General features: G+C 48.2%; 2 protein-coding genes and 1 long non-coding RNA gene across 5 annotated transcripts; 2 read left to right on the top strand and 1 right to left on the bottom strand.

Moving 5' to 3' along the window:
* Positions 1–1293: 1293 nt before the first annotated feature.
* LOC140599914 (uncharacterized) lies at positions 1294–19461 on the top strand. Its single transcript, XR_012002966.1, has 3 exons — positions 1294–1571; positions 1993–2081; positions 19288–19461. It is a non-coding gene; the product is annotated as an uncharacterized lncRNA (long non-coding RNA).
* On the bottom strand, positions 19243–24755 carry RBP5 (retinol binding protein 5). Its single transcript, XM_025995613.2, has 5 exons — positions 24736–24755; positions 24458–24639; positions 23995–24173; positions 21656–21757; positions 19243–21219 (listed from the first exon to the last, which is right to left on the bottom strand). The coding sequence occupies exons 2-5, from the start codon at positions 24528–24530 to the stop codon at positions 21166–21168; spliced, it is 408 nt and encodes a 135-aa protein (XP_025851398.1). The 5' UTR covers positions 24531–24639; positions 24736–24755; the 3' UTR covers positions 19243–21165.
* Positions 21075–53138, top strand: CLSTN3 (calsyntenin 3). 3 transcript variants are annotated; one of them, XM_072766093.1, is made up of 19 exons: positions 21075–21339; positions 24844–24899; positions 29037–29159; positions 29594–29789; positions 31620–31828; positions 32098–32247; positions 32473–32658; positions 33092–33373; positions 34165–34277; positions 36744–36906; positions 37511–37567; positions 38292–38449; positions 38583–38731; positions 43008–43234; positions 43541–43711; positions 44780–44925; positions 45147–45282; positions 51780–51982; positions 52213–53138. In XM_072766093.1, exons 3-19 carry the CDS (start codon positions 29084–29086, stop codon positions 52351–52353), a joined length of 2763 nt encoding a protein of 920 aa, XP_072622194.1. In that variant the 5' UTR covers positions 21075–21339; positions 24844–24899; positions 29037–29083; the 3' UTR covers positions 52354–53138. The 3 variants fall into 3 exon arrangements, with proteins under 3 accessions (XP_072622194.1, XP_072622193.1, XP_025851071.1); XM_072766092.1 differs by lacking the exon at positions 21075–21339 and having other exon boundaries at positions 24632–24899; XM_025995286.2 differs by lacking the exons at positions 21075–21339; positions 24844–24899 and adding an exon at positions 26012–26652.
* The last annotated feature ends 2891 nt before the right edge of the window (positions 53139–56029 follow it).

The raw sequence follows: 56029 nt of genomic DNA, 5'->3' as shown, positions 1-56029 counted from the left end.
AGCAGCTCCTTCCAGGCTCTCTGTGGGTCATCCCAAATGACCAGGTTCCTCCTCAAGAGGCAGACCTCTGGGTTCTACACTGTCCTAGAGAATCCTTCCCCCATCCTTAGTCCAAGGGAGAGCTCACTAGGCACTCCCTCTCACCCCCGTTCCAGAAGTAATCTCTATTCTGGGCCCATGCACACTGCTCAGGTTCTGGTCATACGTTCTCTTCCTCATTACTTCTTCCCTTATTGCTACCCCCTCCCCCTTCTTCAGGTCCTTGTGCACTTGCTTGCATCCTCCTCCCTGGTCCAGACTTGAGCTCCAACAGCTTCCTCTCCTCTAAGCCTCATGTCACCCTGTCTTCCTGCAGAGTCTCTAGCTTGAGAAGGCAGCTTCCCCCTGAACCTGAGACTTTTTTTTTTATTATTATCTCTCAAGTGATAGGGATGCAGTGGAGATGGTGACTCCAAATATCATGGTCAGGGCATTTGTCTTCCTTCAGTTACCCCTAGGGTAGGGCTGTTATGGGCCACACATTCCAAATCCCCTCAAGTTAATCAAACCCAGGGTTGTGCTACTTCCCTTTTCTCTTTCTGCCTCTTCCCACAAGGCTAATTCATAGCTTTCCTGGTAGATCACAGGGCGAGGATTCCTCCTGTCATTTGAAATTATCATAGACTCTTAAACTCTTTGAAAAAGACAAATGGAATCATGAGATTTTACCTTTATGCTTGAAAGGACAAGATAGTCCCAAAGGTATTCTTCTGTTGTAACAAACAAACAACAATTTCATAAATCTTTATGCCTTTTTGAAATTGAGGAAGTTAATTTAAATAATTGTTTTCAGGGGTGCCTGGATGGCTCAGTCAGTGAAGTGTCTGACTCTTGGTTTCAGCTCAGGTCATGATCTTAGGGTCATGAGATTGAGGCCTGCCTCTGACTCTGAACAGGGCATGGATCCTGCTTAGGATTCTTTTACTCCTTCTCCCTTTGCCCCTCCCCCTACTTTTGCACATTCTCTTTGTCTCTCTCTCTCTCTCTCTCTCCTCTCTCTTTAAAACAAACAAACAAACAAACAAATAAATAAAATATTGTTTTCAGACTAATAAGTTATTGATGGCCAGCCAGAGTTGCAGACTTTTAAGGTTTACAGATTGCATTGTATTGGTCATACAGCATTCTCCTCTGATGTTTGCATGTCTTAAAAAATTCCTTTGTGCAAATTACACTTCCAAAGATGATATAAATATAACATGGAACAGGATTACATATTTTCACACCAGTGGGACTGAATGTTCTTGATTTACCACTTTATCAGAATCAACTCTATGAAGCAGAATCGTGTCTAATTTTCTGCAACTCTAGGATAAGAGGGAATATGTTCTTATCCTGCTGAGGTTTATTTTGTGAGCATTTGTGGGGCTTGCTTTTTAAAACCAAGCACCAGAATTTCATTTTAGGGTATTTGGAGGGAAAAAAGCCCGAGAAGCTTAAAAGGTACAAAAGAGAAAGTCAACAAATGGAATATGAAGCCCATTCTGATTTTCACCTACAATTGAGAGACAGTTCCATCTACTCCAGGGCAGGTGAGAGGGTTTGCCCCAAGAAGGCAGTGGGGCTGTGGCTGGGGAGGGCTCTGGGAGCAAGAAGTGGCAGAAAGTCACTGGAAATATAGTAATTCTCAGTATGGCCTTTAAAAAAAAATCTCTAGAGTAGACAGCACTTGCCATCAGGCTTATGGATAGCTAAAATATTGGAGAGGGTTTTTTTTTTTTTTTTTTTTTTTTTACTCCAGTTGAGGTTGGATGTCTCTGAGATCAAGAAGACCTCTTACCCACTAACACCCAGACTTAACTTGAAGGAGAAGCTGAAGGAAAGTTCAGTGGAGGCTTGCCAGCTGTTCATGTTTTAAAACTGCTCTATTTCTAAGACTCTATTTCTATTTCTTTATGCTCCTGTTTTTCTATTAATCACTCCCCAGACTCTATCTGTACCCTTTCTTTCCAGACCAGGTGTTCTGGGAAGTGGAGCAATGGCCATAGGGAGGCCCCAGGACACTACCTCATAGCAGAGAGAGGAAGACTCTTCTGGTGAAGGCAAGTAGAATCCACTTCCATGGACTCCTCCTCAGTTCCTGGCCTGCACTGTTCCACCTTGCCTTGAATTGGAAATCTTGAGATACAGCTGCTGTCTGAGATCCTGCCTTCTTCTTGGATGTTAGAGCATGTAAAGTGGCTGACTGGTCTTCATGGGGCCCAAGGGAGGGAAGCATGAAGACCCTTAGAAGTCTAGGTTGGGCCACTTAGTGCCAATTGCAGCAGAGGGAGGAGCAAATGGAATGGCTTCTTCTTCTTCCAGAAGAGGAAGCCTTCCACTGCCCCCTGTAGGTAAAAACTTAGGACCTGCCGGGAACTGCCCAAGAATGAGAGGGACCAGGACAGGAGCCCCCAGGCATCTGCTTTGGGAAGGAGACCAGTACTGAACCAGCCATTGGATCATAAGATTTAGGGGCTGGGTATTGTATTCTTTGTCTCCAATGTTCTTTGTCATGTTGTTTTGATCATGCTTCACTATAGCCACTCCTTCATCATACATCTATCTAACCAATATCAGCCCTAAGAATACTGGCCACTTTGGCATTTATTTTCACCCACCCCAATTCACTTTCTTCAAAGACATTCTCAGAGGCAGGAGTGCTTCTATTTCCCCATCATAGTCATCATGCCCCTCTTTGAGTCTGATAGACCTAGTAGGATTGTTAGTGCTGTACCCATGAGGCTATTAACTCTCTCTTTGTAGCTTTGGTAGACTAACTATATCCGATCTTCCAGAACACTCTTTAGGGTCACCTATTGGGAGAGTATATGTCTCAGTTTGGTTGGAACAGTCTCAGTTCACACTGGTTGTCCTGGTGTAATTATTACTAGTGGCCTCCTTCTCTTTCAAAAGAGTCTTGATTTGGATAATAGGCTATCTTGTCATCCTTGTGCAAGGTGCTTTGCAACTACTTCAATATGGTGATTCTGCTGCATGAGACCTCTCTCTCTCCCCAGCCCCACTCATTGTCACTTGTCACTGTAGTTGCTCCCCCAGTCTGAGCCCTGGTTACCTGGAGCACTTTCTGGCAGCTCTGTTCCCACAGTATCAGCTAGCATGCTTTCATGAGCAGCATGACATTGTCATCACATGTGTGATGCATGTTCACCAACATACCTCTGTTCCCTTCCTCTCCACCAAAATTTGATCCTCCGTTCTACTTTAATACTTAAAAAAATGTCATCTTAATGTATTTAGGTCTAAACGGTGGGAGGCGATGGGTTTGTCCTAATGTTCTGAGGTCTGTCTACTAGCCCCTAAGAATTTATCATAAGAATGAGGCTGGTTCCTCCAAAGAACCCTCCTGCTTCTACCCTGCCAAGGAGGCTGGAAAAGAGGCAGGGTGGAGTCCTCAAAGCAGGGAAAAAACATTGTGCAAGAGATTTTCAGTGTGTTTGGAGTGAGGAAAACCAATATAGTGAAGTAGTGTTGTGCTTCACCTTGCCTCTTGACAGCAGTATAGACTGCCCTGTCAAAAACAATTCATCATCAGAGAGTGGGGATTGAAACTGATACCTTCCCCCCACAGATCACTCAATGAAATAATTCATTTGGAAGTTGGATTATTATAAAGGGAATTCCACATATGGGTGGGAAACTATCTGTTCCAATTCCTCTTTCTCCCAAGCCTAAGAAGAACCAAGAGATTCACATGTAGACACATTCATTAATTCAACCAATATTTCTTGAATGTTACTATGTGCCAGGTGTTCTAGATATGTGGAATGTTTGGAAATTCTTACATTCCATTTGGTCCTACATTATAGACACACACACACACACACACACACACACACACACACTCACCCCTTTCATAGAAGAATCTGTTGTTTCTTCCGTTTTGCATCCTGTAATGTGGTTCCTCACAAATGTAGCAAGTTATAGACCCAAACAGGGTATGTTCTGGGACTTTGGTTTTTCCAGGCTGAAAAGGTTCAGGACAGCTATGGTTCACAGTTTTGAGGGGATGGCAGGAGAGTGATGGCCAAGACAGGCACAATTTCCCAGATGCAGTCCTGGTATCAGGTCTACTAGTCTTCCATATCCCAACACCTACCACACCTAGGAATAATCTCCCTTATCCATATTTTGAGGAGTAGGCCTCTCTGGCCAGGATTTCTTCCCTCTCCAGGGAGCCCTGAAACTTGATCTCTTATATAGTAACTCTTAGGGTCACATGGAACATCTGGGAGCCAGAGACACATCCACAGGGGTGAACAGTCCCAGTCCATGACCCATCTCCTGAGAATAAACCTGATAAGGCTCCAATCAGAGCTGGGAGTCCATCCCCAACTTCCCTTCAGAGCATCATTCTCTACTTTCATTAACAGTCTGTGATGGGCAGGATTGTACTCTGCTCCTAGGCATTGACTCCATTCTCAGAGGGGCACTTACTGGGGTCCCAAGGTTAGCTCATCTGAGATTTTCTTAGAGATGTTCTGGAGGACAGGTGGAGAAAGACCTTAAAAGAAAACTCCAGAGCACATTGGGTGACCAACTGTTCTGACTTGCCTGGGACTGAGGGCTTGCCTGGGATGTTGGCCTTTCAGTTTTAAAACTGGGCAAGTTCTGGGTGAACCAGGATAATCTCCCCTAGTGGAGAGTGCAAGTGATGAATGGAGGCTGGGTGGAAAGGGGCAGGGAGGTGAGAGTCGGAAGAGGCAGTGACCATACTGCAGCTGGTGTCTTAAGCTGTCTGGAACCTGGATGTGGTCCCAGTTTTGAAGAATCTAATACTTTGAATTTGAAGGCCTGCCTTTGTCTCACACAGGTGGTGGGGTTGCAAAGAGTGTTGGGGTCAGGGGACAAAGTCTCCAGGGAGTTGGGATTAGAAAAGGAGCCTGATTGCTGCAGGCTCACGTGGGGCTGAGGCTGGGTAGCTGTGCCTCCATCCTGCGTTCAGGACCTCCTCCCCTGCCCTGGGGCCTCCCCTCTGGCTGGCAGAGAGATACAAGTGGCTGTTGAGAGATACAAGTAGCATGAAGAAAAGCAGAAGTGGCTACCCAAGCAATTATGGCATCAACACAGACAGAGGGACTCTTCAGGGCTGGCACTGCATGGGATGATACCCTTGTCTACATTTGGGAGTGGGGACATAGGAAGAATGCCAGGAGTTGATGACTTGGACTCTGGAGCCTTGCGGAGAGGAGCATGACTGAGGGAGAGCTAGCACTCTTTTCTTAATATTATCATCATGAGACATTTTTACTTTCCTTGATCTCTTTGGGGGCACAGGTGCTGAAATCGGCTGTGGGGCTAACCACCTCCACACACATCACATTGTGTGATGTCTGGCTTATAACCAGGTTGTCAGCTATTTGAGTGTCTCATGGATTTCTACCCTTGTTCCCCTAAATGATGACTGCATGGATCTGACTCCAGGCAGTCGAGCTAAGAATGAAAAAATTCAACTTAAATGTGAACTACTAGAGATATGTTTGTTAGATTACTCCTTTCTCCCCCTGGACGCCGCCGAGTAAGAATCATTAAAGTCTCCCCTTCCACTGCCATCATGTCTAAGTCAGAGTCTCCCAAAGAGCCTGAGCAGCTGTGGAATCTCTTCATCAGAGGTTTGAGCTTTGAAACAACCGATGAAAGTCTGAGGAGCCATTCTGAGCAATGGGGAACGCTCACAGATTGTGTGGTCATGAAAGATCCAAACACCAAGTGCTCCAGAAGCTTTGGGTTTGTCACATATGCCACCATGGAGGAGGTGGATTCAGCCATGAATGCAAGGCCACGCAAGGTGGATGGAAGAGTTGTGCAACCACAGGGGGCTGTCCCAAGAGAAGATTCTCAAAGCCCTGGCGCCCACTTAACTGTGAAAAATATTTTTGTTGGTGGCATGAAAGAAGACACTAAAGAACATCATCTAGGAGATTATTTTGAACAGTATGGGAACATTGAAGTGATTGAGATCATGACTGACTGAGGCAGTGGCAAGAAAAGAGGTTTCACTTCTGTAATAGTTGATGACTGTAACTCTGTGGACAAGATTGTCATTCAAAAATCTCATACTGTGAATGGCCATGACTGTGAAGTAGGGAAAGCCCTATCTATGCAAGAGATGGCTAGTGCTTCATCCAGCCAAAGAGGTCGAGGTGGTTCTGGAAATTTTGGTGGTGGTCGTCAAGGTAGTTTTGGTGGAAATGACAACTTTGGTCAGGGAGGGAACTTCAGTGGGTAAGGTGGCTTGGGTGGCAGTCAGGGTGGTGGTGGATATGGTGGCAGTGGGGATGGCTAGAATGGAGTTGGTAATGATGGAGGCAATTTTGGAGAAGGCAGAAGCTATAATGATTTTGGCAATGACAACAATCAATCTTTAAATTTTGGACCCATGAAAGAGGGAAATGTTGGAGGCAGAAGCTCTGGCCCCTATGGTGGTGGAGGCCAGTACTTTGCCAAACCATGAAACCAAGGTGGCTATGGCAGTCCCAACAGCAGCAGCTATGGCAGTGGCAGAAGGTTTTCATTACTGCCAGGAAACAAAGCTTAGCAGGAAAGGAGAGCCAGAGAAGTGACAGGGAAGCTACAGGTTACAACAGATCTGTGAACTCAGCCAAGCACATTGTGGGAGGGCCTAGCTGCTACAAAGAAGACATGTTTTAGACAATACTTATGTGTATGGCAAAAATCTTGAGGACCGGATCTGTGACTAGTTGTATAACAGGTTATTTTAGTTTCTGTTCTGTGGAAAGTGTAAAACATTCCAACAAAGGGTTTTAATGTAGATTTTTTGCTTTTTTGCACCCATGCTGTTGATTGCTAAATGTAATAGTCTGATCATGACGCTGAATAAATGTGTCTTTAAAAGAAAAGTGAACTGCTCTCTTAAGATAGTGGGCAGTTTGAGGGAAGCCAAGCTAACTGCTTCCTTGAAAAACAAAATCAATACTCTCTGGAGGAACATCACAGAATCCACAGTCTTTTTAATGTATCCTCATCATGTCCAGGGTACAGTCTAAAATTGCTTCAAATATGGAGAAACAGGAAAATACAAACACACCTAAGAGAAAAGAAAACAGAGATGTCCTCCAAGATGACCCAGATGTTGGAATCTGTACACAAGGATTTTGGCACACAAATATACAAAGAAAAATATGCTCATGTTAAAGAAAAAAGATAGGAAACATAAGCAGAAAAATACAAACTTAAGAAAAGAACGAAATATAAATTTTAGAATTCAAAATTCAATGCTACATGAAATTAAAAAAAAAATCACTGGAGGGGCTCAACAGAAGCATGGAACTAGCAGAAGGGTCAATGACCTTGCAGACAGATAAATAGAAATGATGCAATCTAAAGATCAGAAGAAAAAATTTTAAAAATGAGCAGAAACTCAGGGATCTGTGGGACAATTTTAAAACAATAACAACAACAAAAAACCCCCAAACCCTCTAATATATGTGTTCTTGAATCCCAGAGGGAGTGGAGAGAGAGGATGAGGCTGAAAAAATATTCAAAGAAATATGCTGGAAATTTCCCAACCTTTATGAAAAACAAACATTTTTAGATTCAAGAAGCTTAGTAAACTCGAAGCAGAACAGAAAATTAAAAAAAAAAAACAAAAACCAACAGCAATGAAAGTGCATCCAGGCAGATCATAGTCAAACTACTACAAGTCAAAGGTAAAGAGAAAATCTTGAAAGCACCCAGGCAAAAAGGACCCACTGCATACAAAAACATTTTTGATGTCACTATTTTCTCACCAAAACCAATGTAGACTGGAAGACAGTGAAACAACGTCTTAAATTCTGGAAGAAACAAAATCGTCAATTCAGAATTGTTTTTCCAGTGAAAATATTCTTTTTTTTTTTCAGTGAAAATATTCTTCCAGAATGAAGATACAATAAAAGTATTCTCAGATAAAAGAAAACTCAGAGGGGATGCCTAGGTGGCTCAGTGGTTGAGCATCTGCCTTCCGCTCAGAGTGTGATCCCGGAGTTGCGGGATCGAGTCCCACATCAGGCTCCTTGTTGGGAGCTGGCTTCTTCCCCTGCCTGTGTCTGCTTCTCTCTGTGTCTCTCATGAATAAATAAAGAAAATCTTTTAAAAGGGGAAAAAAAGGAGAATTTGCCATCAGCAGACCTGCAGGATGAGAAATGCTAATAAAGTGTCAGGGGCTGGGAAGGAAGGAATCCAGGTGGAAGATTGAGCTGGCGGGTGCTGGGAAGACAAATGGTAAGTTTGTAGCTAAATAGAAAACCTGTTTTTTCTTTTTAAATAAAAAAGGCAAACTTGTTCAAAGCAAATACTGTAACATTGTATCATGGGGTTTATAACATATACACATGTAACATACATGAAAACCACAGCATAGTGGCTAGGGGTGGACTCCTATAGTTCTGGGGTTCTTCATGCAATATTAACTCTAAGGAGATGGAAAGCTGAGGACGAGGAGCAGCAGTTCTCTGTGGGGAGCTGACTGTCTACCTGTAATCTGGCAAGCCCCGCGCTTCCTGAGATCCTTTTGGGGGAGGGGCAGGTTGTGAGGTCAAAATTATTTTCATGATGATACTAAAATATTATTTGCTTTTCTCTGTTTCTTTCGTGAAAGTACCAGGTAGGGGCGCCTGGGTGGATCAGTTGGTTAAGTGTCTGCCTTCTGCTCAGGTCAGGATCCCATAGTCCTGGGATGGGGCCCCGCATGGGGTACCCTGCTCAGCAGGAAGTCTGCTTCTCCCTCTCCCTCTCATGCTTGTCCTTTCTCTTTCTCTCTCTCTCTGAAATAAATAAATAAAATCTTTAAAAAAAAAAAGTACCATGGATGCTGTAGCAGAGATGTGGCAACGTCATCCCCTGACATGTGTTTGTGTATCCTTGTGTTTTAAAAAGTTCACCATTTTACTTTCTAATACAGTGACTATGAATAGATACAACCTACATAAACAGAAGCTCTTTCCGGTTCTCAATTTGTAAGGGGATAAAGTTTGAGAAGAGCTGCCTTAAAGCGGTCACTAGAAATAATACACAATAATTATAATACGCTGAATACAATATGATATAACACAATACAATACTTTTTTAAAGAGAAAGGCAAAGAGGTATAGCTACAAGGCCAATGTATCGATTAAATTAAAATGGAATTCTGAACTGGCTTAATTTGAGGGACTCGTCTCTAACAGGGTGACCTATCAGAAATCGTCCCAGTTGGTCTGGGACTGAGCTGTTTCCTGCGACACAAGACTTTCAAAATGAAAACTGTTTCAGCCCCATGCAAACTGGGACAGTTGGTTATTTCTAGCCCTTCAATCAGCTCCTTTGTCCCCCTTTCCCTTGGCCAAATGCTAGCCCCTAAAGAGCAAAAGCCACATCTGTGCTATGTGTAGGCCCCTGACAGGTAAGAGGACTGGATGAAAGAGGGAAAGAAAGCAAGTAAGAAATTATAAGTATACCATGTTCACAAAAATAGAAAACATCAATGAGAACAATCTAAAAGTACTGTGGCCATCTTAGAGTAGAGAGATGTGGATGATTTAAAAAATGTTTCTCTTTTAAGTTTCCAAAATTTATTTATTTATTCATTTATTTAAAATAAATTAATTTTTTGTTGGTGTTCAATTTACCAACATACAGAATAACACCCAGTGCTTAAATGAGAAAGAGCATGATAAAGTACCAAAATGTGAGCAATAAAGTTAAATATATCCTAAAAAAAATAAAAAATAAATAAAAAATGTTTCTCTAGGGGCACCTGGGTGGCTCAGTGGTTGAGCAGCTGCCTTTGGCTCAGGTCTGATCCCAGAGTCCTGGGATCAAGTCTGGCATCAGGCTCTCTGCAGGGAGCCTGCTTCTCTCTCTGCATATGGTTCTGTCTCTCATGAATACATAAATGAAATCTTTTTAAAAATGTTTCTCTGTTTAGTGGAATTTCTGTAATGTTATTAAATCACTTGAAAAATTATTTTTAAAAATGTGTTTTGAGTGATAATGGTGACCAGGTGGCTCTTTCTAAGCCCCACAGATTAGAGGGGGAGGCCATGGATCCTGAAGATGATGCTTGACCGTGACTCTGGGGGCATGTTTAATCCATGTGATAAATGAAGAAAAACTTTCTGTCCTTCGATACAAGCTCAGGCCAGGCACAGATCCTTTCAACTTTGCAGGGGCTTCTGTCTAAAGACAAGTTGATATCCTGCTGTCTCAACACCTTCCCTCCCCCACATCTCCCATTCTCACTTAGACCTTCTGTACCTGCTTCTGGGTCCACTGAATTCTGTTTCTCACTAACAGAGGAGAGGCAAAGGGCAAAAGCAGAGAGGAGATGGTCTCCAAAGTTGTGAATGGGCTGGAGAGAAAGCAGAGGGAGTACATGGTTTGAGTGCAAGAGAACACTTTCAGTTTGGATTTTTAGTTTTAGTTTTAAATTTTGAAATTCCTGTTGGTGCTGCCACCTGCTGTCATGCATTGGGAAGGGCCTACGAGAAATAGTGCTGGCTTTTCCAGACCAGGGCAGTTTTCCTGTAGCCTTCATTAGACCCCAGCATTTGGAGAGGAGTTTGCTGTCTCTTGGAATCCGAACAGCCATGAGAGATCCTGGGCTGAGATGGGAAGGGAGAGCAGTTTTCCTGACTGCTTGCTTTGGATACCTTGCCCCGGGCTGGGATGCACTGGGGCTTTTATGCCCCGCATCAGGTAAGGAGAGAGTTACAGGAAAGAAGTAGAGTGCAGAGTGGGCTGAGGAGGCCTGAGGCAGCTGGGCTGAGATTCCATCCCTAATGGACACTAGCACCGTGGACAGAGATTTAGGAGACAAGAGTGCCTGTAGCAAGAGTTGGGTCTGTCCTGCAAGCTCTGCTCTCCCCAAGTCATCTCAGGTATGCACTTTAGGGCTTTGGTGTCCATAGGTTAAGGATATTTGGGCAGAGGCTAAATCAACCACGAAGGAGTGTCAGTCACTAGTGTTGACCATCTGCTCTACCTTGCCTACTCTGTCAGCAATCTGTCTGCAGCATCAAGTGATCATGCTCCTCCCAGGCTTAAAACCTTTCAGTGAATGCACCCTCTAATCCACAAGATGAAGCCCAAATTACTTGACTAACATGGCACATTCTTTATTCATAACTGGGCTCTGCTTGCCTTATGCCATGCAGTTCCTTCCTCTCATATGAGCTCCAGCCTTACTGGTGATCTTACTATTTCTAAACATTGCCTTGCATTTGCACATGTGACTCCTTGGCCAATCCTGTTTTGCAAGCACCAGAGAACAGCACAGTGGCTAAAGGATCAGGGTCCTAAGTCACATTCACCAGGTTCAAATCCAGGCACTGTCTCTTAGAAGCTTTGTGACCATGGCCAGCTTATGCAGTTTCTTTGTGACTCTAAAGGTCCTCACCTATAGAAGAAAGATGAAGACAATGGGGTGTCTTCATCCCATAGGGGTGTTGTGAGGGTTAAATGAGCTAATAATAAAAACTTTTTTTGGAGAGTGCCTGACATTAGGTAAATACTCAATAAACATCTTACTTAGGCAGAATAGTAGCAAAATAATTAGGTCAGTGGTTTTCAACCAGGATCAATTCTGCTCCCCAGAGGATACTTGAAAATATCTAGAAATGTTTGGTTTTCACAGCTGTGGGGATACTACAGGCATCTAGTGGGTAGAGGCCAAAGAGGCTGCTAAGCATTCTACAATGCATGAGACAGCACTTCCCATGGCAAACAACTATCTAGCCCAAAATGTCAATAATGCCAAGGTTGAGAAACTCTGGGTTAGGTGGTCAGGCTCCTCTAAAACCAATCTGGGTTCAAATCCTGGCTTTGTCTTTGATATGTGACCTTTGGCAAATTACTAAAGAACTCTGTTTTTCTTAGTTTTTGTGATGGTTGATTTTATGTGTCAACTTGACCAGATCAAGGGATGCCCAGATAGCTAGTTAAGTATTATTTCTTGGTGTGTACATGAGGGTGTTTCCAAAAAGAGATTAGCATTTCAGTTGGTAGACTGAGTAAAGAAGATGAGCCTCCCACTATGGGTGAGCATCATCCAATCCATTAAGGGCCTGAATAGAACAAAAAGCAGAGGAAGGAAGGATTAGAACAAGATTAGAACACTGGTCTTCTGCCCTTGGACTGAGATTTACACCATTAGCTCCCCTAGTTCTCAGGCTTTCGGATTTGGACTACAATCACACCTTTGACATTCTGGGTTTCTAGCTTGCAGCCAGCAGTTCATGAGACTCCTCAGTCTCTATAATTGCTTAAGCCAATACATTATAATAAATCTCTGGAGAATCTTGATAAAATAGTATCCTTACCTGGATAACATTATGTCATAGGATTCTTGAGAGGAGTACATGAGTTGAGAAGTAAATGTCTGGCATCAAGCTATGGATGCCATCCATTATTATTACTTCTCTCCTCGTGTGTCTTCTCCTCTGGGAAGCCCTCCTGGAGTCAGGGTTAGATAGGTTTCCTGTGCTTATCACATATTAGCACTTATCTTGATGTATGATAACCACCTGTCCACTTGGCTATCTTTCTTACAAGACTGTGAGCTCCTTGAGGGAGGGTCTGTTCTATTGGTTTCAATATCCCCAGGACTGAGCACGATGCCTGGTCCATACTCAGGATGAGCATGGGATGAGGTGGAGAGGAAGAGGATGGACCAGATATTGGAGTTTTCAAGAAATGTGGCCAGGGAGGAAGAGAGCACATGATAGATAGGTCTAGGAGCTGAGGTTGGCAGTGGAGGCAGATGGTCCAAGAGAAGGTGCCTAAGCCTTTTTCCTGTTTTCCTGACCCAGAGGGTGAGGGAGTGAAGTTTATCCTGAGCATAGTCTTGTCCCATTTACTGTTCTGTAGTGAGAGTTCTGGCCACTGTCACGTGACCCTGCTTCTTACTGTTGGGTAGAGAAAGCAGGCATATGAATGCAGGGTGTCCTTGAACGCTCATCTGGGCCCCTGGCTGCAACCCTCTATGGTCTTCATTAAGTAATAAGGCTTTGGACACTGCAAGTAGATCTGGGCTTGGTAAGTGTTCTGTTTCTCTTGGGTGACAGCAGACATTATTGTATGCCAGGTTCAGGGGCTGCCCATAGCCAAGATTGCTGGGGAGAGCATAGCAGAATAGAGAGCCATTAAAACACCTTCCCCCCGGGTGCCTAAGTGGCTCAGTCAGTTACATGTCTGTCTTCGGCTCAGGTCATGATATCAGGGTCCTGGGATCAGGCCCACCTCAGGCTTCCTGCACAGCAGGGAGCCTGCTTCTCCCTCTGCCATTCCTCCTGCTTGTGCTCTCTAGTTCTCTCTTTCTCTGTCAGATAGATAGATAGATAGATAGATAGATAGATAGATAGATAGATAAAACACCTTCCCTGGTGTCCCCTCTTTCCAGCCATCAGATTTGGCTACACCTGGTGGCCTCTGCACATAGTCTTCTCCTATCTCTGTTTCTCCATTTCACCCTCCTTCTTTTCAACAAAGAAATCTTTGGTTCTGGTATCACCATGCTGGCCTTGGAGGGCTGGGGAGGACTCCAAAGATTCCTTACTCTGTGAGGCATAGTTGGCCACCTAGATGTAGTTCTCCCCTGTCTTGTATGTCTGAACACCATCTCCCCCACATTGCCACTGATCTTCAGGACTCTGATGCTCTGTCATCACAGAATTTGTCAATTAGCTTCCTACCAGCAAAGATTTGATATTATCTAAGATATTCTCCTTGCCTTTGGTTATGCAGTCTCTCTAATGACATGAGGCTTTTATTGAGTCATAGTCTGCTGCATTTGTCCTATTAAAGCCACAAGGCAAGCTTACACATATGTAAAAGTCGGGGGTATTATCTGAAGATGCTGGATATTCTTTTTAACAATTACCTAGGGAAAAGCTGAGTTCTCAAAAAGTACTCTGGCAGGTGGACCTAAGAGAGGAAGGAAAGGGGGCACCTATCTACCTCTGACTTCACTTTCTTTAGGCTTCTAGAGGGTTAGACACTGAGATGTGGGTTCCTGGTCCTGGATACTCAGATTGTGTCTGGGCTTAGGGTTAGGATGGAAGGGTCTGTGACACTGAGTGTAGAGCCATACCTTTTTGTGGCTGGACAGGTTTTTACTGCCCTAAGTCACTTGCCCACATAGTTTTTCCAGCCTGGCAAATATTGAGACCATGGTGCTAGGAGGTGGGCCATTTGTGATGAAATCCAAAGCTGAGAATATGTGTTAGGTGCCTGTTGCTGTGTAATAAATCACTCATACATTTAGCAGTTTAAAACAGTTTCTGAAGGTCAGAAATCCAGAAGTAGCTTAGATGAGTGATGTTGGCTGAATCTCTCACAGGGTTCAATCAAGTTATTGGCCACGGCTGCACTCATCTGAAGGCTTGGCTGGGGCTGGAGGATGGCTTCCTCACATGATCATGGGCAGGTCACTCCCTCTTCCTTGATACAGTGTAGGAGAAGAATACACGAGTATGGGAATGCCAGGAAGCAGGGATCATTGAAGGCCATCTTGGAAGTTGGTTGGGTATCATCGAAATAGACATATTATTTTAGTAAAATAAATGCAGGTCAGTTAGTAGGATGCTATTTTTTTTTAGGTATGATTGTATTTCAGATGCATTAACCTGAAACCAGAGTACCTTTGGGGGCTCTGACCCTCTTTCTTACTTTAAGATTTGAAGGGTTCCTTCACTCATCCCCACCAAGTAGCAGGAACATACAGATCAAAGTATGGCCTATAGGAGACCAAACACAAAAGAGGTAAGGCTTTGGGAGGCCGGCAAAGAGTTAAAAAGGACCAAGAAGCTGTTGAGAAGGAGAAAGGAAGAGAAGCAGGGAGAAACCCTAAATAGAATGTGTTTTCCAACCTAAGGGAGGGTAACTGTAGCATGAGTCTTAAGAATCTAGGACAATGGTCCCACACCAGCAGATTATCTAAAGGGATAAGTTCAGAGGCTGGAGATTCCAGTTCCAAATCTCCCATGCCCCATGGGCTATGTGTGGACTTTCAAACCTGAAATAAAAGTCCTTTAGTAAAGAACTCTTTAAACATACAGGGTATGTGCTTTGCTTGTTAATAGCGAGGCAGTTCTGCTATATCCTGCATCATCCCTTCCATCCACAATGAGTTTATGGATGGGGCTGCATTTACACCTCAGATAATTGACTCATATATTACTCTCTGTTCTATTTTGCTTTTGTTTTCCCGAAGACTTTAATAAACTGTTATTTCAAATGGTTCACCTTTGTCCCATCTGTGCTAGTCACTAAGAAATGAGTGGTGGGGAAGCAAAACAGGGTGGTGAGTGGCAACAGAGACTAGGGGAGCCACTTTGAAGAGAGACAGAATGCTTTGTGATCTAGCTGTTCCTTTCCATGTTGGGGTTCTTTCTCCATTGGGGACCTTACAGGATAGACTTCAGTTACGCTAAGGATGACAATTTCCTGACTGCTAGGTCAAGGAATAGGAGCAAATCTTTTCTAAAAACAGTGCAGAAAGAGAGAGGAATCCAAGGGGAGGGTGTGGGTGTGGAAGGCAAGATAGTAGATCAGTCGTAGAACATTGAGGCTGAACAGAACCAGTTCTGTGGCACAGAGAAATGAAACAATTTGCCCGCAATCACCCAGCGAGGCAGCAATAAATGACTCCTCAAGCAGCGTTTTTAGCTCTGCCTTGCCTGTCTGCTTAGGTCAATGAATACCCACCACTACTGTTCTGTGCATGGAGGAAAGAGAAGAGTAAGTGCTGGCTCTCAGCAGTCTTAGAGAACACTGGATGAAAAGACCACATGGATAATACACACAGCTCTCCCCACATACTGTACTTGGAAGAGACATGTTATGAGACAGGCTTAGGAGGAATATGCACATTAGCGCAGAAGGAAGACTGCAGTTGATGCTTAAATAGACCCTCCTCCTCCTGGCTCATCTGTAAGGGCAGGCAGTAGGGCTGGAGAAACCCTACTGAGTCCAGAATGGAGGGGTCGCTGGGGCTTCATGAGTGTACAAGGAGGACACAGGATATTAGGCAGGGGACTCTGCCAAAGGGAAAAGGGCAGACAAAGGAAAAGAGAGTTGAGATGTGGGCAGGGGTGGCTTGCAGAAGAGTTGAAGAGAAGAGGAGTTGTGGAGGTGAGAACAAGCATATTTCTTTCTATTTCCCCTTTTGGGGTTGATAGATGTTCCCAACTTTCCCCTCTCACTTTAAGATATTCTCCACGGAGGTCTTTGGAGAAGAAGGGTTTATTTAGGGTTCGGATTTCTCTTCTAATCCCAAATCTGATTGAGGCCTATATCTGACCTGGGGCAGGTGGGTGGAGGCCTCTCAGGCAAGGAGGAAGCATGAGAAAAAGCCCCAGGACAGGCATAAAGGTGCTGGTTGGTTTTGGCATCCATACGCAAGAAGAGTGAGGACCAGAAAGATCAAGGGAAAGTGGCTGCACCTGCAGCTCGTGACCTGAGCCCCTGTCATTGGTTCAGCCTCTTTTTTTTTATTTTTAATTTTATTTTTTATTTTTTTATTTTTTGGTCCAGCCTCTTAAATGGTGTAGCTTTGATGTGTACTGTGGGGGAGGGATCCCTGAGGGGCTCAGAGGTACTGCTGGAGCCTGATGGCTCCGTGTGCGCTCTCACTGCAGTGGCAGTGGCGCTGGGGCCGGGCAGCTACCCCACCATCAGCTCCCTCTCCCCTGCAGGGAAGCCTTCTCTTGGTTGGTGAGAAGGCAGGCATGGCTATGGCTTCTGGAAGCTTAGTGGGCAGGAAGAGAAATACCCATCCAGATTTTGGGATAGTACACTTGTCCTCATGGGAATGAGGGGCCACAGGATAGACAAAGAATTACTGGTTATAGAGCCATGGAGCAGGCAGGTGTTTTATTTGCCTGAGTAGCCAAGGTGAAAGCTATACTATATCTAAATCTCCAGTGTCACTTAACACTCTGGTATAAATATAATATAAGCCACCATGTGACATTGGCACAGAAGCATTGGCAGTGACGCCTTATTCTTTACTGTACAGTACAAGGCTTTGCTTCCAGTTAAGGGAATTTCAATCATCAAGGGAAGAGGCAAGAGATGACAAAACTAATAAGAGCTAATATTCATCAGTTCTTACTCTATTGCAGGTATTATGCTGAGTGATTTTACATGGAATCATCAAAAAATTCCTTGGAGGAAGGAAATACTCTTGGTATTGCTTCATATGACCAGTAAAGGTGTCTTATTTACTGAGGTGATTTATTTAGTTGTTGGATACGCTCACACATGTCGTAAGATATGGCAGTTTGACTCCAGAGCCTACTCCCCTGACCACTGTGTAATACTCCTTCTCAACTTTGGGTGTGAGTTTAAGTTGATCTAGAGCTTCTGAGGCAAGTGATTTATCCATGAACCCAATGGCCTGACTATGCTGGTGACCCTCTGCTTGGGCACTGGCTATGGGGGGGCAGAAAAGAGGTTCCTAGGGCTACTCTTCTCACTAGGGGTCAGAACAAAAGTGAAGGCAGAAGGAAGTGAGATGTGAGACTGGGTGGGTAGAGGAGGGCAGGAGGTTTACTCCCCGCTAGGTGGTGGGCCAGGAAGTCCTTGAGAGAACAGTGGTCTTCTTGTTCTTGATGGAAGGCTAGCTGCATGACAGTGGGTATACAGTGTGGAGCATAGGTGCCCACAGAGCTGGCCCAGAGCCTTCCTGTTGGCTGAGATCTAGGAGCAGAGGGGGATGGCCTGATGGGTGCTGATTCTGGCCTCTGGTCAGGCAAGGTCACTGCTTGCACCCTTGGCTTCAGAGATTTGGTTTCCTTCCTTCCTTCCTTCCTTCCTTCCTTCCTTCCTTCCTTCCTTCCTTTCTTTCTTTCTTCCTTTCTTTCTTTCTTCTTTCTTTCCCTTGATGCAAACCCAGGTCAGCCCATCAGAGTCCTTCCCAGAGTTCCCTGATTTGGCCATCAAGTCCTCTCACCCAATATCCTTTAACCCTCTGTTATACCTACAAGGTCTCCCCATCCTCACCTGTCCATAATCATGGATATAGCCCTGGGATGGCTCCAGGTCATCCTGATAGCATGTGTGCTGCTGTGATTGAGGGGGTTATAGCCCGGAGAAGTCAGGGGAGACTCCCAGAGAGCTAGTGGAGATACTGGAGATGGTTCCCAGGCTGGGTAGGAGCAGTAAGCTCTAGAAGAGGAAGTCTGTGGCAGGGAAAGGCAGGCCATGGTCAGGGCTAGCTTCCTGCTCTTATCTTCATCTTTAGCTATATTGGGAACTTCTGATCTATTACTGACTTGGGTATGTAAGCCTGGACCCGATGTAGTTCTTGCCTTGTTGGGTTGGGGAAAGGGATTGATATGATCAGAATTCTGCTCTCTCTTGGGATCTCAGGATTTGCAATGGCTTCTAAGGGTCCTCTGCTGCCAGTAAGGGGTGCAACCATGTTGTAGGATGAAACTCCTGACTGGGATGACCTTTGTGCTTTAGACTTGAGGAATTTCCTGCTTTTGCCTGAGATTTCTTTTCCACATACAGGTCTAGGCATGTGGGGTGGGGTTCACGAGGGAGATAGAGGCTGAAGAGAGAGGGGAAGTGGGGAGGGGTACTTGGCTAGACTTTGCGGCTCCTGCCCACTCTCTGATCCCCTACCAGAAGGTGGAGCCTGAGGCCTTGGGCTGCATATGGTTCTCTGTGTCAGAGGGCACACACTTGCTCTTGGTGGATCCACTGCTCCATTGCTCGTCACTTTCTTCTGAGAAGGATCTGTATTGATGTAGGGAATCAAGACTAAAAGATGATCTGAAGTTCAGGTCAGAAGGTTGTTTGTGACCTTATGGTGCTATCTGGGCCTGAGGAAGAGGGAGCAGGGCATGGAGCTGGCTTAGAAGGGTGCAATTATTCCCTCTCTTATGGAAATAAACATTTTGGATTCCCGATAATCAACCTGGGGGCTAGGACTCTGGTAAACAAAGTTACACTTGGTCCTCAGACCCGCAGCTTTGTGTGCTCCAGGACAGGCTGGGGGTGGGACTTCCTTGAGGGCTATTTCCCTCCCTTCTTTCATAGGTTGGTACCCCTGGTAACCTTCTCTTCTATCTGAGGACAGATGGAGCAGCCTGATTTGAATGAGAGGTTGGGGTTTTATCAGGGTTAGTACACAGGTTGGGAATTGGTGGTGGTGGTATGGTGTGTGCGTGCTGCACGCGTGTGTGGTGGGAAATGGAATATTCAAGACACTGGTGGTGGAGGGAGGATTAACTTTGGGTGTTTCTTTGACTCTCACTGCAGCGATCAGCGCCCCCTGCTGCCCACAAGGGAAACAGCAGCCCCAGCTTCCCAGTCTCAGCAGGTCCCTGCTCCCACCCCGCCCCTCCTTGGTGATGTGAAGCTGATCCGTCCTCTGATTGCTTGTGCTTCTTTGGGGGATCTCCAGCCTTCTGTTGGACTCTGGCTCCTGAAGAGGTAAGATCAAGTGGAGGATGTGGACTTGCAGTGTGGATGACTGGATGCTCATGTCACAGGAGTGCTGGAGGGTTTAGCTTGGACCTGACAGTCACCATGGAGGCCTCCAAACTCTGCGGTCAGGCTCTCTGGCAAGCAAGACTGCAGCAAGGGGCGCTGGACCAACATGAAGGGCACAGAGGACAGTCCTGTGGGGAGAGGCTTGGACATACCCTATGATCTCATAGGGGCCAGGACATTGCATTGCCCTGGTCACTTGGGCAATGGGTGACTATACATGGAGCATTTTCCTTTGGCTTCACTGTACCTTGGAAAGGGTCAAGACAGGCTCCATCAGTCCCTAGAGCTTCTGCTGGATGGCTTTGCCCAGAGAAGGGCTCTCTACTCCCCACTCAACTGGGGACATCTGCAGAGAAACTGTCAGGGTTCCACTCTGAGTTTTTTTCTTTTTCTTTCCCAAATTATTTCAGGGTGTCTAGTAAGATTAGCATTTCAAAACTAGTGACTGTCTTGAATGTGTAGGGGTTTAGCCATTGCAAGAAGAGGGGGCAGGGGTGATCATCCAGTGAGCACAGACGAGGGACTTTCCAACAAGCCCTGCCTCCCACACAGTCAGACTTTTTCTCCATCCCACACTGAGCCCTCCTCGCCCAGACTCTTGCTCCAAAGGACTTTTATTCTGAAAGGACAAGGCCCCTGGAGGTGGGGAGGTGTCCAGAGGCTGGAGCTGGCCCTGATCCTGAACAGGCCCCACCCTTTGGGCTCTTTTCCAGGGTATTCTGGAGCCCTAAGGGAGGGGCCTTGCTGTTCTCACTCCTCCCTCTTATCCTCTGTCCCAACCTTTCTGGCCTTCAAGCAGAGGATCCCTATAGCCAGGCATATCGGTCTTCTTCCTACTGTTGCCTTCACACCCCCATGTCCCTCATCTTTCTAGTCCTGGACCTTGTATTTTTCTTTGTCTGTTTGCCTTGTCTGTTTCCCCTTTCAATCTTTTCTAGCCTTCTTGCTGCCTATCCTTTCCAAAGGAGGCATGGAGGCCAGGTCACTATTCCAAATCTTCGTAGCTTCCCCCAGCACTAGACAAAGGTCTTACTTACCCTGTCCCATCCCACTTACCCATAATGTAGCATGGAAATATAAGATGTCATTCAGACATTGGTACATGTGGTCTGTTGAACTCTGTGTGGATGAGGCCTGCCTTGAGCTGGTTCTGTTGATCACATGTGGCTTTCTTGAGAATAAGGACAGGAAACAGACAAAATCTACCAGGGGTTCCTATTTAAATTCTTGAACCCCAGTCGGTTTTCCAAAAGTTCCACGGAGACAGAATTCTCACTTGGCCCCAAATGCTCAAAGGTCAGTTCTTTCTTAGATGGAAAATAAAAGACCAAATGAATTAAGGAGTCGAGATCCATTGCTCTCAAGGGGTCTTTCCCCTTTACCTGTTTCTTTCATCTAGGAGGCCAGACCAGGAATTGGATATGAAGCAGCTATTAGGCAGTGGAGTGTGAGAAAAAAAGGACTTTGGCCTGGGAACTAAAGTTATAGATTAGCATGGGGAGAGGTGAGGAGGGGCCAGGAGGAAGAGTAGTAAGTGGCTGGAGAAGGGGACTGTTGACCTGGGACAATCTGGGCTGGAAGGAGTACAAGCAAGAGGAGTCTGGGGACTGGTGCAGTCTGGAGGGGCCATCAGCTCCTCTCTGGCTATTTGACTTTCCTGAAGACTTGCTCGCACACGGCACCCCTTGCAGTCAGTTCCTGGAGACAGAGGAGGAATAATGAGGAGAGAGAAAGAAGGTTCTTGCCAGCCACAGTTCCTTTCTTGAGGTCCTTGAGCTCCGTTTTATCCTTCAGGATACAACAACTAGAGCATTTGATGTATGGAGAATTGTTTCATTATCCTACAACTTCAACTTTTTACCCCAGAGGGAGGAAGGGAGCTGGGTCACAGAATGTGAAATAGCTAAGCCTCTATCTCTCCACTCATGATTTATGGACATTCATCTGACTGGTAGCTAGGGCCCATCTGCTCCCCTCTATTTCTTTCTCTCTTTACTCTTCCCAGCACTTTTGTTTTCCTTTCTTCGTTGCCTTCCTTGGAGGTAGGCAGGGAGTGGAGTAGGAGGCTGATTTGATTTGGGCAAGGGGATGAGTCCTAGCTGGAAGCCCCTCTCCCAACCCTCACCAAGCTTACCAGATACAACTTCTCTCCCTCCAGCCAGTGTCTCCAGCCTCGGTTAGGGACCTCCCCTTTCTGCACACATACCAGCTGCTCCTCCTCCCAGGTTACAATGGTCTATAGGGAAAGCAGGAATAAGGGAAGATTTGGGGGCAGAACACCCAAATGTATCCAACTCACTCTGGCTGAGCTGTCCCACTTCACACCACAGCTGATACTATCCTTCATTCTGAGTGAGAGGACTGCTCTGATTCTATAGGACTCCCCTCCTCAACTCCCAAAGGCCACTGAGGGAAGGCTCATAGTTTGTCTACAGTGACTACTAGGGCAGACCAAGGATGGAACAGGATAACCAGGGGTAAAATTTGGGGGTGGGTGGATGATGAAGAACACAAACTTTGTCCTTTGGATACTTCCAGATGGACTGGAGGGTCATTTGGGAAAGAAGAGGACTGGTTGGAAGTCCTATCAGTAAATCTCTCTTCTTTCTGAGTTTTAAGGACAGCTGAAGTGTCCCTGAGACAACCTCCTGAGTCCCCTGGGCATTGCAATCAACATTTATTAAACCCTTCCATAAAATAGGCCGTGGTAACCAAGGAGTTCAGCATCTTGATCAGATAGAGCAGGAAACAGGTATCTATGATGCCAGGCAAGTGTTGGGCATGGGAATAGGGAGATCTCAGTCTTTAAGAAAGTGAGGAACTAGTTAGATTAGAGATACTGGGAAATTTCTTGCAAGGAATGGAGCAGCATAAAGGTAAGAAAGAATGTCAGGGGTGCCTGGGTGGCTCAGTCAGTTGGGTGTTTGACTCTTGATTTCAACTAGGGTAGTGGTCTCAGGGTTGTGGAATTGAGCCCTCCATTGGGCTCTCCACTCAGTGGGAAGTCTGCTTGAGGATTCTTTCCTCTCCTTCTCCATTGGTGCCTCCCTCCTGGGGGCGGGGGGGGGGGGCGGATAGATAGATATTTGAAAAAGGAAAAAAAAAAAAAAAGAAGAAAGAAGGCCAAACAGTTGTAAGGGGCTCTAAACTAGAGCATTTGTGGGAAAGACCATTGTATGCTACGGATCTCATCTAGAATATAATGGATTGTTACTGAAAGTGTTTCATTCATGGTCACTTTTACATTTTAGATAAATCTTTGTGGCTACAGTATGCAGAGTGGGTTAGAGAAGGATTAAGATTGGGGGCTGGTTTCGGGCACGAGGTCAGAAATGAGGACTTGAATGAAGGCGGCACTAGTGAGAAAGGCTAAGAAGAATCAGAGATGTTCAGTGGAAATATAATGGACCACAAACACAAGCCACATTAGAAAAGGAAAAAGAAACAAGTGGAATTAATTTTAATATTATATCTTATTTAACCTAGAATATTCAAAATAGTATAATTTCAGCATGTGATTAAAATAAAAATTACTGAGATGTTTTACATTCTTTGGTATTTTCTCAAAAGCCCACTATGTATTTTATACTTATACCTCAGTTTGGAATAGTTACATTTCATGTGTTCAAAGGCCATATATGGCCAGTAGCAACTATATTGGACAGTGAAGAAATGTTACAAAGACTTCTTGACCAATTAGATGTGGTTCACGTGTATGTATGTGTGTGTGTGTGTGTGTGTGTGTTGGGGCGCAGGGGTAAGGAGACAGAAGATATTGCTGTGACTCCCAGGTGTCTGGTCTGGCTGGCTATTATCATTAATGAAGACAGTAAATATAAGAGCAGGAATAGGTTTGGGTAGGAAGGTAATGAATTTGGCTTTGAACTTCAGGCATACAGATGGAAACATTGTGCATGCAGATGAAAACTTTACCTGGGAGCTCAGGAGGCAGCTCTGGCTGGAGGATCTATGTCCAGGACAGTGTATGGATGGTAGCAGAAAGCATGGGTATAGATAGTTTAGACTTTGTCTGTGTACAGACAAGAGAGAGAAAGTCAAGGATAAAATACTAGGGGGAATCCCAGTTAAAGGGATTAATAGGGGAACTAGAGTCTGCAATGGAGAACAAAAGAAAAGCGTAAGAAGCAGAAAGAAATAGAGGAGAGTGGACTCATAGAGGCTAAGGGAAAAGAGACTGCAGTGATCAACACGGTCACAGTCTAGAGGGTGAACAAATATTTCTCCTTTGGACTGAGGGTGACCTGTCCTTTGTGTTCTTTTGGCTGGCGATAAGAGGGGGCAGGAAAGAGTGGGTTGGGGGAGCACCTGGGAACTGTTACCCAGGGGACTCTGCAGCCTGCTGTAGTGATCACTTTTCTCTAGTTGGGAAAGGTCACTTCGTTTCACCCCAGATTGTTAGGAGGCACCTACATGCTCCCCCATGTGCTGTCTCCCAAGCCTGAGGAAAAGTACCTGGCATTTTCGTCCATCCACGATCCTTAGATCTTCCTCAAACTCAACTCCCACCTCGAATTCCAGAATGTAGTTGCGGAACGTGCTGAGGGTCTTCACTATCATGTGGTTGCCCTGATGGTCAATCTCCTTGTCTGGCTTGAGCAGCAGCACTATCTTCCGCAGAGCCATGTTGATGTCTGTGGGGGCTATCTCTTAGCGGGGCTCCTACACGCCAGCCAGGGGCATCCCCACCTACAGCGGCACCTTAGGGCTGTGGGCTACCCCTTAGCTGGGTCTGAGACCATAGATTGACTCTCTCCCACCAATGCCGTGGCTAGAAATGGATCCCAAGTCAGGGGTCACCACTTGAGCATTTCCACTGCATCCAACCCCAGTACTCCCTCTACTCAATGGGACAGAGAGACAGGGAGGGAAAGGGAAAAAGGGAAGTGAAAGGGGTCTGGGAGGGTGAGGCCATTACTTAGGGCTTGCAGGTAGTCCTCCATGTTCTTCTGTGAGACAAAGCAGTAGTAGCCGGTGAGGTTGGGAGGCATTGTCTGGGCTGGCCAAGATGGAGCTTGAGATTTCAGGAGAATATAGCAGGCAGGGTACGCAGGGAGCGGGTGTTGTCTGGCAGCTGAGGCTGAGAGACTCCAGGCTGGCCTACACACACACACACACACACACACAGACTGTGTAGAGGTCTATGCTTACCAGGGTTTTTAAAGGGCTGGGCCCTGTTGCAATAAGAGTTCCTACCAGACTTCCTCCCTCCTCGCATAATGAGTTTGGGGCTGGTGCCTGCAGCCTGAGGGAGGGGTAGGAACTTGGCAGCTTGGTGCCTGACCTCACTTTTTCTTGAGGAAGGAACCTGGAGCAGGATCTGGAGCTGTCAATCATCTAAGACTTGAGCCTTTCTGAAGGTGAGTTTTGGCTTCCAGCCCATTTCCAGCAGGCTTGGGAAATGTCCCAGAGCTCTGAGGGGGGGCAGTCTCCCCCGGGAGAGGTCTAGTCTTGCTGTGTTGGAGTGGGGGCTTCCAGCCTCATGCAGGGATGGGTTCTAACAATATCCTGAGATCCTGGGACTGAGTCAGGGATCCAGGAAGGTATAAGGGGTGTGTGGGGAAAGATGGGGACCAGTCAGCTGGCCAGGAGCCACAGTGAAGAAAATGCTCTAGTGCTGCCTCCCACAACTCTCTCAGACAGCTTCGCAGAGTTGGGGCCCCTGACTCTGACATTCCAAACTGTTTGTCCTGTGGCGCCATTAGGAAGGAAAAGAGAAATTGCTCTTCCCAAGCACAGAGGGGATTGTCAGTGCGATGAGCTGTTGTCAAAATGTGTTGCGTTCAAAGTCCTGAGTAGAAAGTGAGGGAGGAGTTTGGTTAGTTATTCTGGAAAATTTTGGCTTGGAACCTAGGGGTTTCCCTCGGCCTCTGAAGTCACCTCCAATGGTTTATCACCTCCAATTCCCAGTCTTTGGACAGCTCACACTTACCATGTATGTTACCATGGTGGGGGCTGCCTAAACTATTGTGCACCTCACCTCCACCCTCCACCCCCTTTTCTCTCTCTTTCTCTTGCTCTTTCAAACCTACCAACTTCCCTGGCTTCAGAATCAACTGGGTTGGTTCATCATGGTGTAAGGTGAGAAATTCGGAAGGGGAAGGCACGGAGCTTAGGTGGTGGACAAAAGCCCAACTAGTAGTGTATCTTCTCGACCGGTGTGTGTGTGTATGCGCGCCCCAGCGCGCGCGCACAAATCTTTCCCTCTTTCTCCAGTCCCAGAACGCTTTCCACCTCCCTGCTGACCATCCATGGTTTCCTCAGACAGCCGGGGCTGAGAACTGAAAAGCTAGGTAGGATCTCTTGGTTTCAGGCTGTGGGTTTTGCTTCAAGGCTCCCAGGAGGCACGCAGCAGGGACTTGCTGATGGAATGGGCTGTGGAAGGAGGTTAATGCAGAGTTGGGGGGGGGGGGGCGGGTGACGTGATACTGCTCCTCTTCGCCTCCCTCAGGTCTCCGTTGACGTCTTCCTTTCCCACCCCCAGGCTTCTGGCTTCTCGATTCTCCCAATGTCCCTCTTATTTCCCACCCCCTCTACGGCTTTCCAGCTTCCTCCCCAGCCCCCGCAGTTCCCTTGCTCCCCCAAATTGCAGTCTAGGGAAAAAGCCCTACCACAGTCTCCCGCCCCTGCTACTCGGTCCCATTGGTTCCCTCCCCCCCTGCAGCACCTGGCCCCCCCAGCCACCCGATTGGCCAGCGGCCCCATCAGTCCGCGCCTGGCCGTGCTGACGTCATCCTGCAGTAGCGGGGATGGGGTGGGAATGAGGGAGAGAGTGAGGACGCCCGGCTCCAGAGCGAACGAGAAGCCTCTGCAAGTCCCTCACCTCAGCCGCCCAGGTTGGGGTCTGCGTAGGTCTGCTCTATGGACTAGTGTGGGCGGCAGGCCCTTTTCTGTCCCTGCCTTGCGGCCCGCTATCTTCCGTCCCCTCCTTGGAGAGCCCCCCGCATCCCTCCCCCAAGGGTGGAATCAGCCGGCTGGAGGCTCCTGGGGGAGAGCGATCGCCTGGCCCTGCCCTGCCCTCCCCTGCCCACACCACACCACACCACACCATGATCCTCCTGCTGTTACCCCTCTTGCTGGCCTCCCTGTTCCCCTCCAGCTCCTCTAACAAAGGTAAGTGAGATGGGGATAGGGGGGCCCTGAGAGAGGGGTATCCAGCAGCCCGTGTAGGGGTAGGGGTGGGCAGGGGTCGTGGAAGCTTTCTGGCAAATGGCAGGTGTGGCTTCTTCTGACCATCCCCCTTCCTATACGTTTTCTGAGAGCTGCCCCCTTCTCTCCTTCACATCCCCTTCCCCACATCGTCCTCTCTGGTCCGTTTCTGCCCATGTGCTTCTCTGGCTCCCATTTGGTCCTCATTTTCCTCCTGGGGTCTCTGTGTCTCCGGCCTCCAGTTTCTGCCTGTGGGAGATATCTCAGGTCTCAGAAGGACTTGCCCCTGAAGGGTGATACACATCTCTGGATAGTTCTCTGCGCTCACTGGGGTGTGCCCGCACTGAGAGTGTGTGGCAGATCCATCTGGTTCATCCCCATCCCATCCTGGGGAGAAACAGTTCCTTGCAGCTCAGCAATTCGGAGCACGTATGTTTTGGCGTGTTCCTCTGCATCTGTACCCTGCATACAGCTGGGCTGAGGGTTATCAGAGCTGCCCTCTCTGGCAGACAGCAGAGAAATTCAGCTGGGTGAGGCCAACGGAGGGACCCCGGTGGAGGGGGGGAGGGATGGAGGGGAGGGGGAGGACAGGTCTCAGGTAGGTGGAGAAAGGCTGGTAAGGGCAGAAGTGGGTGTGTGTGTGGGGGGGGGTGCTAAACGAGTGGTGAGAGGGAAAGCTGAGAAGGAGTAGGGAGATGAGGCATGGGAGGGGGACAAGAAGGAGATGGGAGAGGGTAAAGGTGGAGGCAAAAAAGAGAGGATGGATAGGAGATTTAAGAACAGGTGAGGAGAGGGGGAAGAGAAAGCCAAGGAAGGAAGGACAGGGAGCCAGGAGTGAGTGAAGGAAATGAGCACGAAGAGTCTGTGGACAAGAGGAGAGGAACTGGGAGACTTGGGGGTGAGCTGTAGAGAGGGTGTCCAGCACCGGCCTGCTGCACCGCAGCTCCTTCATCTGCAGGCTGTAGTTCCTCACCTCAATCTCTGACCTCAGCCCAGCTTCTTAGCCTCCCACCACTTCCTGTGTTACTTTCTGAGCACCATCTTGTGGCTTTCTCCTCTGCCATTAGAGAAGGGGGTTCTGGTGATCATCTTCGAGAAAGGGGCAGGCATTCTGGTACCAGAAGGCTTTTTTTTGTCGTGTGATTGGAGGGAAGACTGGAAATGAGGAGTTTTTGTTCACCATCACACACTGGGCAGGTTTCCTTTTGGTGACTCAGTTTCCCATTGATGATACGTCTTCCTCCACCCATGTTCCACTGATAGGCCATCATGAATGGGCCCTGGGAGCTCAGTGGTTGGCATGATGGGCTTAGACAGAGCAAGCAGTTCAGTTGGGATGGGGGATGATGTAGAGGGGAAGGGAACACACTGTGCTGTCCCCAGAGCCCCTCACCAGCTAGTGGGAGATGAGTCCTAGGAGGAGACACAATTGAGTGAGCTGAGTGTGGCAGGAGATAGGGAAATCTAGAGGCTGAGTGAGTCCCGCATCCTTCCTGGTTGGCTGGTGGTTGAAGGGAAGAGGGGTGGGATAGGCAAGAAGTAGGACTAAGTCATGAGTCTGTGTAAAAAGTGGGGTTCAGGGAGTGTGGGGCTTGGTGGCCTTGTGGGGGACACAGAGATGTACTGGCTATGAGTGCTCTCTTGGGTATAGGATGAGGAGCAGGGAGGGGATTTGTCATGTTTCTAGGCCAGTTCAATAATCCCTTAGGATGTCGGCTGTGCTGGGTCTAGTCATTTGGCATTGATTCCTCTGCTCCATCCCTGCCCCTCCCTGTCCCCCTCCTCCTGTCCTATATTTTCTTTTCTCTTCGGTTGAATGGACTTAGGTTGGGGCTTGCCTGGGAGAGTGGAGGGATCAGGACTGAGATGGGGTGATGTGGCAGTGGAGAGGATAAACACTCAGGATCTCAGGAAACATCTAGATCTTCTTGTTCTCATCTCAACTCTGCTCTTAATCTATCCCTTCCCTTTCCCAGGGCCTTCTAAATGGCCTACCACTGCATTCTGAATCTCCAGTCTCCACTTTCTAGCACTTGAAATTCCCAAAGAAAATTCTTCACCCTCTGACCACAGGTTTCCCCGTGGAGATAGTGGTTGCCCCTCTACCCCCAGAGTAGGCTGTTGCCATGGAAACTGCCTATCCTATGGTAGGAGAAGCCTGTAACCTTTCTCAGATCCTCTGACTCCTTTAATGCTGATTTCTTGTCCTCAGCCCTTCCTCCTGCAGGTGCTTCTGTAGCAGGTGGAAAGGGTGATAATGCTGGAATATAAGTGTGTCTGGGATGTACAGGAGTGGAGGGCCAGCTCACAGGTGCTTCCTCTCTTTTCCCTGGGCGGGGCGGGGACAGCCAACAAGCACAAGCCATGGATCGAGGCTGAATACCAAGGCATCGTCATGGAGAATGACAACACGGTCCTGCTGAACCCACCACTCTTTGCCTTGGACAAGGATGCCCCCTTGCGCTATGCAGGTGATTGGGGCTGGGGGATGGCAAGGTGGGTAGGACAGAGAAAAAGTGGTTGGGAAGGCAGAGGGCAAAGGAGGAGCGAGGAAGTCCTGGGAGGGAGAGCAGTGGAAGTGGGGAAGAGGCTTCGGCAAAGTGGTAGAGGTAGATTTAATGATGGTGGCTGAGCAGAAGGAGCCAGAGAGAAAGATGTGGGCAGGCAGGGGTTAACCACATCAAGATTTTGTCACATCTCAGACCCAGTAGCTCTGAGAGGTTGCAGCTCTGGGAAGCTGGTGTTAGAGCTGTATGTCTGATAATTAACACTTTCCCACATTCAAGGAGGGGGGGTTGGGAGGAGAGATGAAGCAGAACCCAAGGCAGGGAGGCTGAGGCTGGGAAGAAGATGCTGGAAGTGGCCAAGGAGAAGGAGCCTCATTCCTCCTTCCCCCTTGGACCAGGTGAGATCTGTGGCTTCCGGCTCCACGGGTCTGGGGTACCTTTTGAGGCCGTGATTCTGGACAAAGCAACTGGAGAAGGGCTGATCCGGGCCAAGGAGCCAGTGGACTGTGAAGCCCAGAAGGAGCACACCTTCACCATCCAGGCCTATGACTGTGGCGAGGGCCCCGACGGGGCCAACACCAAGAAATCCCACAAGTGAGGAAGCCCTTGCCTCTTGCTCCCTGCTTCTGGGTCCTCCTCCCTCCTCCCAAGTCCCTCATCTTCCTCTGTCCATGCTGGCATTGGATATCCACCCCTCTTCCTCTGTTCATCGTGTCCTCCAGGAGCTTTCATTCAAGGTGATAGAAACATGTAGTCAAATTTATGGGCTCTAACCCTGGTTCTGCCTCTTATGACCTTGGGCGACTTATTTAGCCTTTCTTTTTTTTTTTTTTAAAGATTTATTTATTTACTTATTTATGATAGACATAGGGAAAGAGAGAGAGAGGCAGAGACACAAGAGGAAGGAGAAGCAGGCTCCATGCCGGGAGCCCGATGTGGGACTCAATCCCGGGACTCCAGGATCATGTCCTGGGCCAAAGGCAGGCGCTAAACCGCTGAACCAAACCAGGATCCCCTTATTTCTGGGTTCACTTTTACTTCTCTGCAAAATGGAGAAAATGATTATCCCTATTTTTCTAGGTTGCTGTGAAAAAGGGTAAAGGAGATGGTTTGTGTAAAAAGCATTCACCACAGTGCCTGATACATGGGAAAGGTTCAGTACATGGGAGTTATGTTGAGGAGGAGGGTAACAAGGAGGAGGATGATGAGCATCTCAGCACGCATCTGGATTCCTTCCACCCGCCCCACCAGTCTGCAGCATGCACGTACTCACACACATGATACACACATGCACAGCGTGAGGTGAGGGTCGGCTAGATGAAGAAAGCTGGGGCCTGAGAATCCTATGACTGTGTCCAGCTAACTTCTCTTCTGAGAACCAAGAAAGATTGGCATTCAGGGTTCCTGGGCCACTAAGAAGGACCAGTGATAAACGATTCCTTGTGACTTAGTTTCCCATTTGGAGATAGGACCCTGCCTCTGGAGATACATACATACATACATTTATTGAAATGTGCCTAGATCTTGGTGAGGGGCAAGGCTCAGCATGAAGGGCATAGTCCCAGGGCTGCTTACCCCATGGGGCCTGAGTGGGGGGAGCCACACCTGACATGCACATTGCACACACATGCACAGAAGGCAGCACTCCTCTTGCACTCACGTCAGATGACTTATGGCTTTTATATAAATACCACTTTCCTTCTCCTGGTTGGTTTTAAAGATTTTATTTTCTTTTTATTTTTTTTAAAAGACTTGTTTATTTATTTGAGGGGGGGAGGTGGTAGAGAGAGGCAGAGAGAAACTCAAGCAGACTCTGAGCTGAGTGGGGAGTCCAATGTGGGGCTTGATCTCATGACCCTAAGATCAGGACCTGAGCCAAACCCAAGAGTTGGATGCTCAAATGACTGTGGAGCCCAGGGTGCCCCATAAGGATTTTCATTTTTAAGTAATTTCTATACCCACTGTGGGGCTCGAGCTCATAACCATGAGACCAAGATTTGGCTGTCCACTGACTGAGCTAGCCAGGCTCTCCATTCTCTGGTTGGTTTTAATTTGGCTTTTATTCTGTGTCTTCCTTGATTATGCCATTGGATCTGACTATCATGGGGGAACAGCCAGCTGGATACAAAATTCTATTGTGTCCCTCATCTTGGCACCCAGCCTATAGCATTTGGTAGAGGAGTACTCCAAGTCAGCAGTTGGTATCCCCTGGGGTTGTTCCTTACCCCTTATATCAGTATCCCCTTCCCTGTGGGACCTGGTCTCCTGGGGGTGGGTGGAATAAGCATGCCCATGGCCCTTAGCTCAGGACACACTGGCTCCTGTTTGTCCTGGCTCCCTGTCCGCATTCCTAGTTGTGCTTCTCTTTATGTTTTGAGGCTGGCTGATTCTTCCTTGTCCCTCCTCCTGCTCTGGTTCATGCAGGGCGACTGTGCATGTGCGGGTCAATGATGTAAATGAGTTTGCCCCTGTGTTTGTGGAGCGGCTATATCGCGCTGCCGTAACTGAGGGGAAGCTGTACGACCGCATCCTGAGGGTGGAAGCCATTGATGGTGACTGTTCCCCCCAGTACAGCCAGATCTGCTACTATGAGATCCTTACACCCAACACTCCCTTCCTCATAGACAATGACGGTGAGTCCATCTCCTGCCCACTCCAGCTGCCCATCCCTTGTATACCCATATCCCTCAGAGGATCCCGGGCTGAGCTCTCCACTTGTGCCTCTCAGATCATTATTCCATAACCTCCTTCCCAATGTAGAGCCTTTTTCCCCCAGATACATCCTTCCCAACTCCCTGCTACCTAATTCATCTGCTGCCCAATTGACTCATGAGTCATCTTGCCTCCCTAGGCTTTCTCTAGCACTCCTTACCCTCTTTGTTTTCCACCACACCCATCATAGGAAATATTGAAAACACGGAGAAGCTGCAGTACAGTGGTGAGAGGCTCTATAAGTTCACAGTGACAGCTTATGACTGTGGGAAGAAGCGGGCAGCGGATGATGCTGAGGTGGAGATCCAGGTGAAGCCTACCTGTAAACCCAGCTGGCAAGGTGAGGATCTCTGCTCTGTGATCCATTTTGTGAATTGTCTTTCACCTTGATCTCTCCATAGGGCTAGGTTAGGAGCCAGGGTAGAGATATTTGGGGGCAGACTTGCAGCTGTCTACCCTGGCTGTCTACCCAAGAGTGTCAGTGGACATGACAAGAGCAGAATGGATAAGAGGGGTTGTCTTCCTCTCTTCTCTCTCCACTACCCTCTCCCTTTCTCCCATGCAGGCTGGAACAAAAGGATTGAATATGCACCAGGTGCAGGGAGCTTGGCTTTGTTCCCTGGTATCCGCCTGGAGACCTGTGATGAACCTCTCTGGAATATTCAGGCCACTATAGAGCTGCAGACCAGCCATGTGGCCAAGGGCTGCGACCGTGACAACTACTCAGAGCGGGCCCTGAGGAAACTCTGTGGTGGGTGTGCCCTCCCCTTCCAGAGACCTCTGCCTGACCCTCCTCTGCCTCTTTCCTAAGACTCTGCTTTACATCTTCTCTTGCTCACCTAAAGGTGTATATATCCATAGAGGTTGTAGCATGTGGTTAACTCTTGTGGCCCCCAAAGCAAATCAATATATCATTTGGAAAAATGCATAATGCTAGCACATGACAGTCACCAGGTACATTGTGGAACAATGGCAGAGAGAGATGAAGGGTTGGAGAATGAGTTAGTTGGAGAGCCATTCCTTGAAGAGAGGTCCACCCTCTTGTGTCTTTGAAAGGCCAGAAAAGGCCATGAGACTAGCTGTGGGAAATCTCTCTCCTTCAGTCACTCTTGCTCTGGCTGCTTTCCTTTTCCCCAACTGTTGCCTCTCAGCTTTGACACTTGTGCCTTTTGGGGCTCCCACAGGTGCTGCCACTGGGGAGGTAGATTTGCTGCCCATGCCTGGCCCCAATGCCAACTGGACAGCAGGACTCTCGGTGCACTACAGCCAGGACAGCAGCCTCATCTACTGGTTCAATGGCACCCAAGCTGTGCAGGTGCCCCTGGGTGGCACAGCTGGGCTGGGCTCTGGACCCCAGGACAGTCTCAGTGACCATTTTACTCTGTCCTTTTGGATGAAGCATGGTGTAACTCCCAACAAGGGCAAGAAGGAAGAAGAAACCATCATGTGTAACACTGTCCAGAATGGTGAGCCTTCCCCAGGGCACTGGTCTGAGAGTGAGGAAATTGGCCTCTTATCCTGCCTCTGTCACCGCCCAGTTTGTGGCTGTGGACAGGTCACTTCCTCTCTCATCATTTGTAAGATGGCGGTGCTAGGTTTGATGCTCTCTGAAATTATGTGGTTTATTGCCTACATGACAGGTTGAGACCCTACTGCTCTCAGAGTGCAATGGGACCACTCGCTGCCCTTCTCACCTGCAATTGCCCAATCTCCCTGCATCCTGCCATGTGACAGGCTGCCCCCCAGTCTACTCCCATTGAACCATGTCTACTGCAGTGGAAAAGCCTGGATAGTGGTGTGCCCCATTCTTTCTCTCTGATCCCATCCTGTCCTTCTCTTAGAAGGGCTAGTTGACTCAATTTCCTAGTCCCCCTCTTTCCTCAACTGCAGTAGCACGTCCTTCTTGGCTCAGTCTTGTCCTAACCTTTCATTTCTGCCATTTCTCCAACCGCACTTCTCTTGACTTGAAAAGGGTTGTCACCCATGGAGTTTGCATTAACCAAAGGACCAGTAGAAATGTCAGTGAGAACAGGCTGGCCAGTGTTCCACTTGGCTAGTCAGAATGCTCAAGAAGCTCTCATGATCACTTGGACTGGACTCTGTGTGTGTCAGAGGAAGAGAAAGAGAGTAGACTCTAGGGAATACAGGAGGGAGAGCACCTGAGAGAGAAATGAGAATCCCAAGTCCTCTCTCTTTGGTGAACCTGTTCTTGCCTCAGGCCCTATGTTTGACCTCTATCTCCATCCTCTTCCCTCAGAGGATGGCTTCTCTCACTATTCACTGACCGTCCATGGCTGTAGAATTGCCTTCCTCTACTGGCCTCTACTTGAAAGTGCCCGCCCAGTCAAGTTCCTCTGGAAGCTGGAGCAGGTAAGGCCAGTGCCAGGCTCCTGGGAGAGCTGGAAGGAAGGGACTGGTATTTTCTGGGTTGCTCTCTGCTCCTTCATGCTCCACTTTCAGTGCCTGACCTTTACTCCCAGGTTCTCTTGTTCTCCTTTTTCAAGGCTTGTCTCCTACAGAAAGCACTCCAGGATTAAAAAGAAATTGGGAACACATTACTACTAACATCATACCCAACCAGCCATCTTTCACTCCTTGTTTTATTTCACCTTTTCCTTACTTAGAACGTTAACAGCACATATCCCTGACTCTCAAGCAGTTAGCATGTTGTAAGCCAGAAAGTAAGTAATTCTGAGGTATGCAGATTGGGTTTGGGTCTGGCCAGGGGAACTCACCAGCCATGAAATCTTCCTTGGTATGTTTAAATCTCAGTTTCTTGGCCTATTAAATGGGAATAATAGAAATTGTGTGTATCAGGGTCATTGCGGGATTAAATGATGTGATAGACCTTATAAGCCAGAAGGAATGTTGACTCTTAATACTAATCTCTGTGATTATGAAGGATAAATAAAATCAGACCGAAAAAAAAAAAAGAGTAAAATCCTCTCTTGAGCTGATAGATGCAGCCTGTGCTTGTGCTTTATTCCTTTTCTAAGCTGACCACAAGGACTGGTGGGGACTAATTTGAGTTCTCATCTCCTTTTATTTTTCTTACAAACCCCAGTAGAGTGTGGAGTAAGCAGACAGCTGAAAAAAGGCAGGAAGTGGAAGAAAGAGAAAGGGAAAGGAAGAGTCTAGAAAATCCACAAATTGGATAATTGAGGACTGTCTACAAAAGCTTTCACTTTCTGTGGCACTTTTTAAAAGACACAGTCCGCCATTTGCTGCTTCTTGATCTTTCCCCTTTGTTGCTAACATTAGCAACATTACTCTGCTTTTCTTTTATTTCCCCTTATTTATTCAATAAATATTTGTTAAATATCAAGTAAGGCTCTCCCGTTCTTAGTTCTTAGTTCTAAGGATACAATGGAATAGAAGATGGTACAAAGTCTTTGGCTTCTTTGAGCTTACATTTTAGTTGGATAGGTAGATTTTTAAAAAGTAAGACGTCATCTACAAATGGTAAATTGTAATAAATTCTCTGAAAGAACAAGCAGAGAATTGAAATCGAGAATGGGAGAAGGCAAAGAGAGGGGAATTCACCTGAGATCAGATGTTCAGAGAAGGCCTGATTGAGGTGAAACTTAAGTTTTGTTCTAAAGGATAAGAAATAGGTGAGAAGAAAGTGTTTTAGGCAGAGAGAAGAGCTGATGCAAATGCCCTGAGGCAGGTAAGCGCTCAGCAAGCATGAGAAGGCCAGTGGGATGAGCATACAGTGAACAAGGGGGAAAGACTGGGCATGAGGTTGGAGAGATGGGTAGTGATCATGTTATACAGTGGACTTTGTCAGCTGAAGTTTGTTTAGATATTGTCCTATGAAGGCAGCCTTTTGAAGGGTTTAAAGCAGGGAAGTGATCTGATCAGATTTACATTTTAAGACATTACTTTTGGCAACTATGGGAGGAATGTATTGAAGAGACATAAAAACGTAAGGACCCAGACAAGGCTGTTGCCACAGTAAAGATTGAGGACTTGACTGATACATGGCAATGTAGAGAACTGCACAGAAACCCACAGCTTTTAGCTCTGTTTGGACCTAGGATCGACAATACTACTGATGGATTGGATGTGGAAGGTGAGGGAAAGGGAAGGATCAAAGGTATCCTGTAGGTCATCCATTTGAGCAACTAGACGACAGTGGAGTGTTTATGCTGGCCCAGGGAAAAGTGAGGAGATTGCGAAGGAATGTGGACTTCCATCTTACACATGTTAAATTTGAGATACTTGTGAGACCTCCAAGTGGAGAGACCAGCATTCAAAGGAGAGCTGTGGGGTGGAGTTGTAGATTTTGGAGTTATAGGCATGAATGTGGCATCTGACCAACAGGAACAGACTAGGTAACTCCTAGGAAGAGTGTGTAGAAAGAAAAGGGAAAAGGGTCTAGATTGAATCTTAAGGCATTCCAGCACTTAGAAGCTGATAAGGCAGAGAACTTTCTACCTCTGATTCCTTTGACTATCCTCCAACCCCATCTTGACTGACCCTAGGAGAAACTTCTATGGGGAGCCTCTTTGTTTTACTGTTGGGTTACAAACTTCTCTAGATCTTCCAGTGCCATACATACATACGTACATTTTTGGGGGAAATTTATTCACAAAATAGTGTGTTAGTCCCCCTAGGAATGTTTATAATTTTTAGAGATTTCCCTGAAGTATAGGTACTTACCTGGTTGGTGCCTGATAGATTTGGGGCAGGGATGTTATTTTTTGAGTTGGGTAGGCAGCAATTCACTAGTAAGTCCTGCTGATACACCTGGGAATATGAGGGACTGTATCCTGTCTCCCAGGAGAAGGGGCAGTACCTTATGTGGGTTCTTGCCCTTGTACTGCCTCCCAGGTCTGTGATGATGAGTGGCACCACTATGCTTTGAACCTGGAGTTCCCCACAGTCACGCTTTATGCTGATGGCATCTCATTTGACCCTGCTCTCATCCATGACAATGGTCTCATCCACCCACCCCGAAGGGAACCTGCTCTCATGATTGGGGCCTGCTGGACTGGTAAGTCCCCTTGAGCTTCTCAGTGAAGACGCTGAAGGTTGGAGCCCATAGTGGCTTAAGATTGGTAAAGGAGTAAGAGCAGCTTGACTTCATGCATCACCCTGCAGTTGGGCGGGGTGACTCAGCTCTCCAGTGGAGGAGACCATGGTCCTCCCCTTAGCCCCTCACCCATCTGCAACTCTATTCAACTAGCTATCACCTCAGAGTGAGAATCTTTCTTTCTGTAACTTTGGCCAGTGCCCACATTGTTCCATCAAAGGGATGATTTTCATAGTACATTTCCCTGCTGGAGGTCGGTAGTACTTCAGAGAGTCATCAGTCTTCCTTAAGCTATTTTTTTCCTTCTGGGAGCCTGCACACACACACACACACACACACACACACAAACACACACACACACACACACACACAGAGAGAGAGAGAGAGAGAGAGAGAGAGAGAGACTTCTAATGTTGGTCTCTAACAGAGGCCAGAGAGATTGAGATGTGACATTGGTGGACAGGTTATTCCTACACAGGAGGGGACAGAGCAGAGAAGACCTCTTCTTCCTCCCTGCCAATCTGTCCCCACAACCCTAAACTCATTGCCACTTTTTTTCTTCCAGAGGAGAAGAACAAAGAGAAGGAAAAGGGAGGAGACAACAATACAGACACTACACAAGGTACTCTGTGCATAAGAACTGGAGACTAGAGAGCTCTTACCCTAACTTTCTGTGCTGTGCTCCTGATTCCATTCCAACCCCAAATCCCAGCCAGCCTGGTAGTTACTGCTGCCCACACCACCAGGAGGCAGAGCCTCCAAGAACTACTGCTGCAAGGCAGGGCTCCCTTGGAGAGGTAAGGCCAGATGGAGCTTGGTGGAATCCTGGGTGTCCCTTCCTGCCCACAGAAGGGAATGGAGGAATTCTCTTAATGGCTTTCCAAGACCATGATCCACTGGATGGTGGGAGGCAGGAGGTGGTCCCATGTAGGGAGATCTGGGCATCTGTGAAGCTCCACACCTCCCCCTGGGTCCCCATGCATGCCCTGTGACCACGACTTCTCGCCTTCCCCTCCTATTCCTCCACCTGCTCCTCTTTCCTCCCTTTGGTCCCACTCTCATCTTTCCCTTTCTCCCTCTCTTGGGGGCCTTTCTCATTTCCGTTGCTTCTGTTTTTCACTTTTGTCCTCTCCTTGGATTTACTCCCTCTTCAGGCTTCCTTTCTGCTTTCTTCAGTCTCTCCTAGCTTCACTTCCTGATCTCTTCTTTCCTTTTTCACGTCCATATTTCTCTTACTCACGCTCTTCCTCCAGGCTTCTGCCCTTTCCCTCTGCCCCTTTCCTGTTCCAGGCGCCTCTCCCCTCATCCACTCTCACCTCCTGTCCGCCCCTGTGTTCCTCCCCTAGGAGACCCCTTGCCGATCCACCACTACTTCCACGGCTACCTGGCTGGTTTCAGCGTGAGGTCAGGCCGCCTGGAGAGCCGCGAGGTCATCGAGTGCCTCTATGCATGTCGGGAGGGGCTGGACTATAGGGATTTCGAGAGCCTGGGCAAAGGCATGAAGGTATAGCCCCTTCCTCTGGCCCTGTCCTTCCCAGCATGCCCCCTGCCCCCGATCCCTGCCCACCTTTCTACCTCTGCTCCCTTCCTGTCCTGCCTCCTGGTCCTGCTCTCAGCTGTCTGTGTCTGGGGCCCAGGTCCACGTGAATCCCTCGCAGTCCCTGCTCACCCTGGAGGGGGATGATGTGGAGACCTTCAACCATGCCCTGCAGCATGTGGCTTACATGAACACTCTGCGCTTTGCCACGCCTGGCGTCAGGCCCCTGCGCCTCACCACTGCCGTCAAGTGAGTGTTGGGTGGGGTGGGCAAATCACAGAGGAGACTCAGGCAGTGTCAGAACTCTTGAGCCTTAGAGGTCACCCAGGGCTATGCACACCTCCCTCCCTCTATGGATGAGGAGATTGGGCCCCCAGAGACAACTGACCTGCTCAGTTGACATAACAATGTTTCAAGAAGAGCCTGGACTCGACTCAGGTTTAAACAATGAATTCGTTACTCTTTCTGCCAACCACCCCAGCTCCCAGGGCTTTGGGGTTTTAATTTTCTCTATGCCTCTATGCTGATATGTAAAGTGGGACAGACAGGGTACTGGACTGGGAGCTAGGAGATCCGACATTAATTCTGACTCAATGCTAATTGCCTGGATGATCTTGAGCAAATAGCTCTAGTTTCACCTATTTTAGTCTTGATTCATCAAGCTCTTGCAAGGTCAAATAGGATGATCTAAATCTGGGTGTTGGTAACCTCTGGCCCAAGGGCCAAATCTGGCCTGCTGTCTGTTTTTGTAAATAAAGTTTTATTAGAACGCAGCCATTCCCATTCATTTGCTTATTATTTATCTCACTATGATGGCAGAGCTGAGTAGTTGGGACAGATCCGTATGGCCCAAAAAGCCAAAAATATTTATCATCTGGCCCTTCACAGAAAGTTTGCTGATCTTTGAATTCTAAGTAAATAATTTTAATTCTTTAAAGGAAAAATTTTACATTGTTTCAAAGTTTAAGTATGTTAGGTGTTTAAAAATGCAGATTAATTGAGAGGTAATGAAACCATAATAGTTATGGACATAGTCTATTACTGACTAGCTTTTCATATTGAGCAAATGCTATAAAGCAGGGATAACAGTAGACTCTAACTCACAGAACTGTCATGAGAGCTAAATGATACAACCCAGATCAACTGCCTAGCAAAGTGCCTATTCCACCAAAGTTGGCTGTTATATGCAGGCATTTTCACCCCCAGAATGTTTGTGGGGCAGTTTTTAGGAGATACTGCCATCTAGTGGGCGGATTACCACAATGTAGGAGTCAGGATTCCTGAATAAGCATTCCCTTCTTCCATACTCTGCCTCAGTTTCTCCATAAGCAATATTAAGATAAATACCTCTGGCTTGTCCCTCTCCTAGGAAGGGTGGGTTTAGAGAGGAGAGGACTCTGAGCCCTACAGAATGACTGAGCATGATCATTAGGTCTCACAGTCAGAGCTCTGGAAGGCAGGGGCAGCAGCTTTTGGGAATCATGCTTCTGGCCTGTGCTGTGGTCACGGTGTGGAGCTGAAGGCCACAGGTAGCTGGGGTCACGTGGGCACAGACCAGAGCTGTGTGCCTCCCCACCATGTTCTAGTGGGAGCTCTAGATGTTTGTTTGTTTTTAAAATTTATTTATTCATGAGAGACAGAGAGAGGCAGAGACATAGGCAGAGGGAGAAGCAGGCTCCTTGCAGGGAGCCCGATGTGGGACTTGATCCCAGGATCCCAGGATCATGACCTGAGCCAAAGGCAGACGCTCAACTGCTGAGCCACCTACGTGTCCCTAACTCTATGGCAGTCATGTTTAAAGGCAGTTAAAAGGCAGTTATGTAGAATTTAACCCACTTGAGACCAAGAAATTGCCTCATCCCCTGCACTAGGCTCAGGAGCCTTATCAGAAGGGAAAATGCTGTTTTTTAGTTTATGGTGGAGCTCTGCTGGGTGTGGGGGTGTCCCACAGTAGGAGGAGTTGACATCCTCTTTGTTGATGGACTCATCTGAATTCCTCCTACCTCTTTCATACTTAGGGGAGAGGCTTATCCAAGGGGTGGGAACTGACTTGTGGTCAGTGCTAACCTAATATTTCCTTGAGGTCATTGGAGAAAATAGAGAGAGGTGTGCAAGAGGGAGGGACAGGTACCTAACAGTACCTCACTTCCTCTGATACGTATCCTTGCCCTAGTCCACATGGCTTCCCCAGTTTCCAGCATTCAGTTCATGGGGCTCTGTCCATTTAGAGCCAGATGTATGCAAGTATTTGGTCAATGCAGATTTTCCCTAAGGTTCTTTCCTCCTCTTTCTTGGAAAGCCCATCTAGTTTGTGGCATTAACCCTTGAACAAATGGCTACCACATCTTTTTGTTTAACTTTGTCCTTTTCCCATAGCCCTTGAATTTCTACCTGCTTGGTATAACTTCTATCTAGTTCTGCCGGACAGGCTGAAGGTGAAATAATGACCTTTGATACCCAAACTAGCTCCTTCCCCATGAATTCTTTACTTCTGTGATGGTGTCTCTGACCTTGCAATCACTCAGGCTTAAAACCTCTGAGTCATCTTGGGTTTCTTTTCTTTCTTTCTTTTTTTTTTTTTGTCTTGGGTTTCTCCCTGTCTATCTTCCATACCCCATCAGTTGCCAGGTTACCCTGATCCTGCTTGTGCCAGGTATTGGGAATCTGTCTCCATTTTCCCATTTCTGCTGTTATGACTCCAAGTCCCAGCTCTGATTATCACTTACCTAGCCTATTGCTATAACCTCCTAATGAGTTGACCCATCTCTGGTATTCTGACTTCAGTTCACCCTCCACCGGAGGCTAGGTTAGTGGTTATGTCAGAATTTTCATCCTCATATTCCCTAATGTAGAAGATATTAATGGCCTCCTCTTGGCTAGTGCTCAACAATTGTACTCAAAGTCCTCAACCATCTGACTTCAGCTCTCCTGCCTCACGTTCCTCTATTCCCCTTGGTACGCTCCTCACCATCCACTCTAGGGTCTGCCTTCTGCCTCCAGGGAGTCCCTCCAAGGTAGCTCAGCTGCTACTTCTTTTGACTATTCCTTGCTAAATGCCCCATACCCATCCTAGCCAGAAATAACCTCTGCCTCTCTAAACTCTCATGGGTTTTTGTTTGTTCCACTTACATGATGATGACCATGTTTGACATTGTTTTCTAGTTGTGTGTCATATCTAAGCTCTTGGCCAGATCATTAGTGCCTTTGGGTCAGGGCTGGCTCTTTGGGTCGCCTTTGGATTGCTCACTGCAATGGGGGTGTCTCTTGGAGCCTGTGCTTTTAGGTCAGCTGAAGTTATTTTCCAAGAAGCTTTGATCTGGGCCTCTTGGAATGACCATGCGGATTCTTAGGCCCCACTCCTTGTGGTGCAGGAACTCAGCAGGTTGTGGACATTGGTAACCTCAGAGGCTCTGAGTTCATTGTATTTGCTGAGGTTACCCATTTCCCTTTTGGCTCCCATGGTCAAGCTGGCCATACTCAGTAACACTCTCAGCACAAGTGTATGGACCATAGGCCTTGATTTGAGTTATCCAACTCCCTTGTGAAGGCTGCTTGTTCAAGGGATACTACTTTATAAATAAGTCTGACAAACCTGGGCCCCAAATAGTGGTTGTGGTTCAGTGGAAAGAATGACCTAAGAATAAGAAAAATGGGTTTAAGCCTTGACTCTGACACTTATTTCTTGGGTGACCAAGATGCTTGGTCATCTTTGGCTTCTAATCCCGAGTCCACAGCATTCAAATAAAGTTGGATGAAATGATATGTGCAAATGCTTCAGAAACCAGCAAATGTGATGAGAAAGTAAGGTGTCATTCCTATTGATTGGTAAAAGAGGGAGCTGGAGGTGATCCTGGGAACACCTTTCAGAGCAGCTGTGCTGTGAGTTGATTGGCCTGGCTGAGCGCTTTAGGGTGCTCTTCTGGTGCCAAGGTCAGAGAGGCTTTGTGGGACCATGGATGCAGGTCATAGTAGCTCACCTGCCAAGGTAGGGTTCTCCGATATTGAAGGGAATGAATACAAGACACACCACAAAGGAGGAAATCCTTGGATAGGATCCCCTACTGTATCCCTCCCCTCCACTTTTGTTGTTAAATATTTTTTGGCATGTATCTGCCAGGTATTTTACTGAACCCACTTCTTAATTTAAATCTCCCGAGTAAAGAACTGTGTATGCTTAAACATTTTTGTAGATTCTGTTTGCAGAATGAAGTTTTGATAGATGCCCCATAATCTTGGATTAGGGCACTAATGATGTGCTCACCTTTGCAGGTCAGAGTTGCTTGATCTGTCCCTGGCCCTTTCCCACAGTGGCATCCTCCCAGGAAAGGCTATCTCCCCTCCAGCTTTACTACAGAGCGGGAGTGGTGCTGCTGCAGAGATACTCTCTCTCTTTCTTCCCTTCCCCCTCCCCAACATGGGGCACTTTTCTGTAGAGCTGCAGGTCTAGAGGGATGGAACAGAGTATGGATTGGAAGGGAGGAGATGTTGGGATCACAAGCTGCCTCTCTCTGCTCTTGTCATATAGGTGCTTCAGTGAAGAATCCTGTGTCTCCATCCCCGAAGTGGAGGGCTACGTGGTGGTTCTTCAGCCTGATGCCCCCCAGATCCTCCTGAGTGGCACTGCTCATTTTGCCCGCCCAGCTGTGGACTTTGAAGGACCTGAGGGGATCCCTTTGTTCCCTGATCTTCAAATCACTTGTTCCATTTCTCACCAGGTGGAAGCCAAAAAGGATGAGAGTTGGCAGGGCACAGGTAAGGATGACTCCAGGGAGTGATGTCATCCTGAGAAGCAAGAAGCAGCTCATGTCTGGAACCAAAGGGTGGGGGTAGAAAAATCAGGCTAGAAATGCAAGTGACTTCATCCTGCATTTGCTTGCTTAGAACCATTTACATTAGAACATGGAGCCAAAAGGAGGCCTGTGAGTGTGAAGAAAGTTTTGGGTAATGACATTTTTGAAAATGATGCTGACTGCTCTCAGGGAATGAGTCTGGAGGGGAAAGAATGGCCGTGAGGTGGGCCCTTTGGCTGCGACCCAGATCTGACTATCTCTCATCCAGTGACAGATACACGCATGTCAGATGAGATTGTGCACAACCTGGATGGCTGTGAGATTTCTCTGGTGGGTGACGACCTAGACCCCGAGCGGGAAAGCTTGCTCCTGGACATGGCATCCTTGCAGCAGCGAGGGCTGGAGCTCACCAACACGTCTGCCTACCTCACCATTGCCGGTCAGTGGGGACTGAGAGCCTGTCTTCTTTTTCTGTGAGTGCCCCTTCCCATAATCAAGTCTCTGGGAATTCCAGAGTGTCCTCCTTCCAGGCCAAGTGCCATCTTGCTCCTTCACAGCCTGGAAGCTCCTTTGGCTTCCAGATTGCCCCTAGAGGAGGTATGCTAGGGTTTAGGCTCCCGAGTGGTTCTTTTTTTTTTTTTTTTAAGATTTTATTTATTTATTCATGAAACACACACACACACACACACACACACACACACACACAGAGGCATAGACATAGGCAGAAGGAGAAGCAGGCTCCATGCAAGGAGCTGGTTGCGGGACTCAATCCCGGGTCTCCAGGATCACGTCCTGGGCTGAAGGCAGGCGCTAAACCGCTGAGCCACCCAGGCGTCCCCTGAGTGGTTCTTTCTCCCTGCTTTTCTCTACACCCTGGCTCTCTCTGTTCCTGGTTCCACTCCTCCTGTGGCTCAGTCTTCTCTGATGGGCTTCCAATCCTCTAGGTATTTGGTCCTAGCTGTCCTCTCATGTCTTCCACCTCTCTGATGTCCGTACACACCAGAGATTTAATTCACGTGCTCATACCTTAATGAATAGTGGTAATGACTTGGTAGCTTCCAAAGGAAGCCTGCTGTTCTCTGAAGGCTCCTCCATAAAGGAGGATGGAGAAGATGGTCATAACTAGTTCCCTCCTATTTCCTTTTTCTTCTAGAGCCTCGCCAAGGACTTCTGTATTTTTTGCTCTCTCCATTTCCCTCCAGCTTGCCTCCTCCCTCTGTCTTGCATGGTGTCCTTATTGCCTTCTCTTCAGCCCTACCCAGAAGCCACAGAGTTTTTAGAGAAAAGCAGAGCAGGAAATGGACCCCAGTCACTCTACCCCAGTCAGAGCTGTGCTGGGGGTGGAGGGGTACATCTCTTGGGGGAACTCCAATCATACCTCTGCTGAGGGGGTGGGACTGACCCATGCTGTGGCTATGTGTGCTATCAGCTGATGGGAGTCTGAGAGAGAGGTTTCTGCCTGGATTTTTTGCTGGCTCCTGCCCTGAGCTGCTTCCTCCTCCCGCAGGGGTGGAGAGCATCACTGTGTATGAAGAGATCCTGAGGCAGGCTCATTATCGGCTGCGACATGGAGCTGCCCTCTATGCCAGGAAATTCCGACTGTCCTGCTCAGAAATGAACGGTCGTTACTCCAGCAATGAATTCATCGTGGAGGTATTTAGGGGGTCTCCTTCCCTCTACAGCTGTCCCGCTGTCGAGGAGCCCCGGTGGAGCAGACTGAGAGCCATAGTTGGTGGGAGTGGACATTGCACAGGGGAGCCCAGGACCTGGCAGTGGCAGACGAGATGCCGTGGGGCTGGGTTAGCAGATGGGCTCTAGCGAAGTGGAGGAGGACCTGCAGAGAAGCGGGTGCCCACTGAGCTCTCCCTCTCCAGGTCAACGTTCAGCACAGCATGAACCGGGTGGCCCACCCCAGCCACATGCTCAGCTCACAGCAGTTCCTGCACCGTGGGCATCAGCCTCCCCCTGAGATGGCTGGACACAGCCTGGCCAGCTCCCACCGAAACTCCAGTACGTAAGACCTCATGGGGGCCAGGCAGGGTGGGGGTCAGGGTGGTGGTGGTGAGGAGCAGGCTGGGCACAGGCATCCTCTCCTCCACCCTGGGAAGGGAGGCAGCTAGTGGAGCTATGGTTCTGTTTCCCGTGCTATCTGACTTAACTGACCACTGTTCCAATCCCTGTAACCCCTGGACCATTAACTTTCTGTCATGAAGGATATGAGCCGGTGTCATTCATTGAGTGGGGGACACTCATGCCCGGAATCATAAAGTCAGTGGGGGGTTTAGGCCTCTTTGTTGTTCTGCTGCCCTCCCCCAGCAATATCAAATTAGCCTTGGACCTAGGGATCCTCTTTAGTGAAGCCATCAAGTATTTATGAAGCACTTGCTGTGTACTAGTACTGTCCTAAAGTGCTGTTAGGGACATAAAAGAATTATATGATAGATTCAGTCTCTATCCTCAAGGAGAAAGTTGGTGTTATTACATGTTATTACATGTATTATGTGCTCCCTATAAAGTCACAAGTCTTTCTAAAATAAAGCATGCAGCGAGGCAAAGTATTAAATCCAGATGGACAGCTGCCCTTCTGACCAATCTTTTTCCCTGACCATGGACCTTTACCAATGATGCAGGGTTTAGTTCCCAATTTAAGAGCTGCTTAATTATAGACAAACTAGAAATTACTAGTATAAAGAAGAAAAATCAGTCATAATTCATCGCAGAGAGGAAGCCATTGTTGGCATTCCAGTTTTTTTCTATGCCTTTTTTAAAAAATATATAGTTGGCATCAAACTATTTTGTAACCTGGTATTTACACCTAATATTTTAAGAGGAGTTTTTCCCGTTATTAAAAACTGCAAAATGATCCTGATGATGCTGAAAATTTTTGGAAACCCTTTTAGAATTGCTTTTAAAGTCAATTTATGTGATACATTTATTTTTATTACTTTTTAAGCTACACCTTGCTTTTGACCCATTTCAGTATTACCCAGTTTCGTCAGCCACTTTTGTCAGAGTTGGCTTTGGATATCATTTGAAGTTTTTTTTTTTAAGATTTTATTTATTTATTCATGAGAGACACATACAGAGAGAGAAAGAGAGGCAGAGACACAGGCAGAGGGAGAAGCAAGCTCCATGCAGGGAGCCCGACGTGGGACTCGATCCTGGGTCTCCAGGATCAGGCCCTGGGCTGAAGGTAGTGCTAAACCACTGAGCCCCGCGTGCTGCCCTCATTTGAAGTTTTTAAACATACAACCCACTCTCAGAGGGCCCAGATTTGTCACTTTTGAAAAAAGTCAAAGGGTGTATTATAGGCTCTGAAGGCAATTTCCTAAGGAATTCTGAAAAATACTTTCTTGGAAGAAGTCCATGGTCTCCAAACATGACCGTGAAAGTCACAGAGTTCATATCAATACACTTAATAAGAAAAATAGTGAACACATAGATATGTGTACCAGGTACCTTGCTCATGGGCTTTTATACATATTAACTCATTTAATAATTACGAACAACAAATAAAGTAGGTACTAGAATTATCCCCTTTAAAGGTAAGGGAACGGAAGTTCAGAGAGGTTAAGCACTTTATCCAAGATCACACAGCTAGAAAGAGATAAGAGCCAGGATTCAGATCCAGGCAGCAGGATTTCAGAGCCATACCTTATCCACAGCTATGTTTGATGTTTGCTTGCTTGCTTCTTCTCTTGTCTTCTCTCCTCTCCTTTCTTCTTTTTTTCTTTCCCTCCTCCTCCCTTTCTTTCTTTCTTCTTTCTTTCTCTCATTATTTTATAGTTGCATCTAATTTGGGGGAGCTCCTGAGGGCTTCCTAGGGCTTTTTTGGCTGAGGTTAGCTCCCTGGTACTCCCAGGGAATCCATCTGGTTTCCTCCCCTTAAGTGGTGGCCATCACTAGAAAGTTCCCTTTCCCTGGAACGGGTACCCTTCTTCCTTGTTGTCTCTAGAAACAATTGCAGGAGTCTCTCAGTGTTTTACTTACTATGGCAAAACAGTTGGAGGTAGGGGTGGAGGAAGTAGGGATGTAGGGGTGAAGAGGGAGAGCATAATGCATAACCAAGTTGCAAAGCTTCATAGAAACGTCACACAATCTTTAGAGACCTGTGAGCAAGCTAAACCCATTTTTGTTAAAAAGGTCCCTTGGGCCAGCTCTCCCCCGCCCCCCTGGCAGCCCCCCACGACACCCTAGCTCTTTCTCCAGTTCTTTCCTTGGGAATCATCCCACTCAACCTCATCTGGGTTGGATACTGGATTCTACTACTTAGGTTAGGCTCAAAGTAGATCCGGATTGGCATTGCTGCTGGGCCTTGTGAGATTCTCAAGCCTTATTTTCTCTGATATGAGGTTCCTGGGGGAGGGAATCACTGTTGTAACCACCCCAGAGCTTTGTGCCCTGAGCAGCCAGCTGCCCCACACTGGCTGGCCTGGCAGTCTTATTTTCTCACCCCTCATCCCCAGAAGCTGCCTGGGAGTGCTCCAGGGTGTGTGAAGGTTGCCTTTGCTTCACCTCCTCAGAGTGAAACCCAGCCTCCCCATCTACTGTTCTGAGCTGATGTCCACACCAACCAAACTTCTCTTTGTGATTTCAATTGAGAGAGGCAGCCTGCTTTTACTTTTTCTCTTATTTTGGCCTGAGTAGGATGCAGGGTTCATGGTTCACCAAAGGGATTGGTGATTGACAGCTCCTGAGCATACCAGAAGATCCACTTCATAAAACCTGTTCCCTATGCCTTCTCTATTTGCAGTGTTCCTTCCTTTCACCTCCCAACTGTCTAGGAACCCTCTCAACTGCAAGTGTAGTGTTACAGAGTTATGGCTTTGCAATTTCAATTTGCTCTAACCAGGGAGATACTGAAGGAGGCCACATCCCCTCCAATGGGATAGGGAGTTCATTTCTCTGAAGCTCCTAAGCGTGCCAGAAAGGAGAGATCAGTGTGAATTGGGACAGTCAGGGAAGGCTTCGTGGCCCAGGTAGAGTTTGAGCTTGGACCTTGAAGGGTAGAAGAGATTTTAGATGAGCGTGAGAGAGAATGAGAATTTGAGCATGGGGCGTAGGCAGTGGCTTGGGGTGTTCATGGCTAGGGAGAAGAAGGTTGTCTCAGAAGGGTGTGGAGAGAGATGAAGGCAATATTTATCTAGTCATCCTGAATTTTGATACACATAAGAATCAGCTCGGGAGCTGTAAAAACACTTGGTTCCTAGGTTACTTTATGCCCCATACCAGTTAAATCAGAATGGAGGTAGGAGCCAGGCATCAGTGGTTTTTAAAGATCCCCAAGTGATTCTAACATGCAGCCAAGTTTGGGAATGGCTTCCCTACTTTGTTTCCTACAAGTATGTGAAGCTTTGCAAGAAGATCTACAATGAAATAGGGTAAGCATAGGGGTGCTTAGGTGGCTCAGTTGGTTAATCGTCTGCCTTTGGCTCAAGTCATGATCCCAGAGTCCTGGGATTGAGCCCCGCATTGGGCTCCCTGATCAGTGAGGAGTCTGCCTTTCCCTCTGTCCCTCCCTTGTTCATTCTCTCTTTCTCTGTCTCTCTCTCTCTCCCTCAAATAAACAAATAAAATCTTAAAAAAAAAAAAAAGAAATAGGGTAAGCATAGAGGCACCTGGGTGGCTTAGTTGGTTAAGTGCCTGACTCTTGATCTCAGCTCAGGGCTCAGGCCTTGATTGCAGGGCCATAAGTTCAAGCCCCACACTGGGTGCTGGATATGGAGCCTAAGTTTAAATAAAAGGTGGGGGGAATAGGGAAAGCATAGAAAATGAACTAGGGAGTGTGTGTGTGTGTGGGAGGGATAATAAGAATAAGATGCAGGCAGGGAATAAAGTCTATTCACAAAATACATACCCTGAGATACTTGTGGTTGCTATAGTGGGCCAGAATTTGGGCTCTGAGCTTCCTTGCAACTTAAGCAAGAGGAAACCTGAGTGGTTATGAAGTCATATGATAAGAGCCAGCCAGTATTTCAAGAGAAGTCCCACAACTGAGAGCAGAAAGAAATTTCTCCCAAGGCTCTTTAGAAAGGAGGCACCATGCAGGACTATCGCCAGGGCTTTCAACAGTGTCCTCACAACCAACTGAAACCAGAAGTTTCACAAGGGCTATTTGATAAAACACCCCTTCATGTTGGCTACTGCAGGTCATTCAAGGCCAGAATGAACTGCTTGGATCTAATGTAGCAAGAAAGGTTGATTGCCCTTTTCAAACTCTTGGTTTTTGGGTTTTTATCAGTCACTAATTTAAAAACCCTGCCATCCTGCTAGTTTCTAGGCTCATTTTTAATTAACTATATTTGTTTGCCTGCAGATACATGGTTTGCATTTTGTCTGTCCTGAGGTCATTTCTTATTTCTGGCAATCAACTTGTCCTTTGCTTCACCAGGCTCGGGGCTCAGATGAACAAATGCATTTGATTAAGGCACAAACCAGAAACTTTAGCTTTTCATCATTGTGCTCCTAGAGCAAGTTTATCTGCAATGGCCTCCACTCTGAACGGGGAGAGCATCTCCATTCTAGAGCCTGAGCTTAACCACAGAGGTCATCTCTTGGCAGGGTTACTGCTCCTGGATCTTGCCCACTGACTTGGCAACCTGGGAAGGACCCTTCCCTTGCAGATGGTCAGAAAAAGCACCTCTGTCCCCTTCTCCTCTCCTCCTTCATCCCTAAGCAGTTGAGAAATGCTGAGCTAGCCAGGCCCATATCTGCCCTAGAGCCAGTGCCCAGGGAACCTGCCGGTCCTGTTTAGCAGAATCAGCTCTCATTGGCAAGTGGCCGCAAGTGAGCTATAGGTCAGGTCAGGATGGGGACCAACTTGGCAGAGGGCCATCAGGGTGGCCTCAGGGAGGTGTGAAGTTAGTGTGTCTGTTGAGGCAGGGCATTCTCCACACACTTGATTGGCCTTGGAGCTCATGGCAGTCTGCAGGTGCTGGTTGCTGGGGAGGAGGGGTATGCAACAGGCTGTGTGTGCTTCTTTATATTCTGCTCTGTCTCTCAACATGTGAGTCTTCAAGGCTGTGAGTAAATTTGGGACCAGGAGGTATATGTATAGGCTGTGTATATGCCCTGTATACACATGATCATCCCTGAGTGACGGGACTGTCCAGATTCTGGGCTTCACGGAGCCTCTGTGGTTGGGAGGTTCTGTGCACAACAGTAAGCAGGTGTGTGAACCCATGTTGGGTAGAGTGGCCCAGCTGCCTACGCAGGCCCTCAGCCTGGGGACACTTGTGTGGGGTCTCTACCTCCACTTGCTGTCTGTGGGGCTGTGGGCTTTCCGGTCTTGGCTCCTCCTGCTTCCCTGGGTGCTGTATGTATGTGTGCGGGAGGCGGCCAGGGCCATGCTCACGGCTGCCTGTTCTGTGGCTCTCACAGCCCACATTTGGGCTGTTTACGTCTTCCTTCAGGGGGTTGCCTGGTGTGCCCAGCTGGCAGGGAGCTGGGTGACCCTGCACATATGGCTCTGCTGTGCCTTGCTGGAGACCCTCAGACACATCCCTTTGCTCCAGCTGTGTGAGCAGGCTGCCTGGAGGCTTGTGCAGGCGGCTCTGTGGGCTGGCAGAGTCCTGACTCGGGTACAGGGTGTGGTAGCTCTTGTCCAGCTGTGTGCCCACACTTTCTTCCTGGGCGTATGCTTGTGCGCACACCTCTGCTTTGCCGCCATCCGCTCTGAGGTCCATGTGAGAGTGCAAGCCCCTCTCTCTGTCTCACTGCCCTCCAGGGTCCGTGCTCCCCTGAGGCTCGGCGGCACAGTAAGGCTGCCGGGCCAGGGGTGCGACACGGTCAAGGGGGAGGCGGGTCTACCTCAGGGGGAGATTTGGGGGGAGAAGAAGCCCCAGAGGTCCAGGAGCCCTGAGCCCATGAGGAGAAGGGCGGTGTCACAGAGCAGGAATGAGCGCAGTCCAGGTAGGTAAGTGAAGGGGCTGTGCCTTGCCCCTTGGATCTGTCCCCCAACCTTGGGTGTCAGCATCTCCTGGCTTCTAGGCCAGGCTTGGGGCCTGCCTCTCCTCTCATGATGCAGGAGGACATTCTCTCCTCTTGTACCATTAAGCCTGTGTGACTGCCTATCTCCTTTCCCAACTGGGGCCAGGCACCTCTTCCCTAGGCTGAGTGGTCTCTGGGGAAGGCAGAGGCAGAATGACCCCGGTAGGCTCCAGTCCTGCCCTCTGTTGACTGAGAACAGCGCTACTCCTAATAGCCTTGGGCTGGGAGCTCTCCTCCCCTGCCCATGCCTCCCTTTGGACAGCTCCCTCTGTCTGTCCCTTTGGCCTTAGCAGCTCTTCTGCCCCCTTTCTTCCCTATCTCTTGCTCTTACAATAGGGCTCTATTTCTCCTCCGGCTTATACAGGGTATTCCCTCCTTCTGGGCCACGGAGGATCCTGTCTTCTCTTACTCCAGGACTTCCTCTTCCCCAGGGTGTCCCCCACCCCCCATCCCCCTCTGTGTCACGTCCCTGTAGGTGTGCCTGGCCATAATCTCCTCACTGCACACTCTCCCCACAGTGGTTCCTAGCGCAGCGACTCTCATCATTGTGGTGTGTGTGGGTTTCCTGGTGCTCATGGTCATCTTGGGCCTCGTGCGCATCCACTCCCTTCACCGCCGCGTCTCAGGGGCCGGTGGGCCTCCAGAGGCCTCCAGTGACCCCAAGGACCCTGACCTCTTCTGGGATGACTCCGCGCTCACTATTATTGTGAATCCTATGGAGGTGAGTGGGCTTGGGAAGTGGGAAAGGGCAACATTCAGCTGGAGCATATGAATGCCAGGCCCTGGGCAAAAAGCTCCAGTCTGAGCTGCCAGGACTGGGAAGGAGAAAGGTGTGTGGGGGTGGGGGGTGGGGGGGAGTAAAAGGCCTGAGGGAGTGTGGCCCCCAAAGGCGAGGCTTTGGGGTGTGTGCAGACCACTGAGCCCTGTGCTTTCTGCTCCCTCCTCGTCCAGTCCTACCAGAATCGGCAGGCCTGTGTGGCGGGGGCTGCCGGTGGCCAGCAGGAAGATGAGGACAGCAGTGACTCAGAGGCAGCGGACTCCCCGAGCAGCAACGAGAGACGCATCATTGAGACCCCTCCGCACCGCTACTAATGCAACACCCCTCTCCGAACAGAGAATTCTGCCCTGGTGAGACAGAAGCACCCCCAGAAAAGAGACAAGGACACTCTGAGAGAAGAGACCAAGAGACAGAGAGCTCTTCAGAATGAGTCATCCTTTAATCCCCAAATCCCAGTGGGTGCCCCCGCTGGGATCTGCCACCCGCTGCCCCCAGCCCACCTCCCTCCTGTGCCTCTGGGCTCCTGTTCCCTAGAAGACTTTGGCTGCCTTCTCTGCCCCCAGGGTGGCCCCTTAGTTTGGCCCGTGTCTCTGTCTCTCCCCCAGGGCCATGTGCTGGATGGGGAAGGTGGGGGTGTCACTGGCAGCCAGGGGTGGGATTGAAGGCGACCCTTCCTTACTCTCCTGTCCATGGAGGCCTTCCTTCCCTGGGGCTCCCTCAGCTGGGCCTTCATGGCTTCTCTTCTGTCCCCTCCTCTCTCTCTCTTTCCATTTCACTCCGGGGACCCCTGCTTCTTCACCTTGCCCACTCTCCTTCCTTTTCTGTCCTCTTTCCCCTCTTCTCCTTGCCTGAGGCCCTACAGCCCCTGCCCCTTCCTACACGACCTGGTTGTGGCTAGGGGGAATGTATGGGGGGGTCAGGTATTATATATAATGTATATTTTTTCATGTTGCTGTGAGCGCAACCCCTGTGTTCTGTGTGTAGCTCACAGCCTTGTGTGTGTGTGTGGCATCGTCATGTCCTGGGGTGGGGGTAGGGGGATGGGTGTGGTGAGGGAAGGGATGCACCCTAGGGTTTTCAAATAAAACAACAAGAAAAAGCTCTGTGAGCTGCATCCTCCCTGCCTGATCCTGTGTGGGTGCTGTGTAGGTGGCAGGCTCTCCAGTCTCAGGGTTGGTTTGGGTTTCTGAGCAGGGCTGAAGTGAGGGGACAGGGCCGTCAAAGAGCCCCCCTCGGGTAAATCTCCAGAATCCAGGCCACTGGGAATGAGATACTATTGTCCCCCCTGCCTTCTTCCTTTAGCACCACCTAGAAAGCATAGATGATTTGGGGAATGCCATGGATGCCTGGGCTTTGGGGGAAGACATTGCCAGCCCCTCCTCATCTCTTGGATCTGTAGCTTCTAGCCCAGGAGTCCAGCGTGGAGAGGGCAGGTGACTCTACTATTTGTAACAAGAGACTGGGCTCTGGTTCATGTTCTCCAGGTAGTAAGGAACAGTAACAAGATGGGCTCGTTTCAGAAGAGGGAGCTGTATTGGGAGCATCCTTCTGGTGCCCTCCATGTCTTGGGAAATACCAGGGATCCACATCTTAATTCCTTTCTATCCAGTGAGGAGCTTGGAGCATCAGTGGTTCTTTGTGGTTCTCAGTAACACAGTTGGGATGGAGGTAGAGCTCATGGGCGTAGCCCAGGCTCCATCCAGGGCCCAGATGCCCTGGCCTTACCCATGGCTTTGTCTACCAGCTGCGTGCTGATGCCTCCACGTGTGTGTCTCCCACCCACACCCCTTTCCCCACCTCTGTTTACACATACATATCATTGTCTCCTTGAAGCCACCCTTTGCCCGAGTTCTGCTCTACTCCCTGCTACCTATCCCTTTCCCCTTTGGCTCAGTTTCCAAAGCTGAAGCCTGGGAGTTCGTCTTTATTTCTCCCCTTCCCTAACCCCCTGTCCAAATGGTGACTAGACGTCTCTATTTCTCCCCTTCCCTAACCTCATGTCCAAATGGTGACTAGATCCTGTCATTCTTACCCCTTAAAATCTCCCAAAGATGTCTTTCTTCTCTTCCCCCTACTAGCTGTTGCTGTCTCAATTCATACCTCAAGATACACCTGTTGTGTTATCTGTTGCGAGAGCCTCCTCTGTGCCTCCTCCCACCTGGTCTCCTTGCCCGATGTCTTGCTCCACTGCAGCCCAACTCTGGGTCTCAGCGACCTTTCTAAAGTGCAGCTCTGGTTATGCCACTCCCCTGTTTAGAACCGTCCCTACTCTCTGTCACTGCCAGGACCGAGTCCTGTGACCTTGGGAGGTCCTCTAACACAGGGGGTCAGGCCCAATCTCCCTCTCTCTCTCTGTCCTCTCTGCCACCACCCCTGTGCACCTGGGCTCCAGTCACACAAACCATTGGTGCTTCTCCAAGCCCACCTTGCTCTTTCTGTGCCTCTGTGTCTTTGCATGTGCTGTTCCCCCTGCGTAGCTCGCCCTTTCCCCTTTGTGTGCCTAGCAGTCCTCCACGTATCACTGAAGACTCAGTTCGATGCTGCCTCTTCCAGGAAGTCTGTGCTCTGGTGCTCCTTGTTCATGCCTCCACCACAGCATCTCCTCCCAGGCTGTGGCCTATGCCTGTCTCCACCACCCAGTCTGCTGATCCTCAGCCACTGACATAGTGTCGGGCACGTGATGGGAGCTCCGTGAATAATGAGTGAAATGACCTATGTGGCTCTCAGACTGAGAGAAGACTTTATTAGCAGCATGAGAGGGGCTCTGGTGGCCTCTGCCTGGGAAAGGGGGCAGTCAGTGCACAGAGGACCCAGCAGATGCCCCACAGCAGCCTGTCCTGTAGGAGGACCTTCCCAGATGCTAAGCTGACAATTGCATTTCTGTGGCAATACCAAGTGGGAGGTGGCCCTACCTGTTCAACCAGGAGTTCTTCAGAGGCTCAGGTGATGGCTCTGTAGGTAGAGCCTTCAAACATCCGAGAGCCTTCGCTCTCAAAGGGGTAAGAGAGAGTTTTTAATGAGTTACCTCCATCTCCTCCTTCTTGCTTTTCCTTACTTTCCTCACCTGGCCCTGGTCTCAGGGGCTATAGCTTCCCACACAGTGGGTCCCATTATTCTTGTCTTGGCTCTTGGTGCCCCTCCAGTGTGGCTGAGACTCGGGGTTTTTATTCATCTCTGGTTCAAACTCTGACTCTAGGGAGAGGGGGAGGAGAGGACAACCTTGTTGTGAACTCTGTCCCCCCATTTGTTGTATATACATCTGCAGCAGGTAGAGCAAGTAGCAGCAGAGAGTCTTCCTCTTAACATCTGCCCAACCTCGGCCTGACTCGGTCTTCCTGGATCATCTGTCTCGGGGACCAGAGGTTTCTTCTGAAATGTTCGTTTCCTAGAGACTCTCTCCACAATCAGAACCACTGACCACCTGTTATGTTTTATAGGTGTAATCTTTCCTGTCTCTCCTCTTTATGTTCAGTGTCTGACACCAAGATCTCAGCCCTGGGGGACCACTATCTCCCTCTATGATAGTTGGGCAGGTAGATGTGTCATGGTGGGTAGAGGGTATAAGTAGGAGCCTGGAGGCCTAGAGAAGGCCTTGAACTCCTTGTGCCACCACATCCTCCAAACTGCTACTCTTGCTTGCTGGTCTGCCTTCCCTTTCTCAGTCTTTATCTCTGCCTCTTTGTCTCTCTCCTCTCCAGCTCCCACTTCACACACACACACACACATGAAATAAGAATCAGGAAGGGCCTGGATGGCTCAGTCGGTTAAGTGTCTGCCTTCAGCTCAGGTCATGATCCTGGGGTCCTGGGATTGAACTCCAGATCAGGCTCCCTACTCAGTGGGGAATCTGCTTCTCTCTGCCCCTCTCCCCTCTCCTTCCACCTCTCTGTCCATTTGTGCTCTCTCTCTAATAAATAATAAAATCTTAAAAAAAAAAGAAATAGGAACCAGGAATGAGGCAAGATGCCAACTACAATCATGCAGAGAAAG

This window comes from Vulpes vulpes, chromosome 8 (genome assembly GCF_048418805.1).
Source record: "Vulpes vulpes isolate BD-2025 chromosome 8, VulVul3, whole genome shotgun sequence".
Taxonomy (NCBI): domain Eukaryota; kingdom Metazoa; phylum Chordata; class Mammalia; order Carnivora; family Canidae; genus Vulpes; species Vulpes vulpes.
The sequence above is the reverse complement of the archived record's forward strand: the minus strand, read 5'-3'. Positions and strand labels throughout refer to the sequence as shown.

Bases quoted from the DNA above. Each gene is read 5' to 3' on its own strand.
- RBP5 (XM_025995613.2), bottom strand. From the start codon at position 24,530: ATGCCTCCCAACCTCACCGGCTACTACTGCTTTGTCTCACAGAAGAAC. The intron at 24,174-24,457 runs GTAATGGCCTCA...TAGCCCCCACAG, and splicing joins GGACTACCTGCAAGCCCTAA to ACATCAACATGGCTCTGCGG. The intron at 21,220-21,655 runs GTAAGCTTGGTG...CTCTGTCTCCAG, and splicing joins AGGGAGAGAAGTTGTATCTG to GAACTGACTGCAAGGGGTGC.
- CLSTN3 (XM_025995286.2), top strand. From the start codon at position 26,589: ATGATCCTCCTGCTGTTACCCCTCTTGCTGGCCTCCCTGTTCCCCTCC. The intron at 32,659-33,091 runs GTGGGTGTGCCC...GGGCTCCCACAG, and splicing joins GGCCCTGAGGAAACTCTGTG to GTGCTGCCACTGGGGAGGTA. The intron at 38,732-43,007 runs GTGAGTGTTGGG...CTTGTCATATAG, and splicing joins CGCCTCACCACTGCCGTCAA to GTGCTTCAGTGAAGAATCCT.